Source organism: Natrix helvetica, assembly GCF_964273705.1.
Source record: "Natrix helvetica genome assembly, chromosome: Z".
NCBI classification, from domain to species: domain Eukaryota; kingdom Metazoa; phylum Chordata; class Lepidosauria; order Squamata; family Natricidae; genus Natrix; species Natrix helvetica.
In genome coordinates, this window is record NC_138554.1 from 83,098,449 (window position 1) to 83,170,537 (window position 72,089).

Consider the following 72,089-nt stretch of genomic DNA (forward strand, 5'->3'; position numbering starts at 1 on the left):
ATTGTATTATTATTGTATTATTGAATCACAATCATGGGAAAGACTGCTGACCTGACAATTGTGCAGAAAACCATCATTTGACACCCTCCATAAGGAGGGAAAGCCTCAAACGGTAATTGCAAAAGAAGTTGGATGTTCCCAAAGTGCTGTATCAAAGCACATTAATAGGTGGTTATGTGGAAGAGAAAAGTGTGGAAGAAAACGGTGCACAAGCAGCAGGGATGACCGCAGCCTGGAGAGGATTGTCAGGAAAAGGCCATTCAAAAGTGTTGGGGACTTTCACAAGGAGTGGACTGCGGCTGGAGTCAGTGCATCAAGAGCCACCACACACAGACGGATCTTGGACATGGGCTTCAAATGTCGTATTCCTCGTCAAGCCGCTCCTGAACAACAAACGACGTCAGAAGCGTCTTACTGGGCTAAAGAAAAACAGACCTGGTGTGTTGCTCAGTAGTCCAAAGTTCTTTTCTGAGGAGAGCAACTTTTGCATCTCATTTGGAAACCAAGGACCCAGGAGTATGGAGGAAGAATGAAGAGGCACACACTGCAAGATACTTGAAGTGCAGTGTGAAGTTTCCACAGTCTGTGTTGATTTGGGGAGCCACGTCATCTGTTGGTGTTGGTCCACTGTGCTTCATTAAGTCCAGGGTCAACGCAGCCGTCTTACCAGATTTTGGAGCACTTCATGCTTCCTTCTGCAGACGAGCTTTATGGGGGATGCTGACTTCATTTTCCAGGAGGACTTGGCACCTGCCCACACTGCCAAAAGCACCAAAACCTGGTTCAATGACCATGGGATTACTATACTTGATTGGCCAGCAAACTCGCCTGACTTGAACCCCATAGAGAATTTATGGGGCATTGCCAAGAGAAAGATGAGACACATGAGACCGAACAATGAAGAAGAGCTGTTGAAGCATCTTGGTCTTCCATAACACTTCAGCAGTGCCACAGGCTGATAGCTTCCATGCCACACCGCATTGAGGCAGTAATTGCTGCAAAAAGGGCCCAAACCAAGTACTGAGTACATATGCATGCTTATACTTTTCAGAGGTCCAATATTGTTCTATGTACAATCCTTGTTTTATTGATTGCATGTAATATTGTAATTTTCTGAGATTGTAGATTTGGGGTTTTCATGAGCTGTAAGCCATAATCATCACAATTATGACAAATCACAGCTTGAACTATCTTGTTTTGCATGTAATGAATATCTCATATATTAGTTTCACCTTTTAAATTGCATTACTGAAATAATGCACGATATTGCACAATATTCTAATTTTTCGAGTTTCACCTGTACAGTAATGGCCAAAAATGTGGAAACCTTTTGGGTACAGTATTTTTGAGGTTTGATGGTTAATGTCATCACTTTTTTGGGGGGGGGAGTAGTACCATAAAACTATGTATCAATGGAAAGATAATTTAACCAAGAATGAATAGCAGCTTTTTTCATGAAATTCTACATTTTAGGCCAAATTCCTGCAGTCTGCGTCAAACAGTCCTTGCACTCAACTTCACATTGCATTCTGCCATTCGCTAAACATATTGGGAAAGCCACAATTAAGGCAGAATTCCTCCTCTCAAAGTTTACCTGTCAGTTTTTAGTTTCCTGGACTTATAGTTTCTGAATACAGTTGAAGTTAGCTAGTTCTTCTAACAAAGAGATTAAAGCAGCCACATACTGTGTGAACCTATGGCACGCGTGTCACAGGTTGCATGTGGAGGCCTTTCTGAATGTGAGCCATCCCCCAGCTGAGGTCCACCACACGTGTGCATGCCTTGCACCAGCCAGCTGTTTTTCAGGTCTCTGTGACGCGTGTTGTTTAATCAAAATGCAGTTAAAACACTATACAAGCCATTGAGAATATGATTATATACATCCAACAGGAACAAGTGCCTCACAGGAGCAGATGGGGTAAATCCTAGAGAGGCAGGAAAAGCATCACTGAACAATAGAGATGAATGTTACAGAGGAGTAAAGCTGCATATAAGGCAGACATCTGTAACAGCGTAAGCATGCATGGGGTGGGGGGAGCGATGCCCCCCGTTTTTGGTCCCAGGTGGCTTCAGGGAGGCTGTTAGGCCCAAAATGGGGTGCAGGGAAGTGGGGCATGCATGAGCAGGGTATTGAGCATGCATTGTATTATGTGTGTGGGCGCAATGTTCGCTGTATAAGACACAAATATTTCCACCCACTTTTTTTGAGGTGGAAAAGTGTGTCATACTCTGCAAAACATGTTTGCTGCGAATCATGTTTGCTCAGCAATATTTTCAAGGTGGTTGAAACATCAAATAAATAGAAGGCTTCACCCTCCACTAAACTGATTTCTTCACCTTAAATTAACTGATTTGATTCATAAAATTATAACAAAGAAGAACTGTTATAACATTAGGGAAAAATATATGAACTTGTATTTCACAGTGCACATGTATGAAATAACTTTTTCACAAGACAAAATGAATTAAAAGTTTACTTTAATTCTGAACCATCTGAATAACTGTTTTCATGAAGTATCTGAATCATAGCAGGCTACAATATTGGATAAAAGGCAATTGGTAAACTGTCCAATACAAGGTTCCATACAATAGTTTTTATTGGCCTCTATCCAGCATTTCCAGATAAAATTTTTGATCAGAGACAGGAAATAGATCCACTAGCTTATTTTAAGCATATTAAAAAGAAAACTAATTGGGTCATTTCTATTTGTCTAACTGTTTTTATACAAAAGGGATACACAATGTTACACTTTTCTGAATACAATTAGTGATTATGAATTAGTGTTCTACACCATTACTCAATCCTTAAAAATCAGAAATTGCTGTAGCATGTTCACTATAACTTAAACACAGAGACTTAAAAAACCTACAATTACTGCAAGAGAAAACTACTCTGAAAGCAAGCAAGGTCAGTACCATTACAGTTATTTAAAAATTAAAAAAAGTTTTAAACAAGCAAAGCTAGAGTTTGATAAATTTCATCTTGTGATTCATTCTTGTGCATTCTTCTATTTCATGAGTTACTCCCCAAATCCATTTGTTACTCCTCGATCAAAAGGACCAGAACAAAAAGTTTACTTCAGTTGTTCCCACAGGAAACTCAGCTTGGTTAGTGTGTCAGGCACTTTCTGAGATACTAGCCCACCCCACGAGCACTCTCAGCAACTCTACAGGCCAATCACAATGCAAGATCAGAAAACACAGCTGTGTAAAAAAAAACAGAAGTTAGAACAATTATGATGAATACTCATGTTAAGAATTGCATCAAACTTGCAGATAATAATTTATGTTAATCATGTTTACATCTCAAATTTGATACTTATTTCTGATCAATGTGAACAAACCCAAAGCAATTCCTCCCTGCCAGGTAACTTCTCAGATTGTAGATACAGCTTCTTACCTAAAAGAATGATTTACAGATCAGTATCGAACCAGGCCAACTGATTACTGTCACCTGGGGGGAGCCCATCCATAAGGTCCTGGGCATGTCCTAGATCTGGTAGTCCATCAACCGGGTAGTCAGCACCAGGGTGATGGCCACCCATTTCATGTTCCATCATTGGGTCCATACCCAAGGTATCCTGACCATATCCTCCAGAGTGGAAAGTACGATAGGTAGGATCTAACAAAAGTTAAGGTTGCAGAGGGGAAAGGAGGGGAAAAGGTGTCAATATGTTAGATGCAACAGAAATTCCAGGTATCAGTCTGTGACTTTCATAATCTAGCCACACTGGTCATTTTCTAGACTAGATTTATATGGATAAAGCATCCTACCTTGCACTATCAGAAGTATAAGCAAATTTCAGCCTAGCCATTGGTCTGTATATTGCTGTAAACCTAGTACACAAACCTTTAACACAGACTTTTAAATATGGTATCAGATAAGTATATGGGTTATTCTTTGCATTTGTACAACTGGCATGTCTAAAAATATGCTGCTGATACAAATAAATCTGTACTCTTCACATGTTAGAATACAAGCAGCTAATATTGTCTTGGTGAAGTAATCACCAAGGTTTCAATATACATTATATAGTTATCACTTAGCGGCCACTTGTTTAAAGACTGTCCAAAGATAGGAAAGCAATGAAAAAGGAAACTTATGGCTAGTGCTTGCAGTTGCAATTGCCATACAATTATGATGGTCGTAGTATCCTATGGTCAATGATTACCATTTGTACCATTACCAACTGCTAATAAGCAAAATTAATAGGGAAGCTAGCAAGATATTGCAAGTTGCAGTCATGTTGACAACCTGCTGGCTTACGCACTGACTGGAACCGGAACTGCCATCATAAGTTCGCATTTATTATTGTTCCACCAAACAATACAAATAACTAAATTCATTATGTGGTCAGCCAGCTCACATTTAACGTTTTGATTGAGTCAAGTCAGCTGCACAACTGATACATACCATCTGGGCGATAGCCAAGAGATTCTCCTTGAGCACCAATGTCAAGACCCAAATCAGCACCCTGTAAAATATGAAAAATGACATCTGAACTAGGTACACAATTTCAAAAACAAGTTATTTCTATGTAGTCATAGAATGGACAGTTCCAGTTACTTTTCTATATAGCTAATCTTAGGGCTAAGCCAAATACCTTATTAAAAAAGTTTTACATTACCTTTTCCATACAAATTTTTTCCTGTCATATTTGCCATACACATTTAAAGTCTAATATTGGATGCTTTGCTTTCTTATATAAAAAATTTATAAGCACATCATTTGGAAAAGTATTCCAGTGATATACTGTAACTTTGCACTGAAGATTAATCCACGCAGAACATAAAGAAATATCTGGCAAATAGGTCAAAGGCAGATGAAAATAAGCATTAGGAACTCAACCTAAATCCTGATTACTTTGCTGTTTACATGTAATATGTGATTAAAAAGTTTAATTTGAAATTTTGTATGGAATTCAAAGATAATTATATGAATAGGAAGAAAGTTCAATGGAGAAAATTTAGCACTCTAACCCACCTCATTCCAAGCCATTGGTTCAGTCCTAAAAAGAGAACTGGTCAGTTCCACTGACAGACGTTTCTTATAATCCTGTGGTTTATCTTCAGACATTCTGAACAATACCGCAGCTGCATATGTTGCTGTCCAAGGAAAAAAGAATGTTAGCAGAGAAACTTAAAATCAAAACAAAGCGAATCCCTATCTATTTCACTTACCCACACCCTCGTTTCTAGAATGTAGTAGTTCTGTTAATGGTGCTGTAGCTCCCTCTGCTTCAATTGCCTCAGCTGCTTCTTTATCTTGAGCCAATTCACATAGTACACCTGCAGCTACTCTCTGGATGTTCTCAATCGGGGAATATAGCAACTAGCAGTAAGAAGAAAAATAATAAATTTGCGGTATTTTAAAAACTCAAATCATTAATAACTAGGACGATGTCTGGCTAATATCAGGAATCCAAGTTGTGGTAGGAACCTTCATACTGAATATTACAACTAGACTATAGTTGCAATGGAGCAAATAAATAATGAATCCTCTGCAGGTTGTCCTGACTTATAACTGGGAACCTATTTCTGCTAGAGATTTCAAGAGTATTTTCAATTTTTTTACAGGGAACATCAATTTTTGTATTGACTACCAATCTCTGAACTCAGATCATATTTTAAAAAGCATATGCAATGTATTTTCATTAGATCATAACTAGCTTTAGTAGCTGTGAAAAGACTTCACCTACCTGCACGAAGAGTGGAATGGTGTTTAGACCCCTAATTACAATCCGATTGTGGACGTCTCTAGCTAGGATATGAAGAGCTCCAGTGCAGCCCTCAACTATTTCCTCCATACGCACACCCTCCTGTACAAAAACATAATAGACTTAATATTCATAAGCCAAGAGTAGTTGATCACTATTAACATCACAATATTACCCATTCTTCCTCATCAGATAAACATTTTCATTTACTCAGCTGCTGTCATACAATTTAGCTATCAGATAGGTTTTCTGGTTAATCACACATTTTTGGCTTTCTGAGGGCTTCAAAGGATATACATAACTGTTGTGGCCCAGCCAGTGCCGCTGTCACCAGACTCCGAGAGTGATACTCCATGCGAGTCAGCTACAGAAGGGATGTGCGATCCTGGACAGGATTCGGAGGCTGAGCAGGAATCCGAGAGTCTGGTCGGCCACCAGGTGGCGCCAGAGGCATGGAGCAGCGGTGAGAGCGAGAGGAGGAGGACTCCCGTTGCCCTGCCTTGGAGCAGCGGAGAGGATAGTGACTCAGGACTTAGTAGGGCGTTTCGGGATGCTCGTTTCCGGCGCGCCCACAAACGCCAGGAGCGTGGGCGTAATTATAGGCAGTAAAGAGCTCTCAGGTGCTGTTGGGAGACGCCCTTTTTAGGTTATAAAAGGGTTGACTCTGGACAGGCTCTGCGTAGCAATCAACAAAGGACTTTGGACAGCAACTCTAGTCTGAGATCCTGGCAAGCTGGATTGCTGCTTTTGTGTGTTCTGTCTTTGTGAGTTCTGTCTTGGTGGCTTGCTGCCACAAAGCCTCTTGTCTGTTGGTGTAATAAACCTTGTTCCCTTGTACTGTTCCGGAGTGTGTGTACTGTGTGGGCAACGGAGGAAGGGGGGGGTCAGAACAGATTGATTGCTACCCCAAACGTATCTCCATTCAGCTATGATGGAGCAACTTCAGGCGGAGAATGCTCTCTTCGCACAGCAACTTGCCTTGCTAACAGCGCAGGTTGCACAGCTGTCTGCTCCTGCCAACCCCCCACCCCCCCAGCAGCAACGAAGGAAATGCCCAGTGGCCATGCCGGATAAGTTTGATGGCAGTCCGAAACTTTTCCCGGCGTTCCTGGGCCAATGCCGGTTGTTCATTGCCTTGAGAGCGGAGGACTTTCCCACCGACCAGACGAAGGTGGGCTTTGTGATAAGCTTGCTCTCAGGCACAGCAGCACGGTGGGCTACGCCTTTGCTGACTCAGCCGAGCCCCCTGCTGGATGACTTCCAGGGTTTTTGCACTCATCTTCGGCTGACGTTCGAAGACCCCATCAAAGGAGAAACAGCCACCAGACTCCTGAAAGAGTTGCACCAAGGGCGTGGTTCTTTACTGGACTACATTACCGAGTTTCGGCTGCTCAGTCAGGACTCTGAGTGGAATGAGCCAGCCCTTATGGATGCTTTTCAGGATGGCCTGTCAGAGGACCTGCAGGATGAGCTGGTGAGAGTGGACAGGCCTCCAACGTTTGACGCGTTGGTTCATCTATGCCTCCGGATTGACGGCCGGCTGCAGAGGCGGAGGCCTCGCCGAGCGTCCCGGGAGGTGCTGAGAGTGCCAGTTCCACGAGAGACTCCTGTCCCACGAGAGGAGCCCATGGAGTTGGGTGCAGCCAGACCCCGCTTGTCACGCACGGAGATGGAGAGACGGCGTGCAGGGGGGTTGTGTTTTTACTGTGGGGATCCGGGACATCTGGCTACGGGTTGCCCCAAGAAGGGAGGTAGAGGGGCTGCACGGTCTACGGCCCCCCCTCAACGACGAACCTCCGTCTCGGGAAACGGGGAAAGCCCGATCTGAGGGAGACTTCGGGTCGGGCACAGGCTGGAACAGAGGCGGAGGGGCCTCCACGACATCTGATTCTTGCAGCGCACATTCTCTTGTCGGGTAGTCCGCAGGGAATACCAGCCCATGCCTTGGTCGATTCTGGGGCTACCACGAATTTTATGGATGCAGCGTTTGTCACGAAATATCACGTCCCTCTGTGCCCGGTAGACCCTCCGATGCGAGTGGAGACCATTGACGGCCGGGTGCTTCTGTCTGGGCCCATCAAGAACGCCACACAGCCTTTGTGCCTGATCCTCGGGGAGCATGAGGAGGCCATTCAATTTTACGTGGCTTCGGGTCTGCATTTCCCCGTGGTGTTGGGCTTAGCTTGGCTGCGGGCGCACGATCCCCAGATCCACTGGTCGCAGAACCGCATCTCGTTCCCGTCCTTGCAATGCGTGGACCATACCCGTCATGTTTGCGCGGCTCAGGTGCCCAGTTCGGCCGAGGTGACAGTGCCGCCGGATTTAGCGGAGTTCGCGGACGTGTTTAGCGAGCAGGAGGCGGATCAACTGCCACCGCACCGGCCTTACGACTGTCCCATTGACCTGGTACCTGATGCGAAACTCCCGACGGGCCGCCTATACTCCATGTCTGAACCGGAGTTGGCCGCATTGCGGGACTTCCTTGACAAGAACCTTGCCCGGGGTTTTATCCGGCCTTCGTCTTCGCCCTTGTCTGCCCCGGTTTTGTTCGTCAAAAAGAAGACCGGGGATCTAAGACTTTGTTGCGATTACCGGCGCTTGAACGCCATCACGATCCGTAATCGCTACCCGTTGCCTCTGATTCCCGAGTTGTTGGAGCGGCTCCGGGAGGCCGTGGTGTTTACAAAACTGGACTTACGTGGAGCTTACAATCTGGTCCGAGTCAGGGCGGGGGACGAATGGAAGACAGCCTTTGGCACCCGATACGGACATTTTGAGTATACGGTCATGCCGTTCGGGTTGACCAATGCCCCAGCTGTCTTCCAACATTTTATGAACGATATCTTTCGGGACCTTTTGGATCAGTTTGTCGTCATCTACCTGGACGACATCTTGATCTACTCTACGTCCCGGAAGGATCATCAACAGCACTTGCGTCAGGTCTTGCAGCGCCTTCGAAAGCATCGCTTGTTTGCCAAGCTGGAGAAGTGTCAGTTCTGGCAGACCACCATCGAGTTCCTGGGGCACCGTATATCCCCTGAAGGAATTGCGATGGAGCCAGGCAAGGTGGAGGCATTACGAAGTTGGCAATCTCCTCGACGGATGAAAGACATTCAGAGACTCCTCGGGTTTGCCAACTATTACCGGTCCTTCATCCCCGGCTTTGCTTTCTTGACCGCGCCCCTCACTCGACTCCTGCAAAAGAAAGTGCCGTTTCACTGGTGGTCCACGGAACAACAAGCGTTCGTGGCCTTGAAGCGCGCTTTTACAAAGGAGCCGATCTTGAAACACCCTGATCCCCATCGCCCCTTTGTAGTCGAGGCGGATGCGTCCGACATCGCGGTGGGGGCGGTGTTATTGCAGGCTCACGCCCCTGATGGCACCCTTTTCCCTTGCGCCTATTACTCTCGGAAACTCAATCCTTCCGAGCGCAATTATACCATCTGGGAGAAAGAGTTGCTGGCTATCAAGGCGGCGTTCGAAGCCTGGCGACATCACCTGGAGGGGGCCAGGCATCAGGTCGAAGTCCGGACAGACCATCGGAATCTGGAGTTTTTGACAACAGCGCGGAAGCTCAATCAGCGCCAGATCCGGTGGTCTCTGTTTTTTGCCCGGTTCCACTTCAAGGTCACGTATATCCCCAGTGCCTTGAACCAGAGGGCGGATGCCCTATCCAGAAAGCCGGAGTACTCAGACCCTGCTGACTCCCTGCCCCCCCGGACGGTCCTACCCGTCGAGTCCTTCGCTGCAATCCAGGAACCCGTGGATTTACGGTCGTTGATACGGAATGCGCAGCGAAACGACGAGTGGGTGGAACAACGGCGGGCAGAGGTAGGGCCGACATCCCCATGGACCTTTGACGAGGACCTTTTGAGGTATCGGGATCGGCTCTACGTGCCTGCAGGACCGCTCCGTGGATTGGTTCTCTCCCAATGTCATGACACTCCGGCAGCGGGACACTTTGGCCTGTTCAAAACTTTGCACCTGGTTTCCCGTACGTTTTGGTGGCCTCGCCTGCGACACGACGTGCAGACGTACGTCACGTCATGTGTGCAGTGTCGACAGGCCAAATCAGCGACGGGAGCTCCTCCAGGCTTGCTACAGCCATTGCCGACCCCGGACAGACCCTGGGGAGCCGTGTCCATGGACTTCTTGACGGAACTGCCTCCGTCCTCCGGTTTCACTACGGTCCTAGTGGTGGTGGACATGCTCACCAAGATGGCGCATTTCATCCCCTGCCGGAGATTGCCGACAGCCCGCGCCACCGCCCGCATGTTCATCCAGCACGTGTTCCGGCTGCACGGCCTACCTGACCGGGTCGTCTCCGATCGTGGTACACAATTCACGGCCCAGTTCTGGAAAGGGCTGATGGCCGCTCTTGACGTTCAAGTTTGTCTGTCCTCGGCGCACCATCCCGAAACCGATGGAGGGACGGAGAAGGTGATTGGGATTCTGGAACAATATCTGCGCTGCTTCGTGAACCAGCAGCAGAACAATTGGGCGGAGTACCTCGCCGTGGCGGAGTTTGCGTTCAACAACTCGCAGCACTCCTCCACACGGACGACGCCTTTCATGGCGAACGTCGGGTACCACCCTCGTTTTTTCCCTCTCACCCCCGTGGACTCTCCGGTCCCCGCAGCGCAGGATTTCCTCTCTGAGCTTCAGGCGGTTCACCAGATGGTGCGCCGCTACGTGAATCAGGCGAAGGAGGATTACAAGCGGGTGGCGGACAGGTCTCGCCGTGCTGTGCCGGAATTGGCCGTGGGTGATCGCGTGTGGTTGTCCACGCGGCATCTTCCGTCCCACCGGCCTACGAGGAAGTTGGACCACCGGTATCTGGGGCCGTTCCCTGTGGAGGCTGTTATCAATCCGGTGGCCTATCGCCTGACCCTCCCGCGCTCGATGCGAGTACACCCGGTGTTCCATCGCTCGCTCCTGATCCCTGAGCGGTCGGATTGTCCTCTCCGACGTCCCTCTTCACCCCTGCCGTCATCGCCTGACGTGCACGCACAGCCATCGCACAGAGTGACCCGGATCCGTGACTCGAGATGGCTCAAGGGTCGGTTCCAGTATTTGGTCGACTGGGCGGACGAGGACTCGGACGGGGGGTCCTGGACCGATGCGACGGCTGTGCATGCTCCAGCTTTGGTGCGGGCCTATCATGGACAATTTCCCTCTCGACCGCATCCCGAGCGTCAGGCCCGGGGGAAGGGCCCTGCGGTGAGGGATAGTGTTGTGGCCCAGCCAGTGCCGCTGTCACCAGACTCCGAGAGTGATACTCCATGCGAGTCAGCTACAGAAGGGATGTGCGATCCTGGACAGGATTCGGAGGCTGAGCAGGAATCCGAGAGTCTGGTCGGCCACCAGGTGGCGCCAGAGGCATGGAGCAGCGGTGAGAGCGAGAGGAGGAGGACTCCCGTTGCCCTGCCTTGGAGCAGCGGAGAGGATAGTGACTCAGGACTTAGTAGGGCGTTTCGGGATGCTCGTTTCCGGCGCGCCCACAAACGCCAGGAGCGTGGGCGTAATTATAGGCAGTAAAGAGCTCTCAGGTGCTGTTGGGAGACGCCCTTTTTAGGTTATAAAAGGGTTGACTCTGGACAGGCTCTGCGTAGCAATCAACAAAGGACTTTGGACAGCAACTCTAGTCTGAGATCCTGGCAAGCTGGATTGCTGCTTTTGTGTGTTCTGTCTTTGTGAGTTCTGTCTTGGTGGCTTGCTGCCAAAAAGCCTCTTGTCTGTTGGTGTAATAAACCTTGTTCCCTTGTACTGTTCCGGAGTGTGTGTACTGTGTGGGCAACGGAGGAAGGGGGGGGTCAGAACACATAACACTGCAACAACAGGCAGGGATAATAGTTCACAATTCCTATTTTTCATATTGGGAGGACAATTAAGGGAGAAAAGTGAAGTCTCTGAGTCGAAACGTTGAAGAGCTGATTTTTCTATTTAGAAATCTAAAGAGGAAAAATCAGCCGAATTCATCAATTGTTTTAATAATATTATTAAATTTGTAAGATCAATAAATATTCTGTCCTTTAGCGCCTCACTCCCAGAAACAAATAAGACATTCAAATTTTTCATACCCTATTTAGAGGAAATTGGAGATGTGCACATGGATTTGGGTCTCACAGAAAGCCCATGGGTACGAACTTCTACCTAATATAGTCCATGAAGCCAATAAACATTCATGCTCTTTTCCCCCCACATTGCAATACAACTTGTGAATTCATTGGCAATGAACTTAAATCATGTGGACTACAATGCTCTGGGTACAAATCTTTGGAATACTTTCATCCCCATCATGATACTTGGTTTACCCTTATTGAAATTTACTTCTAAAATGTTCTTGGTTGCCTAGAATTAACATTAATAGTTACCAATACTTTTAATAAGTAAACATTATTAGTTTAACTCCTACAAGATCAAGATGAAAAGAAAAACCAGCTGAATTGGTTTTAAATTTTAATTTGCAATAATGATTCTAATCCTCAGGAATATTACCAGTTCTTTTTAAAACTGGAGATACTATCTGAACTGGAGATATCTGCTGCTATAGAGTTTACCTATGTAGGTGTTTTGGCTGAAGAGTCAGAATTTGAACATTGAGACATCAAATCTCTAAGACTGTAGTTCAAGAATGAAAGAACAAAGCCTTGATAACAACCATGTTTTTAAAGGCTAGTATTTTTTGTATGCAGTACATATCAAAATTATTCTTAGTGCACACAATTATGATAGTGTGGAGATGATGATGATCATGTCAGAACACATTCGCACACTAACTCAGCATAAATCAATTGTGCAAAAGATGTTTATGAATTTTGGTAGAATTATTGTACAAAGTCTGAAAAACTATAAGACTACCCAATCGCAACAAAATATTTTCTTGTTGCTGTCACCTGATGGTCAACTGGAGTTCTATAGCCTATGTACTTAAGATCCCCAGTTTCATGTACTGTGTTTCCCCGAAAATAAGACAGGGTCTTATTTTCTTTTGACCCTCAAAATAAGGGCTTGGCTTATTTTCAGGAGGTCTTATTATTTTTCAGGTGCAGGGGTCAACAAGCGCATCAGCCCCACCCTCTCCATCCCACCACCTGCTTGCCTGCAGTAGCAATAACCCAAGTTAGTCTGTGTGACTATGGTAAAAAAAATACCAGAAGATACCTTCCAACTTGTCACAAAAAAAAAGTCTCGCGAAGTTGGAAGTAGTCCCACAAACTACTTTTCTTGCCCTGCACGTGGCAGTGGAGAATGGAGCAGGAAAGCAGTGGAGGGATGTGGCTGCCTTGGAAGGGGTGGGGGTTAGGGATCTCTCTCTCTCTCTCTCTCTCTCTCTCACACACACACACAGACATCATCCTTTCCTTGGGAGCTCTGCACAGATGCAGAGAAGGCTTCGGATAGAGCTTTTGAGGGATGTGCGTCTGCACTGAGTTCCCAAGGAAAGAACGATTGCCAGGAAAAAGGGGTGGGGGGAGGGATTATTCCTCTTATTCTGTTCTGAGTCTGTGCTGAGCTTCAGAACAGGGTAAGAGGAAGGAAAATCTCCTCTCCCCATTTTCAAGACATTTGCAAAAATGCCCCATTCTGAGTCTTCAATGCTGCAATCCTGGAATATGCTGAAGGCTTGGAATGGGGCGTTTTTGCAAACGTCTTGAAAATGGGGAGGGGGGAAAAGCAGCCCTGTGGCCAAAGTGCAGGAAATTTCCCCCCCACCTGCAGATTGTCCTTTCAAAGAGAAGTTTCAACAGGGCGAAGAGGTCCGTTTGTGTCTCCTTCATCCTGGTGAAACTCCTCTTTGAAAGGCGAGCTGCAGGGGGCGGGGGAAACATTTCCTGCACATCAGTAGCGGCATCTCCTTGCAGGGCTTCTTCCAATATCCCAGGTGTATTGACGTCCATGCCTTCCTTTCCTGTTCCGTGGATGGAATTGCCTGCTGTGACTATCACCGCTAGGTAAGGAGAGCATGAGGCATGTGGGTTGTGTTGCTTTACCTCCAGCTTCTTTTGCAGCCGCAATTGGTTGCAAAATCGACTGGTGCTTGCTGGAGGCAGAGGTCTGAGCAGCACCCACAAATCAGCTGTTTTGTGAATGGAGTGGCTCAACTGATCCGATTAAGTGGCTGAGAAGCCATGAGATGACCGGGGATGAGAAGGGCTGCCTCTTGTTCTGGCTAAACTCACCCCTTCACTGGGCTTATTTGGGGGGGGGGTGTTATATTTTTGCCCACCCCAAAAATTTGGGATGGCCTTATTTTCAGGACATGTCTTATTTTCGGAGAAACACGGCACTACTATCTACTTACTAGGAACAGATGCATGGACACTTACATATAAACCCCATTCATTATTGAGATGTCAAATGTATTGAGGAGATTGTGATCTAAGGTTGTCATGACCCAAATAATTTTTAAAAATCTTACACAATATATGGGAATGAGTACTGAGCCTCAGGACCTTAGATATTACAGTATTTGTAAAATGCCACAATTTATTTTTAATTTTATTTCAATTTTAAAATTTAAAAAAAAATAATTTTACTAATTTGTTTTTTATTTATTTTATTTTTTTATTATTTTTTATTGTATATAGCTACTCATTTCATAAAACAAGTGATTCTGACTGGTAGGCCTCACTTAACAATAATTGGGACCAGAATTTCTATCATTGCAAGTAATGCAATTGCACAGAGCAATGTTACATGACCATACTGCTTAGCAATGGAAATTACAGCACTTCCAGTTGTCAGTTAAGCAATCATAGCAGTACATTAAGCAAGGGTTTCAACTTTGTGACCTCCTGCCGACTTCCTTATTGGTTTTGGTGGAAAGTCACAAAGAAGGGCACTAATGACAGTCTGATAAATGATTTAGCAGTTTTAAATGTAACATATTTCTTTATTTATATACTAAATTTTATTTCATGAAATACTAATTTGTTACAAATAGATTAATAACTAAGGTTGAAAAAAATACTCGACTGATTAAAGTAAATAGAACTTGAGTGTCAGACCTGTAAGCCAACTTTTCTTTTGGTTCGGATTTCAGCCCTGCCACACTTTCTACCGTGGGAAAATGGGAAGCGGGATAGGTGGGATATGTAGCCATAATAGCATTCTTCTTAGAAAGTCAAGTCGCTTTTGTCTCTGCACCTGGACGGATGTGGATGGGAGGAATCTGTCTTCGTGGCAGTGGAAAATTGGACCATGTAATGAACTTGTGTGTGTTGGGACAAGATCATGAACTTTCAACTAGATGGGAAAACCTGGAAGTTTTTCCAGATGTGCCAACATGACATCTCTAATAAAGGGGAACTTTGAGGAAACACAAGCCTCGGAATTTTATTTTGTTTTTTGGAACCCTGACACAGATTTTTTCTACCACGAATCCCTGCAACATTAATTAATGAATCAATGCAACACTAATTAATGACATTTTGCATCAAGAATCACATACCACAAAAATGAATTGAAACATTATTGCAATTGTTGTTATAATGTAATTCTTGGAAGTGATACAAAAGATGATTGAATATATTGACGATTGAATGTCAAAACAAAAAGCTGCCAATGTTTACTCAAATTTTGATGGTTTTTTTCTTCTTTTTTGTAAAAGTTGTGAGATTTGGGGGATTTCTACCTCCCGCATGATATAGCTGTCAAAATTTTCTATACCTATTTACCCTTTTCCTTAAAACATTTGTAAAAACCAATAAAATTTTACAATACAAAAAAAGAATCACATACCACAAACTGCTGCTGTGTACCACCCATTGAAGTTCGACGTTGAGTATCTTGATGTGCTCTAACTAGTAGTTGCACTAATCTTGGTATTGCCCCTTGTTCACGCAATGGAGCATGATTTGCTGGGCAGAGAGCAAGATTACGAATCAAGCCAACAGTCGCCTGCAAATGTAAGGAAAACAATTACAAAGAAATTGCATGTTGCACAGTATTGCAGAATTTAGCTCTACAACTCAAGCCCCACAAACTCAACTTTAAAATAACTTTAATTTATTGCACTCTTGTAATATACATTTTAGAAGCCATGTAGATTTTGTGCATCCTTCCCGTTTCAAATCAAAGATAATACTGATATCCATTACCAAATCACCTTACCTTTATAAGAGGCCAGTGGGAAGGTGGATGCAAGAGTTTAACCACCACTGGTAGACCATAATGAAGGCGCACTGCATTTTGGGCCATTTCAGCTTCCTGATGCCGACTGGTGAGGTGGCGGAGGGCACAGATAGCTGGCTCAGTAATGTCTTCCCTGTCACCAGCACGGAGAACTGTGCGCACAAGGGCTTCAATTCCACCAACTTGGCACACCATCATTTTATTCTTGTAGTTATTGCAAGTAAGATTAGAAAGGATGCCAGCAGCACAAGTCACAACATTGATATCATCTGATCCTAAAAGCTGCACAAGTGTTCCCAAAAGCCCTTCCATGCCTTCCTGTAAAAAGATTTAATATCAGCTTTTCTGTAAGATTGTATGCTATCATGTATGCAATTATTGATAGTCCAAACAATTGAGTGTGGAATTTTGGTTCTAAGTTGTAGTGATTGTTAAATGTATTATCACATGACTCAACAGTCATAAAGTCTTGTTGCCGTGGTAATTAAATGAATTACATCGTTAATAAGTGAATCAGCATATCATTTTTTTCTACTTTCAGCTAGAAAATGGCAAAAACATGGGAAATCACAATCATGTATCCGCAGGATTCAACTGGTTGTAAATGTGAGCCAGTTGCCAAGCACCTGAAATACAATCACATACAATCACTATGAGACTGGCAGTGGAAATGCTGTGAAGTAGCTTTTTTGAAATCTTGTCATAACTTTGAACAGTTGTTAATTAATTGGTAATATGGCAAGACTACCTGCAGAGGTGGGTTCCTACCGGTTCGGACCAGTTAGGCCGAATAGGTAGTAACCTGGCGGCCTGGACCAGGTAGCGACCCAGGCCTGCCAATCCCCAAACTGATTCTCCATAGACGCCGCCATCTTGGGTTTTGCTTCTGTGCATGCGCAGAGCAATTTTTATTGCATTGGCTGGCCACTCCCACCCCTGCTCCGACACTCGCTCTGCCTTGCCTTCGTCACGTGGATCCACAGAACTGCCTCCTCCTGCCTACACACAGATAAGCAGCATTTGTGCTAGTCTAGCCTCCCACTCCCCGCCGGCTGCAACCCGGGCCCTGCCTGGTCAGCTGGCCAGGAAAACGGCAAACGAGTGGCTGAGACTGGCCTAGCCTCCAATGCTCCGTTTGGCAGGGATTGCAGTTGTGAGTGGTAAGGGAAGCAAACCCTGGGCTGGCATCCCTTCTTCCTTCCTCTGAGAGCTGCAGACGTGGGTCAGTCAGCAGCCTGTGCGCTGCTGCCATGTGATTGCTCTGGTTAGAGCGGGGGAGGCGAGAAGCTGAGGGGATGTCTGGTGGGCGGGGGCGCAGTTTTTCTTTCAGCCTGCGAAACTGCGCTTGGCCGGCTCAGCTGCCAGGGATGCTTTCCCGGCTGGCTATCAATTTATAAACAGAAATTAACCATATTCTTTTAAACTTTCATTTTCAATGAGAATTTAAAGTTTTAGAAAAATTCTCATTGAAATGGAAATTTTAAAAGATGGTTATTTCTGTTTATAAAGGTCACGTTGCAGCGGCATGCAGGCTGCTGACCAACCCACCATCCACATGGACACAGCCAGGGCGGCAGGGCTGTCCCGTAGTGTTTCCCGGCCAGGAAGAGGCGCAAGGAGAAAGCAGGGGCACCAAAGGTCCAACTGCAGCCGGCAACAGAGTGCCACCCAGTAGAGCCATGAGCATCCCTAGGTCGGTGGGGAGATTGCACAGGGTTGGAGGGGTGGGGATTGAGCCACTCTGGGCACCTGCAACGGGATGCGGCAGCTCCCCGGGGTGGGAGGTGGCCAGAGCCCCCGCCCCGTAGTCAGTTTAGGCCCCGCTTGAAAGAATGGGTGCCGGGGGTCTTCCTTTCGCCAAGCCCACACAAAGCGCCCCAGCCTGGGCTTCTGCAGCATCCTAAGGGCGAACCGCCGTTTCCTAATTAAAAAGGGAGCTGGGTGAGGCAAGGCTGAGCTGCGATGCTTCCGAAAAGGGTGCCCAGCAGGTGAGGCTGAGCCTCTTGTGGGAGCGGTGGGTCAGGTTTCCCAGCGGGGAAGCCTCCATGCAGTTCTGGGACGGCTCAGCAAAGCCCCCCGAAGCCCTTCCAGGAAAGCAGTGAGCGAGCAGTAAGGGAAGCAACACTGCCGCCTTCAGCCAGGGACCTGGGGTGAACAACTGCCATCTTTCCAGCTACCAAGCTGTTGGGGGCCCCTCGACGGCTTTGTAGCCTTCTCCCGACTGGGATTGTGGTTAAACTTCCCACCAGAGAAGTCGGAGCTTCTGCGGGCTTGGATAGCGCCTCTTCTTTCCCAAGAGAAGCTGTGGGTGTGGCTGCTCTCTACTCCCCGTGCTTTGCAACCTTGGGACCACCGCTGCTGAAGTGGCGCTTCACTTGCTGCAACTTAGACATCGGGGAGGCAGAAGTAATGCAGTCTGGGTTTGGGGGAAGGTAGCTGGGGCCGGGCCATTGCAGCCAAGGCTCCACTGATCCCTAAAGAAGAGGAGGTCACTTTCTTTCCTTTAGGGATCCGCAGAGCCTCGACTGCAGCAGCCCAGCCCCAGCCTTCCCCCAAACCTGGACAGCGATACTCCCCGGTGTCTAAACTGCAGCAAGTGAAGTGCCACTTCAGCAGCACTGGTCTCCAGGTTGCAAAGCATGGGGAGCAGAGAGCAGCCACGCCCAAAGAAGCAGAGAGCAGCCACCGCCGCTGCTACCCCACTGTTGCTGCTGGTGGTGATAGTAATATTAGACATGGACGCATCCTTGTTGTAGGTCCCGCCAAAACCAGTCTCGTGGGAGGCACAATGGGAGGCAGTCCACCAGCAAAGGGAAAGGCATAACGGCGGGAGAGGCTAGCCACTCGGCCTCGCTTTCCTCCTTCCTCTGAGAACTGTGGGCGGCAGGGAAAGGGAGGCTTCTTTGCCAGCCTCCTAGCTGGCTGAACAGAGATTTTCACGGTTCTGTGGGTATGGCTAGGTGGTGGGCATCTGATTGAATGGGCATGTGTGAGTGACGACAAGTTGGCCACCCCCATTCAGCCACATGCACTCCCCACCTAGCCATGCCCACAGAACTGGCAGTAAAAAATTTTGAAACCCACCTGACTACCTGTAATAACCCTAAAATATAATCTTTACCACACTTCATATCTGCTTGACCCACTCTAGATTATTGGTTCTTTGGTAAAGATACCCTCACCTGTGGTTTCTATCAAGAAGATAGCTTTTTTATTTTGATTTATCAGCAGTACTGCAATTAACAGTCCTTCAAGGAACAATAATTTCTCATAGGTGTATGTCCTTGTTGTTTTCTAAATAAAGGCACTTAAGGGCTTTGTTATACTTTGAAGTTAGTACAAAGATAAGGAATTGTTGAGGAATAACTAAGCATTTAAATTTGTCTTGCAATTTCAATCAAATCCATGAAATTATAATTTGCCTTTTAATTAATTAATCTGGTTCAATATGGACACAGGAAATTATAAAGACCTCTTAAGATTATGGTGAAAATCTTATTTAGCATTCTGTCTGAATTTATCATTAAGTTGTTCCCTAGAACTATTTGTTAGTTCAAACTATTTTTAAAAAAGATCATAATTTCAGTTTTGAGCAATACCACAATAACAGTATCAACTAAATGTAATAAAAATAATTTTCAAATACTAAGATTAGTTTATAACAGAACATTAATAATCTTTTAAAGTGGCCAACCCTTACCTGTTTAGTTGCAGCGTCTGAGAGATTTCTAAGAGTCCAGAGACAATTCTGAACAAGACGTTGGCTTGGATCTGTAAGATGGAGTCCCAAAGCTTGCATTCCACCTAAAGATCAATTAGGATTTACTATCAATATTTCAACCTCTTGTTATGAAGGAAATATTGTTAATGTGGTTACTACAGTGCAAGTTCAGTTACTGTATTCATGTACCATGATGAAATTGAAGTATACCCACTATACAATGCTCAGGAAGCTGTGTAGAGCACGGATGGGTGAGTCACATGCTGGCCACACCCATACTCAGTTTAACGAAAGGGGGGGGAAGTCGTCATATGTCATGTGACACCCCTGGTGTAGAGCAATTCTTATCTCTGATCTAATTTTATTCACAATTCCACATGTATGCTTGCAGTAAGTTCTCAACATAAGTCATATACTTCTGACTCTAACACATTACATGTTTGACAAACTACTAAGCTATTAAAAGGACATGGTAAAAGTAGTTACAAAATAAAATGATGTATTATTTGCCTAATCTATCCAAAAGCCCAAATATTTGGACATATCAAGATTACTAAAAAGTGTTAAGAACAAAAACTGCAATAGCAGCATCAAAAATGTACTAAATACGTTTTAACAGCCATTAAAATTTTAAGAATTGGATTTTTGGAAAAATATATGCTATATCAATAGTTTTTAGTTTACTTAGCTGATAACATTTTTGTTAAAAATATCTCATTATTGATACATTCCACGCAGTTTAGAATATTTCCTTTACAGTATAAAAGAGTAATTTTAGTACCTACTCCCAGCAAAGGAAATTCTTAGTAATTTTTGCATAATTCCAAAACAAAAAAACAGTCCTGATTTAATGAAAACTAAAGCACTTACCAGCTTCCACAATTGCTGGTTTGTTACTAGAACAGACTGATAGCACTTTCAGGACTCTACTTGTGGTCCATAATAATTTCTCATAGGTGTAAGTCCTCATTATGTTTACTAGAGCCTGGGGTCCACCACTTGCCAAAATAATTAACTGCCAAAAAAAAAAAAAGGATTTAATAAAAGAGTAATATAGGCTACCCAGGATAACCTTTTAAAGATAGAATTTCAATTTCTTCATGCTGTCCTGCTGTCAGCATATCTGTACATAATGTAGTAGAAAATGGCTTTTTCTCCTTGAATCTCAGAAGAGTGGGGAGTGTGTGTATGTGAGAGAGAAAGAACGTTGGTCTTACCTGAATGTGTCCTTTCAGTGGAGGAGAGGGAGGGGGTACGAGAGGGTTTTGTCACAGCCTGATTGGTTCAAAGACTGAGGGAAAACTTCTTTAATACTGTTCCTTTCCCACTGGCTCTGTTTCCTCGATGTCAAGGACTACACCTGTAAGAAAACACAGAGACCCGGGAACCTCCCGACCCTTCCCCCGGTCCTATCCTATACTAACTAGGGCGGGTCGTAACCCCTCCCTCTCCTCCACTAAAAAGACACGTTCAGGTAAGACCAACGTTCTTTTTCCAGTGGAGGTGAGGGAGGGGTTACACAAGGGACATACCCAAGCTTAGTCCCAGGGAGGGGAATTAAGGCCTAGGGGGAGGGTCAGCTGCCACCCGCTGTAGAAACCTATGACCGAAGGACACCTCCGCAGAGGCAAACATGTCCAAATGGTAGTGACGGATGAAAGGGGTTGGAGACGCCCAAGTAGCCGCCCAACAAACGTCCTTGAATGGGGCCCTAGTGGCACATGCCGCCGTGGTAGCGGCACTCCGGGTTGAATGGGTCGTAATTCCCGCCAGGGGAGCCCTACCTGATACCTCGTAGGCCATCACTATGGCCCGTCGTAGCCACCTACCAATTGTGGCCGAGGACACCCTGGCTCCTAGATCCCGGTTGGAAGGAAAGAAAAAGATTTGCGCACCCCCGCTGTCCGCTTGAGGTAGATGCGCAAGGCGTGGAGATGTCCAAAAGGTGCCAGAGACACTCTCTTTCGTGTGAAGGGGCTGGACAAAAATCCGGTAAAATGATTTCCTGTGCCCTGTGGAATGGGGTATTTTCTTTAGGGAGAAAGGTGGGGTCCAGACGAAGGACCACCCTATCCTGATGAAAATGGCAGAGATCGTCCTTTGACGACAGGTGCCCAGTTCTGAAATACGTCTGGCTGATGTAACTGCCACTAGGAATGCAACCTTGAGGGATAGTAATCGAAGGTGGACTGTTCGAAGGGGCTCGAACGGAGCTCCTGTTAGGGCCTTGAGGACTAAGGGGAGATACCAGGTTGGAAACCTATGAATAGGAGGGGCCTGAGATTTGCCACCCCCTTCAGGAATTGTTTGATTAGGGGAAAATGGAGGAGAGGATGGGAACCCTCCCCCCCCAGACGGTGGACAATGTGGCCACCTGGCGACGCAGGGTGTTGTGGGACAGGCCGCCATCTAGTCCTTTCTGCAGGAACTCTAGAATGTTGACTACCGTGGCCCTGGTGAGGTTGAGACCTAGAAGGGTACATCACCTGACAAACGTTGACCAGGTGGAGTTATAGATCCACGTGGTCGACGGCCGCCTAGAGGCCTGAATGGTTTCTATGACTTTGGAAGATAGGTCGGCCTTCCTCAGGAGGCGCCGTTCAAGTGCCAGGCAGTCAAATGGAGCCACTGCGGTTCCGGGTGGATCAGAACCCTCTGGCACAAGACGATCTTCTCCCAAGGAATCCTCCATGGTTGGGAAACAAAGCTCTACAGGTCCGCAAACCATGGTCTCCTGGGCCAATAGGGGGCCAGCATGATGACGTGAGCTCTCTCTGTCATTACCTTCCTGATGGTCCCCAGGATAAGGGGAATGGGAGGGAAGGCATAAAGGAGACCCGGAGGCCATTTGCTCATGAGAGCATCCGTGCCCTCCGCGGTCTGGGTCTGGAATCGGGAGAAGAATCTCGGTAGCTGCGAGTTGGCTGGGATGGCAAACAAGTCCACTTGTGGACTGCCGAAGCTCTGGCATATCTGCTGGAATAACTCGGGAAGAAGTTGCCACTCACCGTTATCAAGGATTGCCCAGCTCAGCCAGTCCGCCTGATGGTTGGACTCTCCTGATATGTGCTCAGACGTCAGCAATGACAAGTGTCTCTCTGCCTATGAGCCGATCTTCCGGGCCTCTAGCCAGAGAGTGCGTGCCCCCTTGAGGATTTATGTGGGCATTCGTGGCGACATTGTCAGGAGGAGCACGTCGTCCCTCCACAAGGTCTTTGAAATGCCGGAGGGCCAGGCGCGCTATCCCAATGCATGAGACCATCTTGCCAAGTAACTGAGACAAGGTCAAGATGGAAACTGACTGACTTCTGCGAACCATGGTTGCCAGTCGATGGAGGCTGGCTAAGCGGTCCGGGGAGAGCTGGACTATCTCTATCACTGAATCTATGACTGTCCCTAGGTGCAGGATACGTGTGGACGGGGAGAGGTGGCTTTTGGGGAAGCTGACGGAGAATCCAAGGACTGAAGGCACTGAATGGTGAGTTGAAAGTTGGAGATTGCCTGGGGAAGGGATCCTGCCTGAACTAAGACGTCGTCTAGGTAGTATTGGAGTCTCACCGGCGCCGAGCACAGGTGAACCGCCAATGCCGCCAGGACCTTTGTGAAAGTCTGAGGATCCACGGCCAGGCCGAATGGAAGGGCTTGGTACTGGCGATCCCAGTGGGAGAACCTTAGATATCTGCAATGTGCTGGTAGAATTGGGATGTGGAGGTAGGCCTCTGTTAGATCTATCGAGGCCAAATAAACCCCTGACGGATGCCCTGGAGGATGGTTCTGAGGGAGGACATTTTGAAGCGCCTGTAAACTAGGAATTAGTTCAGGCACTTGAGATCCAGAATTGCTCTCCAGCCCCCCGAGCTCTTTGGGGCCACAAACAGGTTGGAGTAGTGGCCCAAGCCAATCTCAGGCCATGCCGGACGGTGGCCAGGACCCAGGTGTCTGTGGTTATCTTGTCCCACTGGCCCGCATAGAAGGCTAGACGGCCGCCTATGGGAAGACTCGGATTCGAGTCATTTCCCCCTGCAGAAGGGGCACCCCCCCACACACAAAAGGGCCGTTTGAACTGGCCCTGATACCTATCACGGTCCTGATAGGACGGGCGTGGAAATTGTCAGATCTAAAGGAGTTGTATCTCTGTTGTTGGTCATGCTCGGGAGCCCTATACGAGGGTCTGCGGTATGGATTAGGACGGGAGTCCGACTTTTTTGCGTTGGATGGGAGTACTTTATCTTTATTCTCAATTAAGATGGGATCCAGGGCCTCCCCAAAAAGCTTGGGGCCTGCGTAGGGGGCCACCGCCAAGTTCCACTTGGCCTTATTGTCCATTGCCAACTGCGGAGCCGCAGTAAGTGATGGGAGGAGACCGATGAGGCCAGAGTGCTGGAGGCGAATTTTACCGCATCCAGAGTTGCGTCAGCCAAAAATTGGGAGGCCGCTATAATCTTAGTTATGTCCTGATGGAGGTGCTCATCCTGGATCGGGATGCGATCCTGGAGTTGGCAGAGCCACATAACTGTCGTGCGATTAAAGTAAGAACCCACCGCTGCCGACTTGACTGCCCAGGCGGAGGCGGTAAAGTTCTTACGTAAGGTAAGTTCCGCCCTTTTGTCCTCTGGCTTCATTTTATCAGCTGCATCTCCGGAGACTACCGGGGAGGAGGCCACCAGCGCTGCTATCAGGGTATCGATAGCTGGTAATTGCAGGGCCTGAGCAAAGGCCTGTTCTACGTTGTAGAAGCAACAATCGCTGCTACCCAGGTTGGAAAAGTTGGAAGGATGGGCCCATTGGTTCTTTACTACCTCCAAGAACAGGGGAGGGGAGCAGGAATCTCCTCCTTGTTCGTTGCTGTATTAGAAAACATAGCCATATTGGGGTCCCTAGGTTGCTGGACCGAAGGGTCTCCCAGTCCCCATCTTAGTGGTCTTCCTGGCCTTATGCAAAAGTGTCTTAAACGTTGCTGGAGGAAACAGACCCGTAGAGGAGGGAGGATCAGGAGGAACAGAGTCCTCATCCTCTGAGAAACCCATGTCATAGTGGCAGTCTTCCCCCGGGAAGGAACCTTCACTGACCATAGAGGGGGGACGTGGCCCTAGGGTGCTGTCTGTGAGTGCCGGGGGCCCTGCCAGAGTGAGGCACCTTGTCTCTCTGGGCAATGCCTCATGAGATAGCTGCAGAAATGAGCCTTTTGATGCTTTCAGGCAGAAGATCTAGGTCTTCAAGATCTTCCTGTAATGGGCCTGGATATTGTGGAGCTAATCTCGTGAGGAATGATAAGCCCTGGAGGGTCCCTCCAATGGATCCGCACCCTCCCCCCTAACTGGCTCAGGGGAGGCAGGAGGGGAAGGGGACACTCCCTGCCTGGAATACCTATGAGAACTGGAAAGGGAAACAGAAGGAAAAGAGGGGCTGAAGCCTCTAGGAGGAGAGCCTGAATGTTGGATGAGGGCCTGATTGGCGATCTGGACCTACTGCCTGATCTGGCACTGGTGGACTGAGCCTGCCTTTCCGCTCTGGCAATGGTCTCCTCCAAGGACTTCTGTCTTCTCAATTCGTCTCTTGTAACCGCCCTGGAGGGGCGCTGAGTCGCCAAAGGCTTGGATGCTGCGGCCCCAGTTCTGAGCCTATCCAATTGGTCATCCCTGCCTTCCATAGAGGCCTCTGTGGAAGCCTGAGGGTCGGATCTTGCCGCCATCGCCCCACTCACATGTCCAGATGCCAGGCCTCTGTAGGTTCCTGCTGGTCCCTGGGCTGCGGGAGCTGTATTTACTGCCTGCCCCGAACTGCTGCGACGCAAGTCACTGGAGGCCCACGCGGTTGCTTGCGGCCTGTAACACATGGCGCCTGCAAAATGGCTGCTGGAGCTCCGATCGCGCTTCCAGATGGTTAGGGCGGCCGCAGCTTGAGTTTAGCGCACCGCGGCTTGCCTGCACTCGCCTGTGTCCAGTGGCTGTGGCTTGGGGAAAGGAAGGCGCCACGTTTCATCTTTGAATGCCGCGGTCCCTTTGAAGGTGGGATGGCGCGGCAATAGGTAGCTGATTGGAGCAGGTGGCGAAGCAGAGCTCTTTATTTTTGTGCGCTTGTTTCGGCGCCGGAAAGCCTTCTCCTTTCATTGCTTTAACAAAGCTCGGCAAACTCCCAAGGCTGCTCTTCGAAGCCCGTCACCCCTGCTGGCCCGGGGGCATAAGCAGGGCTCTTGGCCTGCGGAGAGGGAGGGAAATGCGGAGAGGGAGGGAAATGCCCCACGGGGCCCTCCCAGTCCGTGTGGGGCAGAAAGGACTGTCCCTTGGACCGCAGCTATTATAATTTAGAAATATCCAATCAATTGAATTTCACAGTCAAATTATTTAAGATTTTAATTATTTCCTACCTAAGAGCCAAAGCAGTGCTTGGACCAAAAGACTGAGAGGAAACTAGGAGCCAATGGGAAAAGATTAAATAAGTTTTCCCTCAGTCTATGGACCAATCAGGCTGTGACAAAACCCTTGCGTAACCCCTCCCTCACCTCCACTGGAAAATGTATACATACCTACCTACGTACATATGTATGTATGTACATATATGTAATAAGTAAGTACTTTATATTATAGACCTTTGGCTAATCTCCCAAAACCAATGACAATAATTCTTTTTAATGGTACTATGTATGCATGAACCTGAGGTCATCTGCATGTGAAACTTGTGTTTTATTATTGACATAAATTTAACTATTTTTGAAGTTCAAATCATATACACAAGAACAAAGTATGGGATTAGCTTAATAAATTTTGTATCCCATAATTGCCCAACTTACTATTTATTCACTACATAATATAATTTCAAATATTACCTTGCTTTCTTGATTACCATATGCAAGAATCTGAAGACAATCTGTTGTAATTGCCAGAAACTTAACATTTGTCTTGTTGAGCAAGGCAACCATTTTTTGTAAACCTCCAGCTAGGCGGACAGCCATTTTAGCACCTTCTTGATGCAACAAAAGATTGTGCAGAGTAGTAATCGCATAAAAAAGCACAGAATCCACTGGAGACCTATAAAGAGAAAATCAAATTAACAAATGTCCCACCCGAGGCCAACATATAGTGCATAGATACATCAAATCAATTAATTTACGTACCCGAGCATTTTAACCAGAGCAGGAATACCTCCTGATTTGAAGATTGCCAGTAAGCCTTCACGATGATGAGATAGGTTATGTAGTGTACCTGCGGTACAACGGGCTGTTTCTACATCATTTGTATTCTGCATAGTACGCACAATGGCAGAAACCATTTGAGGAGAACGCATGATAGCATGACGAGAAGCTTCTTTTTTGGACAACTGATGGACCATAACTGCTGCTTTGTTCACCACAACCTAATAAATGCATTGAAATTTAACGTTTTCAAAATCCAAAAGTAAGTTCACTAAGTGATGCCTCTTAGCAATCACAATAAATATAAGCTGAATCAATGTGCACATACCTGGTCCTCATCATTTAACAATTTGGTCAATTCTGGGATGGCACGAGTTGCTAGCTCTGCATCATCTTGGTAGTTTATCAAATTAACCACAGCATGTTTTAACATCTGGGAAGGTTCAGCAAGTCGTTGTACATTTGTTGGATGTGCAGCATCAAACTGTGTTGATGGGATTTGCATGCCTTCATCCAATGTTTCTGGGAACATGGCAGCACGTACTCTCTGTGCTCGGGTCATAGCATATTGTCCATCAATATCTGGAACAAGAGTAAGCTCTTTTTAATCTACTGATATGCAGTGAGTGATTAATATAATCACAGAATTCTACTTACCAGCTACCTGATCTTGAGTGAAAGACTGAGAGAATCCCTGTTCCCATTCATATAGAACTTGGGTGGTATCAACATCTTCCTCTTCAGGATTTCCCTTGCCACTCAAAGAGGGAGCTGTGGTTGTGGCACCAGAGTGGATACCAGAATCTAGGTATGACTGTTGCTGCCAATGACTGACAGCTGCTTTTCTGTCTGGCTCCATTGCCATATCCAACTCCATTAAATCAGCTGCTGGCAATAAATTGGTTAAAAACAAGTTGCTAAAGTAACAGAAAACATTTGGCAAAAATTTATTACAATTTTAATTTAGAAACATAAATTGCATGCTATATATAAATTTTCTTTTAAGATAGTGGAAAAATTCTCTTGTAAAATTCTCTTTAACAGTGAAATAATATATATTAAAGATAAAGTTTCCCCCGCACAGGCTTGCTAATCATTTTCATTCTCGGGGCGGTTCTCATTTCTGTTTCTAGGCCAAAGAGCCAGCGCTGTCCGAAAACGTCTCGATGGTCATGTAGCCGGCGTGACTAAATGCCAAAGGCGCATGAAGCGCTATTACCTTTCCACCAAAGTGGTCCCTATTTTTTTACTTGCATTTTTTATATGTTTTCCAACTGCTAGGTTGGCAGAAGCTGGGACAAGTAAAGGGAGCTCACCTTGTTATGTGGTGCTAGGGGACAAGCTCAGTGTCTTAAAAAACTTTTTGTGATAAATTATGAGACTTCCTTTCGGGGTGTAAGAGATGTTTATGGTGATGACCAAGTAAAAAAAGACAGGGGAGGAAAAGATTTGCCCTTTTTGCCTAATACAGATTTCATTTTATCTGAAATAAAAACAATAAAGGTTCTAGATCTCGGTTTTACTAAAGCATGGCTGATCTGAAATAATGTGGCATAATATGTCCCTGTGATTGTTGTTGCATATCCAAAACAACTTCTTCTCATTAAATGTTAAACTACCCATTAACCTATGTTTCAAGCAGAACAAGTATTTGTTCTGTTCATCATTAAACATCAAATTAAGGTAAGATAGCAGAATTTTATATGTACTTTCATATATAAATTCAATTTCTTGATATTTTTAACAACTGAAAATTGGCGATCATACCCAAATAATCACAATTTATTTAATTTTCATCTGGATTATACTAACCCATACCTTGAGTTGCCATCTTAATATATTCCCAGAACTCTGGTCTGTTTCAATTCAGACCCTAAATCAGAAAGACAGAAATATAATTAAGTCAACAATGTTAAGTTTCTGATGATAAAATCAAGTAAATATTTACTTAAAAAGCAGCATAATTTATTTAGAGAGAGTTCTTAATCGTTTTGAGCCAAAGAACCTTTAAGAATCTGGTGAAAACTTGATTCCATAAGGGAAAAACATAAAAAAATAATCATTGTTCTTTGGAAAAACTGCACCCAAGTAGAGCTAACAAAATATTTTAGATAGATAATTGAAGTTTATTATTTTTCAAATCTATAGAGACAATAAATTGCTTATTGCCTATTATTGAATTAAAGCCTAAATTCAGTTAAAGTTTAGTAAAAAACTAAAATAGTAATTTCTTTTCCTATCCAAGTTGTCAACTAACCCTCCGATTTAGAGGCTGTCATGTATACAAAGCCATTAGCTAGTACAGGTGTCAGCAACCCGCAGCTCTGGAACCGCATGTGGCTCTTTCGGCCCTCTGCTGTGCCTCCCTGTCCCATCACTGGCTGGCCCCACCCCTTGCCCTCCCCTCCCTCGCCTGGCCTGAGAAGGGCAATGGTGGTGGATAGAGAAGCAGCTGCCTCACTCTTGTGGTGATTCTTCTGGCCCTTGGTGCTCAGCGTACCTTGGTGGCTTGGGAAGACACAACCCAAGACACTGGCATGACCTGGCTGCGACCAATGTCAGCTTCGCTAAGACAAGGGCTGGCGGGGCAGGAATGGGATCTGGGAGGATGGGACTTTGGAAAGGGGGACAGACAAGCAGTGCCCAGCCACGACTTTAAGAGGTTAAGGACAGCAAAAAAGGGAGTTGGCCCGACTGAACCTTGCACACCCACCCCTGTAGTCAGGCTAGGAGAAAGCCGTCCCCAAAGACGCTCGCCCATCAGCTGAACACCCCATTTCTCTATGTGTGGGTGTGTATCTCTCTTCTGCTCTCTGTCTCTGCATCTCTTTCTCTCTCTGGGAAAGCCGCGGCTGGGTCAAATTAGAAAGCTCTCCTTGGGGTGCTTCGCTACTCCTTTTATTTCTTCTTTTTGGAAATCCGGGCTGGTTGAGCAAAGGGACATGCTGCTTGCTTGAGGGTCTCCCCGCATATGTGAACCCTCCTGGCCCCGCCACAGCTGGCCAGGGAGTTGCAAGAGAAGGAGGAGGGGGATCGCCCAAAGTGAACCCTCTGCCACAGCTGGCAATCATTCCTCAGCCAGCCCAGATTTCCAAAAAGAAGAGTGTCATGAGAGAAGGCCGAGGGGGGGGGGAGCCTTAGTGCAGGAGCGAAGCAGCCCTGTACCTGCCTTTGCACCAGATTTGCGCATAAGGCAGCCTTCGCTTCCTGTTTCGGGCTGGAGCTTGCACTCTCCGTGCTCATTCGAAGAGCTGGGGGGGGGGGGGGAGATGACATGGCAAGGCGATAGCCGGAGCCTTAATGCAGGAGAGAAGATGTGTCCTTTGAAGACCCTCCTTAAGCAAGCAGCCGCCGCCCTGCCTTCGCTGCACTTTGGCACTCGCTTGAGGAAGGTCTCCCCATGCACCCTCCCGGCCCCGCCACAGCTGGCCAAGGCTTTCAGAGAGAGAGCAAGAGACAGACAGACACACACAGAGAGGGGAAGAGAGAGATATGGGGGAGAGGAAGGGAGAGAGATAAGAGAGAAGGAGAGAGGGGGGAGAACATTACTGACATTATAGTAATTATGCAATATCTTTTCAAACAGTGTCATGCTCAAGTTATTCAAAAGCCATGTTAAGAATTTATTCTTGTGAATAACCCAAGCATAGCACTGAATAACTTTAGAGTGAATAACTTTTAGCATATCATGGACCTCTTAAATTGTTTTCTAATCCAGGACATGTAATAGATTATGCATACTGGTCTACAAGATAAAATCAAGCAAGTTTAAAAATCAAGCAAGGTGACATTTAAAGTCAATATACATTTAAGAGTAAAGCAACAGCAGAATAAAAACTTTAACTCCGGCAAAAAACTAGCACCAGCTGTACTCTTTACAAAATAGCATTAGGTATAGAAATACATTTTAGGAGCTCCCTAAAATGTAATAAAAAGTGGTACATAAATTTAATACAATTTTATGGAAAAAGATAGATAGATTGATTTATGTTATAGATAATCCATGACTTAGATAATCCATGATCTCAGAACGAAAGCATCTCCGGCCATTGTAATTGGTCATGCTGCCACGTTGGTTATGTGACCACATTTTGGGGTCTTGGCAACAGGTTACGACCAGTTGCCAAGTTCTCTGCAAACGTGATAATCATTTGCAATTTCTGTTGTCTGTCCCACAATCAATGAGAGAGGAAAACACTAGTCTCCTGAAAGATTCATAAAAACACTAGTTTCCTGAAAGATTAGGAAAGATGGCAGCATTCAGAAAGATGGTGTGCTAGCATTTGGGAAAGGGAAAAAAGTAGCAAACAACATTCTTCTGAGCTTTCCAGAACAATGGCATTTGTTAGGGTTTTCATCAGGTAAATGCAATTTGGAGAAGAAGCCTCCCAAACCATTAGGAGAATGGGCAGGAGGCAGGCTGGAGCAGGCAAACCTGATAGTCAGCAGCTGAAGAACAATGCAAAAGTTAAGTGGACCCAGGCATGACAGGGTGAGGAGAAGGTGCAGACATTCCAGTATAGCGAGAAGCCTGGGTCCTTTCCCTACACAAGAGGCCTTAGCTCTCTCCCCAGTACTCCATTAAAGTACTCCCCAGTACTCCTGCATGGTGACTTAATAACCAAATTGAGAGAAATGGGGAAAGCTGTTGAGCAAAAACATTAAACAGCATTTCATTTAATGTCTACTGTGCAACAACTGAGATTGTGCGCTCAATTGGATCTTAATGGAGGCATTACCTGTAATCAGTTTTTTTGACTCCTGGCAACTGCTTGGAAAAGTTCCTGCAGTTTTCTTGGCAAGACTTTCAGAAGTCCTTTGCTACTGCCCCCTTCCAAAGTGGAGGGAGAGAGGGAAAGAAGGAAGGAGGCAGGTAGGAACTCAAGATCAGCCAGGTGGCTCTGTGCTGAAAGCAAGTCTAGAATTTATGCTTTCCCAGTTTCTAAACTTCCTGGTTTCTAGCATAGTGCCTTAACCACTACATCAAACTGGGTCAATTTGATTTGTGGAATATTTTGACTACATTTTATGCTTCATATATCATTTCCAATTATGTTTACAAGGTATTACTTTTTTATTTCTATCTCTCTCACATGCACATGTGCACACACAGAGCTTTCAAATATTCAAACTTGAATCTTCTTCATCAGGGATGTCAAGCTCAAGACCCACGTGCTGAATACTGCTCATTGGATGCTAAAATCCATGGGGCCAGCCTGGAAATATCAAAGGACCGGCCTGCCAGCTAAAATGATCCACATGCAGCCTCACATGTCCCATTTGCCAGTAAAATGGTGCAGGAGTCAGTTCAGGGCAAAAACGGGGCAGCAGGGGTGCATGCGGAGGGGTGGGGAGGCATGCCGTTTTGGCCAGCAGGGTTCTGCAGGTGATGTCTACCAGTCTCCCATCCACCCATCCGGCCCTTGGAGAGTAACTACAATGCTAATCTGGCCCTCAAAGAAATCCAGTTTGACACTCCTGTTCTACATGGAGCACTCTAACAAGAAATTCCTGTTAGACAACTGAACTAAACCTGTTCACTAATTTGTTAACCAGTCAATCCAGATTTTCAACCTAAGAAGTTCAGCAGCCATATCTGACTATTCACCTATGCTAAATGAAGCCTCAATTTAAACTTTGAATATTATAAACTTACATTTATTTGGGGGGGGGGGTGTGAAAAAATTAGGAACCAGTTTGCCTAGTTTTTTTCAACACAAGAGTGTTTAAAATATTCTTCTTTACTCAACAACTGTTTCTGGACGTACATCTTACTGCTTTCTTTTCTTCAGTATAAAATTATCAGCAGCACACTCTTTAAAAAAATTTTTTTTAATTTTCAAAACAAACACAATACATCCTTCTTTACATACGGTAGAAAGCGTATCAGTTGGTTACAAAAAGGCTTACGTGCATCTTCCACGGTCAACAAACATAATTCATATTAAGTATTTTAACTCAGATATATACATGTTACTATCATACCTCCATTTTCATTTGACTATAATTGTTTAAACGTCCTACATCATAAAATATACCATGATTCAACACATAACCAAATACTGGCATTTCATTTACTATTTCTAAAATCCTTCAATAACACTAAATCCTTATGTCCTATTCTAGCTAAACATCCATAATATTTAATAACAAAGTTTTCTGATCCTTCTTTCCAAATCACTATTTACAATTTACATCCAATTTCCTTATGTTGTAACCATATCTGTGTATATGTTGTTATCATTATCCCTCCTTTATTTAACTATATCCTATATCATAACATTTCCCCCCTAATAATCAAGACTTAACTGTGTCTTAGTTCTTTTTTATTAACCTTTATATATAATCCAAAAGGATTTCTAATCTTCCTTTCATGGGTACCATTCAATATTCATATCCCATTATTACTTATCATAACACTACACATTATATACATTATTATTATCAATTGTCAATATATCTATTGTCACTAAATTTCACTAAGTTTAACTAGTTTTAAATTATACTCTTCCATCTGTTATCTTTTCAGTAGCAAAACAGTCTCATATCTTCTGCCATTTGTGGTGTCAGTCCTCTAATCATCTCCTTAATCAACTTTGTATGGACTCCTCTTAGCAACTCTTTGCTTATAAAATCTCTCATGTAATTTCCATGCCCTTCTTCTGTTTCCTTAATCAGCTTATCTTTAATTGTCGGTAGTATTATCAATGATATTGGTAATAAAATTTCTCTCTTTAAATCCATAAACTCTTTTGTTTCTTCTTCTGTATCTTGCCATCTGGCGTAGATTTCCCCTCCATTTAACTCCTCTTTCAGTATTCCATTCTTTCCATTTTCAGAGACAAACCAATCTCCATAAATATCAGCCATTTTAATTTCTTTATATTCATTTTCCTCTTCGATTTTTTGGATTTTAACTGCCACTTTTTCCATTTGATAAACATCTTCAACTTCATCACCATATTTTGCTGTTAGATGCACTAAGTCTTCCAACTTCTTCTCGATCCTTTCACGTGTTTGATAATTTATGTATTTCTGAGAATATCTTTTGCAGACTTAAAACTTCTTTGTTGTTGAAATGGTGCCATTATCTCCAGCTAACAAACACTGCTGCTCTAGCTTAGAAGGTTTTAACAAGATCAAGCGTAGATTCACAATACATTTCATTTTCACCTTTCTCTGGTTAAAGATATACTTCAGTGACATCTGTATGCTTTTCTTCTTATTACTCTCTATAAACAAGCAGTGAGACCTTGAAGTGCCAAGCCAGGATAATCAGTGAAAAAAAATAAGTGTTTTGTTTCCAATACACAAACCTCCAGCCTCCGAGTAGCAGTGTTATTGTTGCAATGTTGCAATTTTCTTTGTTTCTTTTTGTATCTTTTTTGTATTTCAAGTTAAATAAAAGTCCGATTCTTGAATGAGTTAGAAAAACACCCACAGTAATGAAAGAGGAGAATTTTAGTCTATAGGTTACAAAGAATAGTAAAAGAAGAAAAAAACAGAAGAAAACTTGATCCATTCGTTTTAAAAGGCTTGCAAAAATTCTATCCGTGAAGATAGCATTTAAAAAGTAAGATAACCCACTGTCCAAAACCATTCCAAATTTAATTCCGCCACTTATTTCTTCTGTTCTCCAATTTAAATTAATTTTAAGTTTTTTATAGGCAGTCTCTTTTAAAATGGTAAAAATTCCTCACCAGCTGGAAATATTTTCTCTTTCTGTTCCTTCCATTTTGGAGCCGCCCTGACTTCATCAGCCTAATGGCCGGATTTTTTGTCACTGGCTTGAAGAAGTTCTCTTGGATCAATCAGGGACTTTGCGATGTCCCTGAGATCAGCAAGAGGTGTTCTTCCTCTTCATCGTTTCTGCGGGACGGTTTAGGTCCCTTTGGACCACCCAGCGGTAAAAGTATCGACTGCGATCTCAGAGCATTGAGATCGCATGTCGTCTCGTCGCAACATCAGCTCCTCCTCTCGGCATACTCTTAAGATAAACAATGTTATGTTTAATTTAACCACTGTCAGGCAAAATCACCATGTTATGTTTTTAGAGAAAAAAAACCTGCTCAAGGCAAGAAAAAGTTTTTAAGATAAATGAACTATAATTGGATAACTTTTCAATAACATATACAATTTGTAAGTTTTTATTTTATACGAAGTTCTTACTGAAATGCTTGTACCTTATATCTTACATATTTCTTTTGTTTTTAGTGATATATGTATTACTTTAATTTTGGATTGTAAGCTGCCCAATTTAAGATGGCAGCTATATAAATGCAAACATCATCATAATAATCTAATTTTACATTAAAGGGACATTGGTCTTACCTGAGATGCCCTTTCTCATGGTGATCAATGGGAGTCCAGGATGGGTAGCTCTAGTTTCATAGCTCTATTGACTGAGTTGAAATTCTGAGGACACGCCTCTCTGACAAAGGTCCCCAGTTGAACAATGAAGTGAATCTTGTAGTCCGGCTCCAGTCCAAACTTATCCCTTTCAGGAAACTGGACCAGTCAACAGGGTGGGACTGGACTCTCCTGTCGATCAACATGAGAAAGGCTGTCTCAGGTAAGACCAACACCCCTTCTCCATTGGATTGACTAGAGAGTCCAAGATGGAACATACCAAAGCTTTGGCAGTCCTATGGGCGGGAACTGTTCTGGTCCAAAGTCCTGGCCCCCTCATGCACTCGCTACACAACACTCCTGCAGTCTCTGCGAAATACATGTTCAGTCTATAGTGGGGGATGAATGACCATGGAGCTGTCCATGTCGCCACCTGACAAATTTCTTCTACAGAAGCCTGTGTAGCCCAGGCTGCCATTGTGGCCACACTCCTAGTGGAATGTGCCATGATCCTGGAAGAGCCTGGAGCTCATAGGCCCTGGCAATAGGTGCCCATAGCTAACAACCCACCATGGAAGGTGTCACTGTGGCCCAGAGTTGATGGCTGAAAGGATACAAACAGGGACTCAGTCTTCCTAATGGAAGTGGCCCTTGAGATGTAAATGCGGAGGGCCATCCTAACATCTAGCTTATGCCATTTCTGTTCCAAGGCATGCCGAGGACAGAAATCAGGCAAGATCAACTCCTGTATTCTGTGAAACAAGGAGTTAACCTTTGAAAGAAAGGCAGTGTCCACCTGCAGGACCACCCTGTTTGGATGAAAAATACAGAGGTCCTTTCTTACCAATAATGCCACCAACTCTGATATCTGTCTGGCAGACGTGATGGCCACTAGGAAAGCCACCTTACACAAGAAGAGATGTAGGCTGGCCTCCCTTAAGGTTTCAAATGGTACCATGGTAAGGGCCTGCAAGACCCTGGGCAAATCCCGGGTTGGATAGTGGTGTACCGCTGGGGACTTCAAATTAGATGAGGAAGCCTCGCACCCTTGGGTGGTGAGCGAGGGAACTTAAATCCCCAAACCTCAAAACTCTAGCCAGAGTCACAACCTGTCGCCGTAAGGTGTTCAGGGATAGCCCCTTTTCCAGGCCTTCCTACAAAAATTCCAGCACATCCATCATCGAAACCAAGGAGAGGTCTATATGGCCCTTAGGTCACCAGTCACTGAAAATCTTCCAAATTGTATTATAAGTGCAAGTGATAAAGGACCGTCTGGCCACCTGGATCGTCCCAATGACCCTATTTGAGAACAACTCCCATTTCAAAAGCCTCCGCTCAACTGCCAAATGGTCAACTGTAGCCACTGAGGGTCCGGATGGACGATGGAATTCTGGCTGAGGGAGACTCTACAGGAGAATCATCAAAGGTCTGGAGATTGACCAGATCGGCGAATCACGGTCGTCTGGGCTAGTGGGGAGCTACCAACAGGACCTCAGCCCTCTCCAACACCTTCCTGATTAGGGGAAGAGGGAGGCATACAATAGACCTCTGGGAAATGGGCAGTGTAGCGCATCTACTACTTTTGCCCCTGGTACTGGGAACCTTAGAAAGAATCTGGGAAGGTGAGAGTTCAATGGAGAGGTGAAGATATCTAGAATCGGGTGGCTGAACTGTTCTGATAGTTATGCGAACAGACCGGGATGCAGACACCACTCTGAATGTTTGACAGTGGCCCTGCTCAACCAGTCTGCCTGCACGTTGGATAACTCCCACAATGGGCTCTGCTCTGCTCGATAAAAGGTGTGCCTCCGCCCACCGGCACAATGTCTCTGCTTCTTTCATGGACTCTGACTTTGACCGAGTCCCCCACTTTTGATTGACGCTGGTCTTTGCTGCCATATTGTTGACACGTCCCGAAACCTTCTGCTGGAATGCCCTGAGCTCCAGCCAGTTTATGTTGTGTCGTATCTCCTGCGATGTCCACTGCCCTTGGGCCACCTGTGATCTGAAGTGGGCCCCCCAACCAAAGAGCCTGGCATCAGACATAATCGTCAGTCAGTCTGATTCCTTGTAGAGACAGCCCCATTTGATGGCTCCCGACCCCCACCAGCGGAATAAATGAAGCACCCCCGTTGTCGTCGAGGTGCTGCGACTCGCCCTCTAGTAGGGAAGTAGAAACCATTGGAGGGGCCTGGCATGGAACCATGCCCAAGGCACTATGATAATACACAATATCATTTTTCCCAGTAGTTGGGACAACGCCAACGGTACTACTTTCTCCACCCGAACCTTAGGCATAAAGCTGGCTCAAGGACATTAGGCCAATCACCAAGAGACTGTGAGTTCTAGTCCTGCCTTAGACATAAAGCTGGCTCGATGACATTGGGCCAATTACCAGGATACCTGAATTAGTAGATAGTCTAAATAGCACTGAATTGAATGGGTAAGGATCTGCAGTATGCAGCCAGAGCTGCCATAATCTTGGTGAAAGTCCTTGTGGGCTGATGCCGGGAGGACTGCATACTGGAAATGGCACCCGGCATAAAAGCCTCAGAAATCACTTGATTTGGACAGATAGGGACATTGAAGTATGCCTCCATCAGGTCTACAGAAGTCAAGAAGTCTCCTTCACAGTCTGAAAATTCCCCCTCCCCGTGAAGCTCCTCCTCTGATAGGGAAAATTAGCTTTGGGCGGAATGTCCTAGGGAATAAGGTCCTTGGTAAGGTAACTTGCTCACCTGCTGGCTGCCCAAGCTCAGGTTGCATGGTCTGGTCAGCTACTGGTATGTAACAGTTTTCCTGTCTGATTGCCTGAGCTATCCAAAGTCTCAAAAAGGGAGGCATGTCCTGCTCCTGAAGCCCCCATAGGCAGAGCCCTGCCACTGTAAGGGTAAATGTTTCCTCTGGAGTGTGCCTGTGCCCCCTAAAGGACTATCCTCTTTTAGAAGCTGTCATAGGGTTCTGTGATCTAGAATGAGCAGCATTCAATTGTCTTGTATGCCCTGAAAAGCTATCCTATACTAACTGCTCACTAAGGGCCCCTGGTGCTCTCCTTGTTGTACTGTCTGCAAGTCCCGCTCATTGAACCTGCACAAGATTGGGTTGTCGGCCATTTTTTGATCCCCGAGTCTCTGCCGATCCAATCTGTTTCTGACCTGTTGAACTCCTTTCCTAAAGTCTTTTGCCTCTGTTTGGCTGCCTTTTCCTCTGCCCTGGAGGATTTCTTATGTGCACGAGCCTTAGCTTTGATTTTGGCGGCGGCTGCTAGACCAGCCAACCTGGGCTTGACTGGACCCTTACCATTCCTGTCTGTGTCATGCCGAAAAACTGTGTGGAGAATCTGGCCCAGCGCAAGGGAAAGGGCCACCGGATCAGGAAGGAAGCCAAACTCACATTGTGTCCACAGCAAACGCTTGCGCTGATAAGGCACGTCTAGAGAAAAGGCTACCGGAGCAACGAGGGGGCTGGAGCTTCAGGGGCCGTTCGATGTCACAGGTCCCGTAAAGCACAAAAAATCCAGCCCACCACGGCTATTAAAAAGTCTCTGAATCCCTCCTGTCTTCTATCGAAGAACCAGGGAATTTAAAACAAAAAACAAAAAAGTTTCCTTAAAAGCCTTGAGAGCTGAAAAGAGCGTCTGACAGAGCCAAGACGGAGTTGAGAAACTGGGGACTGTTACTAGGAAGGCGTGTCCTCAGAATTTCAACTCAATCAATAGAAGTACAAGACTAGAGCTACCCATCCTGGACTCCCCCGTTGATCTAATGGAGAATTTCAAATGTTTGAAGATTAAATTATCACCATTTACAATGTACTGCTTAAGTTCTTCAATTACACTACGTCATAATATTTTTACTTTACTTTGTCAGCTGAAGCCAGATGTCTGTAAATCATGATTCATGCCTTTGTGAGATATGTGAGCTAAAGTCTTGGAAATTATTAAGTGTCATTTGAAATTTTTATTCAATAAACTTAAATTTTCTCAGAGTAATCACGTACTCTCCACATAAACCATAATTTTCTCCTCTGGCCCAAGCAGACATTGCAATAACATTTTTAGCTTGTAACTGCAGACGTAACTATAAAAAACATTCACCACACATCGGGCTTCTGTGACACTCTAAGCACCTTGCAAACTGGTTGAGCAAGTGCCAGAGGAAACTAATGGATTACATCATCAAACTCTATTCTGTTTAATTCTCCACCCATGTAAACATTGGTAACTATGTCTTTTTTTTACTCCCTTTCTCTGCAAGCCATTTTCATTTAAGAAAAAATATTGTAGTTTTTCTATTTTAATTTACTTCAAATGGACATTCACTAGCACTGTATTGTTTAAAGGAAGATGACCATAACCAAAACATTTCATTGGCAGAAAAACTGCTCATCAGTTACAAGGATATCATTCAAAAGATATAAACAAATTTCCTACTTTAGCTATAAATGTATTTTTAATTTATATACTGCCTTTTATATAGAAGTTTCTCAATATAATTGTCTTGATGTTAGGCTAAAAAGTATGATAGGCCCACTCCCAGACTAGATACTGGCATAACAAACCATTTTGTCCCCAGCTCCATCTCTTCTCTCAATTGAACAAAGGATTTTCAATTTAGGGAAGTGGACATATTGATGCTAATGAAGAGGTAGTCTTGGTTAGTTCAGATTTCAGGAAACCCATATTAAGTTTTAAATGAAAATAGTTTGAATTTCAAAATAACTAACATTCCTATATTATTGCAGTGTGCTCTACATGTAAACTCTAATTTTCAAAATTCTATGTTATTTTAATCTATGTTTTCTATCAGATACATTTTAGAATGGAGTTTTTAAAGTAAAGAACCAGTATTTTATATATATATATATATATATATATATATATAGTATGGCCAATAATAAGTTAATAAAATATATTTTAATTTGGTAAGATGGTCTTTAAAAATATGCATTGTAAATAAATGGCTTGCTTAAACAAAGCATTGATTTTTTTAATGGACAAGCATGCAAAAATGTTCTGCTTTGTAGTTGTTAGAATCTGAAAAGGGCAGGCGATATAAAATTATCTACATGTCCCAGAAAATTTTCTAGAACAAATATTAACATTCCCCATGATTTATGGTAAAAATGGCAACAGAAAAAATTCACCATCACCCACATCATGACATTTACGTTTGAGAAAGGACATTTTAACTTTATTTTACTTGTAAAACCAATGGGAAAACATCAAATTTTGAAAATGAAAAAGCTCAAGTGTGTGACAGAATTAAAACTTTTAATTTGCTTTTTAAACCACTCACTTCATCTTTCAGCATTAATAAATTGGATAGCAGAGCATAATGGCCATCTAATGTTGATCAGATATCACCTGATTTTGGCCTTTATCTTTAAAAGTGCATTAAAGAAGAGCAATAGACTAAAACAGCTTATCTTTCCACAGCGTATCTAAGACAGGTTTTAAGATGAATTATCATAATTAATATAATTATCACAGAACATATTACCTATTAATATCAAGAGTAACAGCCTAACAGGATTATTAGCCAACAGTTCCATAAACAAATCAGTATCTAAGTCCCCAGCTTTAAAGTAAAGGGAAGAATTACGGTAGATATATTAGCTTCACCCTCAAAATGTCTTTTGGACTTATTCTATTAGGGATGCACTGTCATAGTAAGCAATGGACCTGCTATAAATATATGCCATATAACTATCATGGATGACCCTATTCTTAAAATATTTAATAATATTTAACAAATACTGGAACAAAGTGTTCATAATTGGCAACAAGCTCTTTTGAGCAGGTAGTGCAGTTCATTTTGTCTGAACTTCTCACCTGATACTATCTGTAGCTACTAAAAAATACTAACGTATTCCATCTCCCACCTGTTTAAAGTGACACCATCTTTTTCTGGAGATTCTTTGCAAACTATCACTATCTTTTGGTAAAGATTCTTCTCACAATTATAATGTGCAACTATCTACAAGGATCTTTTAAAGCCGGAACAAAATTGGAACAGTCTGATTTCATTATTAGCATATGGGACTAGCAATAGTACTTAGATTTTATACAGCCTTCTCTAAGCAGTTTACAAAGTCAGCATATTTCCCCCAAAATCTGGGTTTTCATTTTATCAATCTCAGAAGGGTTGGAAGGCTGAGTCAACATTGAGCTGGTGAGAATGGCAGTTGGTCTTACCTGAACTGCTATTTTAGGAGTTGGGACAGGAGTCTCCAGTAGTGGTATTATCATGCCCAATTGACCATGAGTCTGGGATGAAGCTGAAGCCATGCCTCTGTGCTCCACCCTTGACTTCCAGTTTCATCGAAGCGAGCTCTCCCAAGACCTGCAAACAAGGCACAGAGGAGAAACCTCCCTCCCCACCAGCTATCTAGCTAGCATAGGGCTGGAACTGGAAACTCTTATCCCACTCGTAAAATAGCAGTTCGGGTAATACCAACTGCCATTTTCCAGAGTGAGGGACAGGAGTCTCCAGTAGTGGGACCTACCCAAGTTATAGTCCCATGGGGTGGAAAACTAACAATCTACTAGGACCTGCTGTAGAACCCGGCAACCGAACACCGCATCAGCCAATGTGAACTCATCCAGCCTTTAATGCCGAATAAATGGCAATGGTGAGGCCCACGTTGCTGCCCTGCAAATGTCGTTTATAGGCACCTGGGAAGCCCAAACCGCCAAGGTAGCCGCGCTCCTGGTAGAATGTGCCGTGATACCGACCGGCACAGGAAACTTCTAAGACTCGTATGCCAGGGCGATAGCCCAATGGATCCAAAAGCTAATGGTGGAAGAAGTGACCCGTTTGCCCAGTGACGAAGGCTGAAAAGACAAAAATAACCAGTGTGACAGATGAGCCTCCCTCAGGAGCTCCCGCTCAATCTCCACACGGCTAGTTGCAGCCAGTGTGGCTCTGGGTGCATCAGCCTCCCCTGATGAAATTCTATCTTCCCCTCCAGGATCCACCACAGGAACTGGACCGACAGGATCATGAGGTCTACAAACCAAGCTCTCCACGGCCAATGTGGAGCCACCAGAATGAGCTCCACCTGCTCCCTGACTAACTTCTGAATGACCCGGGAATGAGGGGAAAGTGGAGGAAGCGTACAAGAGCCTGTCTGGTCACCTTGTGCGAAGAGCGTCAACCCCCTCCGTTCCCCGAGCCAGGAACCGAGAGAAGAACGGGGGGAGCTGTGCGTTGGATGGAGTGGCGAAGAGATCCACCACTAGTCACCCAAACCTCTGGCAGGTGCTCCAGAACTGCTCCTGGGAGAGACTCCACTACCTGTTATCCACTATCTCTTGACTCTACCAGTCAGCATGATGGTTGTCGACGCCGGTGATGTGCTCCACCCAGATCGACCTCAGATGCCTCTCCGCCCAGTTGCCCAGTGACATTGCCTCTGTGTGCAGCGCCTTGAAGCGTATGCCACGTTGCTGATTGATGTGGACCTTCGCCGCCACATTGTCGGTCAAGACCAGGATGTGACAACCCTCAAAGGAACCACGGAAGTGCCGAAGGGCCAGATGGATCTCCCGGAGCTCCAATCAATTGATGTTGTGAAGAAGGTCCCTTCATGACCACCAGCCCTGCACCGAGACCCCAGAGTCGCCCCCTAGCCGAACAGACTGGCGTCTACGGTAAGGACAAGGCTTGGACTACTGTAACGCTCTCTACATGGGGCTTCCCTTGAAATGCACCCGGAGGCTACAGTTGGTCCAGAACGCAGCCGCGCGGGTAATTATGGGGAGTACTAGGTACTCCCATGTGACACCGTTCCTGCGCGAGCTGCACTGGCTTCCTGTGGTCTATCGGGTGCGTTTCAAGGTTTTGATAACAATCTTTAAAGCGCTCCATGGCTCAGGACCTAGTTACTTGCGGGATCGTATTCTGCCCCATACATCCCTGCGACCAATCCGCTCGCACAGAGAAGGCCTCCTCCAGGTGCCGTCCACCAGACAGTGTCGAGGGGCGGTGCCTAGGAATAGAGCCTTCTCTGTGGCGGGCCCAGCCCTGTGGAATGACCTCCCTCCGGATATTAGGAATACCTCTGACCTCCGCTCCTTTCGTGTAAAGCTCAAGACCCACCTTTTTCAAGCTGCTGGCCTGGCTCAACTTTGATCCAACTATATCGCTCCTGACGGGTTTTTTTATTTGGGGTATTTTAATTGCATTCAATTTATTTAGGGGTTTTTAAACATTGTGTTTTTACTTGTTTTTATCTATCACTTCACCTCCTCCTTGTATATGTCGTGTATATGTCTTGGTATATGTTTTGTTATATGTATGTCGATATATTTATTTCCTATGTTTTGTTGTACGCCACCCCGAGTCCTTCAGGAGAGGGTGCGGCTAAGAAATAAATATTATTAATTATTAATTATTAATTATTTATTATTAATTATTTATTATTATTATTATTATTATTATTATTATTATTATTATTATTATTATTATTATTATTATTATTATTATTATTATTATTATTATTATTATTATTATTATTATTATTATTATTAAGGCGCACCTGATCTCTGAAGTTACACCCCTTGAACAAGGCTGGGGACAGCCATCACTTAAGGGAGACCAGTACCTATGGGGTGGCGTGGACCTTGGCGAGCGAGCTGCTAGTGTAGGAATGGCAGGAGTCGCCACTGCAGAGTCCTGACGGGCAACAGCACCCACGGCACTACCTCAATTCAGGAGCTGAGATTCCCCAACAAGCTGGAGAGAAGGGCTATGGGAACGTAATGGTCCCTACGGACCCACTTAACCATTTTAACTAAACTAGACCTATGGTCCAGGGAGAGGAAAACTTTTCCTGAACAGGAATCTATAATAGCCCCCAAATGAAGGATCCTAATGGATGGGGAGAGAGAACTCTTCTCAAAATTAACAGAAAACCCTAAACATTGGAGGGTGTCTATGACTTGCAAAAGGTCTGCCCTCGTCTGATTCGGTGACATCCCCTGGATGACGATGTCATCCAAGTAGCAATGTAGCCTAATGGGAAAACCCTTGAAGTGTGCCGCCACTACCGGCAGCACCTTGGTGAAGGACCTGGGTGCTGATGACAAACCAAACAGTAGGGCCCTGTATTGATAGTGGATTCCCAGGTAAGAAAACCTGAGGAGTCACCTGTGCTCTGGGAGGATGGGGATATGGAGGTAAGCCTCCGTGAGCCCTATAGAAGCCATGTAGTCACCCTCCCGTATGCCTGCCAATATGGACTTAAGGGAGGCCATCTTGAACTTGCGATAAACTAAATATTGGTTCAAAAGCTTCAAATCCAGAATAGCTCTCCAACCCCCCGAAGCCTTTGGCACGAGAAACAGATTCAAACAGAACCCTTGGCCCGCCAGGACCAGTTCCACCACAGCTATGTCAAGCAGCTGTTTAATAGCCTGATGCATCAGCCTGCGTTTCTCTATACTTTGAGCCGGGGGAAACGTGCAGAAGAAATTCAGGGGAATAGAAAGGAATTCTAAACAAAGCCCAGATTTGACTGTGCTGAGCACCTAAGCGTCAGAGGAAATTTCCACCCAGGCTCAGAAAAGAGAGTCAGGCGACCACCAATGAGTGGGATCGAAGACAACCTATTTGCTCCAGCAGTAAGGACAACCACCTCTCCCTTGAAAGGGGCGCTTACTCTGCTCTTGGAAGCAGGGCAATCCCTGTTGTGATTCCTCTCGTGCTGCCTCTCCGACCTGGGGGAAGGATACCTGCTTGCTGAGCCTCCTGCTCCTGAGGTTGATATGAGGGCTTGCGGTAGAATGGCAAAGACTTTTGCTCCACCCTATTTTTGTCCTCCACAAGGATCGGGTCAAGGGAGGCTCCGAAGAGAGAGCCCCCTGTGTAGTCGGCCAACGCCAGTTGCCACTTCGACTTGTTGTCCGCCTGCCAATCCCGGAGCCAAAGAAGGCGGCGAGAGGTAACTGACGATGCCAGAGCCCTGGAAGCGAACTTCATTGCATTCAACATGGCATCAACCAAAAACTGTGCCACCGCCACCAACTTGTTCAAGTCCTGGTGAAGGCACACATCCTCCGGAGGGATGCACTCCTGGATCTTCTCCGGTGAGTGGGCGGGCTTCAGCAACATTCATTCTATAAGACGCACAGACATTTCCACTCACATTGGGGGGGGGAGTACATTTTATATATCGAAAAATATGTTTGAGGTAACTGGGAACAATGAAAGTTCAAATTTAGAAAGTGTATACTATATAAAAGTAGAACTATCTTCCTTTTATAGGATCAGAGTTGGATGTAGCCTCAGAAACTATTTAGTCCAACGCTGTTCTTGGTATAAAACTGTAAAGCATCTAATCAGAATCTGCAGGTTCAAATCATTGGTTCTGATCCTATCTTCCAGGGCAAAAGAGAACAAGCCACACCTTTCTGGATATGGCCTTGTTCCGTGCATCTCATCCTAAAATATGTGCTTTCATTAAGGTAGTGCAATAAAAGAAGCATTCTCCAAAGTTGATTTCTACAAGCCTGTGGCAATATCTCCTCTGCAAGGTTGAATTGACCTGTCTGCCCTCTAGGAAAGATCTAAAAAAATATTCTGATAGGATGCTCTGTTCCAGAGATTCTAGGATTTGGAGGGGTTTTTTTGCTCCTGTCCCCTGAGCTCTTTGACCTGTTATCTGGGGAAAAGGGATACTTTATCACTGTTTATAATTATATTATATATTGTAAATTTTCAGTATTTCAGTGTTTATGTTGCTGATTATATGCCTAGCAGTTTAGATAACATCCTAGAAATATAGTATAGTCCTTTGATCCTCTCTGAGATTGCTGTTTCACCACTCTCCCAAACTGACATTAGGAACTACTAATAATGATTATTTCCAGGTTAAACATCTAACTGATAAGTTCAGACACAGTGGGTAGCATGTGACTCTCCATACTATATTTTGCAAGTCATATAAAAGATGTATGTGGCAGTTAGTCACCTCAAAAAAAAAAATAATTCTAGCAATCAAGTCTGCTATTTCAAAAGGAGAGTGGGAATAAATATGAAGAACAGACAAGTAATAAGAACTCCAGATGTTAAAATTCTTTGCATTATTGAAATCTACAATGCATTAAGGTTGCAAAGATTGGATAGCCACCCTTCCCACCCCGCTCATCAAAAGCTGGCCAAAGAAATGCTTCAATTCACTTTGTACAAGATGGGACAACTCTTGATCTGTTTCTTCCTTTCATTATAGGGGAAGGGGGAAAGCTGACTGGCTGTTGTTAGGCTCTCCCATGTAAGAAACATGGTTGCCATACCTGCAACCACTCTCATTCATGTACTTTCCTGCACCTATCACTTTCCTTCCTTTCTCTTTCTTTGGTGCATAAAAGACATTAAGCAGACACCCATTCCCCCAATCCCATCAAAAGCTCTCTGTACAGAACATATCTACTAGATAGTACTCAACTTACAACAGTTTGTTTAGTGACTTTTTCAAGTTATGTCACTGAAAAAAGTAGCTTATGACGGTTTTTCACTTATGACCATTGCAGTATCCCTCATGGTCACCTGATCAAAATCCAGCCTCTGTCAATTGGGTAATATTAATAACAGTTGCAATGTCCCGGGGTCATATGATCAACTTTTGCAATCTCCTGACAAAGTCAATGGGGAAGCCAGATTCATCTGATAACCATGTTACTAACTTAACAACTGCAATGATTCACTTAATAACTATGGCAAGAAAGGTCTTAAAATGGGGGAAAACTCACTTAACAAATGACTCACTTAGCAACAGAAATTTTGGACTCAATTGTGTTCATAAGTCAGACTACCTATATTATAGTTATAAGGAAACATACTTAAATTGCTGTCCAGATACCATTTCTAATTTTGTTCAAGCTTACTCAGATTTTCCCCTTTTGACCACTGTTTTCTTCTTTCAGATTGCTCTAGGCAAGGGTGACAACCTGGTGGCCCGCGGGCCAGTGCATCACTCACAGGCCCCACCCAACTCATGTCCACAAAGGGGAAAAAACATGAGAAGTCACGTGACATCAATGTGAAACAAGAAGAAGAATCTATACTCTTGCATTACCTCTCTTCTACACCATACACAATGGAAATATTATAAAGATTATTTCTTATGGTTAAAAAAGAACATGTTGCATACAAAACAAAGAGGTACTATATAAAATACGGCACATGAAGTATACACTTTTTGAATTACAACATTACATTGGAAGGTTCAGTTTTAAAAAATCTATTTAAATAGGACCCAGTTATTTAAAAAACAAAAAAAAGAGATGACTTCTATAGTCTTTCTTTAATTAGCAAAGTTCTGCCAACCATTTTAATTAACTGTAAATGAAATTTTCTAAATAAATAAATAACTCCATCTTATTCCAATTATTAAATTCTGATATGAAGGCTAATCTAATTAAGCCTTTTGCTGTTTGAATGCTGTGCTAATTTTAAAGTACATAATGCAATCTCTAAATTTAGACACCTATAAAATACATTCAGTTTTAAACTTCAAATTTCCTCAAACCCTAATTGTTCCTCAGATATTGAAGTTAAATCTTCAAGCTAATATCCTTTCAACCCAAGTCTGTCATTAAAGTAAAAAACCAACTTGATTGTGGAGGTATTTTAGTTTTCTGCAAACATTTTATTTACATAAGAATTGCACTGCAGAGAATTGTATTTACTGTAATCATAACATATGACTACAGTGTACAGTGAGAAGTCTCACCTTGGATGTAATTTTCTAAAGTATATTATTACCACCTGGAAGTCTGATCAGGCCTAGAAAGGCCTGGAAGCCTTCATCAGTACATACACTGGAATCCATGTATTGGCTGTTTCTTTTTTAAGTCCTCCAAAAAAATACCATTCAAGTCAAATCTTGCATTATAATTCTATGTAGAGCATTTGCTGATCATCCTAAATATAACACGTGCTTGCCCAATCTATCAAAACAGTTTTAATAAAACATTTTAGCAGCCCTATTGGATCATTACACATAGCGTCAATAAATATCTTTAACATCAATTTAAAGAACTTTTAATTTAATGCTATATTTGATAAATGGTTTCTAATCAACCTTGTAAACTTATGTATAAAAACAATGTTTAAATGAAAAAAATCTGCAATTCTGAGTATCTATGGGACATACAGATGTGTTACAAACAATAAAGAAAACATTAATTTGCAACTCCAGGACATTTAAGCCACAATTAAAGTTAACTTTTTGAGATTTCTGAAAATTATCCAATTATCCAACTTAATCTGGTTGATTTTACAAGGCATCTGTAGGTGGTGTTTTAAACCATAGTTGTATAAAAACATGAATTGGTCAACAATAGCTGTATTCATGATCTTTAGTACTTTACATTGGCTTATACAACTTTTGTGTTTTATTTTCTAAATGGAGTTTGTTTAGATTGTCTAATTCATCTAATCTAGAGTTTACAAACATTTAAATTCGTAAACATTAAAATGATAATACAAATAATAATAATACATTATCATTTAAATGAAGGGGGAGAGGGGACCATGAAGTGATTAGGGAGAGGTGAGGGGATCTTCTCTTAATTGAATAGCTACTTTTAAAGTGATATTTTCCTCTTTGGTCCCAGGCCCACTGACACAGCTAGGTCTTTAGGCCCTTTTGAAAGCTCAGAAGGATGGAAGCGTATCCCACTTTGGGAGGAAGCAGGATGTTCCAAAGGAAAAAGGATCTTCTTGTGGACCCCACTAGCCAAAATTCCTTAACTACTATGTTTGCAGCATGCCTTTATACACATGGGTGCAGCGAACCAATCTCAATGGAACCATGCCGCTAAATGACGCTAATCAACAACTTGAATTGTACTTGAAAGCAAACCAGCAGCCAATGCAGCTTATGGAATAGTAGTGTAGTATGGCCCAACCAAGAGGCCCCAAGAACTTGCATGCACCACATTCTGCATTAGTTAACTTCCAAATACTCTCCAAGGGTAACTCCATGCAGAACGCACTGCAACAGGGGATAAAAAACATATGCGCAGCAAACTTATGTGCTGAAGCTGACCAGACTAAGGACATTAGCCAGATGAGTTCCTGGTAGACAGAATTTTCCCCCCTATTTTTCTCCCCCAAAACTAACGTGTTTTCCCGAAAATAAGACAGGGTTTTATTTTCTTTTGCCCGCCCCAAATTTTGCTTGGGCCTTATTATTGGGGGGGGATGCTTATTGGTTTGGGGTTGCCAGATGGCTGCTCTCTTGCAAACGGGCGCCCGAAGAGCCAGGCACAGCTTCAGGGGCAAACGGCTGTGTTGCGCTGTCGCAGCACTGCAACAAAGCCACCATGAGGTGACCACGCTCATGAGCAGTCGCCCGGCAACGCCCCTTTCCAACTGGGAAGAGCGCCACTCACTGACCCAGTAATATCCCAAAGGCGCTAAGCCACGTGGTGCTCTGCCCAGCTGGAAAGAGATTGCGCGAGCACTTGTTCTGCCTCCAGCTCGCATGCATCACCATGCCCAACTCTCCCTGCAGGGCTGGGCCAGGCCACTGTGGCCCCACTGCCACCATGCTCCGAGCATAATCGGCTTCCAAACTCCAAAGATCCGCTGGCGAGATAGCCCACAACCATAAAGTGTAGTCCCAGAGCGGCCGCTGCCGGAAGACTCGGCAGTGGATCTCCGGAGTTTGGAAGCCAGTTATGCTCGGAGCATGGCGGAGGTAGCAGCGGGGCAGCGCCCTGGCCCAGCCCTGCAGGGAGAGTTGGGAATGGTGAGGCAGGGAGACATGCAAGCTGGAGGCAGAACAAGTGCTCGCGCAACCTCTCTTTCCAGCTGGTCAGAGCGCCACGTGGCTTAGCACCTTTGGGATATTACTAGGTTGGTGAGTGGCGCTCTTCCCAGTTGGAAAGGGGTGTTGCCGGGCAGCTGCTCGTGAGAGCAGCTGCCCAGCAACCCCCCTCCAGCCGGGCATAGCGCCACTCACCAACCTAGCGGTATCCCAAAGGCATCAAGCAATGTGAGCGCCTTTGTCTCACCTCCCCCGGCTCCTGCAGCTTTGCGCCTTCGGGATATTGCTAGGTTGGTGAGTGGCGCTCTGCCTGGCTGGAGGGGGGTTTTTCCAGGGGGCTTATTATTGGGGGAGGGCATATATTTTTGCCACAGGAAAAATATGGCATGGTCTTATTATCAGGACATGTCGTAATTTCAGGGAAACATGGTAAGGTGTGTCTTATACTCTGAAAAATACAGTAAATTGCACATTTAAAATGTAGATGTTATCTCCCTTATCTATTACTATATACCACATTTTTCAGAGTATAAGATGCACCTTTTCCCTTCAATAAAGGAGGTGAAAATCTGAATGCGTCTTATAAACGGAGTACAACACTTTTGGCCCACCGAAACTCCACCCTCTTTGCAAAAATGGACATGCAGCAGGTTTGGGAAGCTTGCAAAGTGCTCCTGAGGGCTGGAGAGGGCAAAAATGAGCAACAAACTGGGCCGTTTTTGCCTCCTCCTCCCCAGGGGCACTTTACAAGCCTCCCAAATCTTTGCATGCCCTCCCTTTTTTTGCAAAAAATAAGGCATGCAGAGGGTTTGGGAGGCCTGCAAAGTGCAAAAACTTTTTTTAAAAAAATTACCTCTTCAAAATCATGAGTCTTATACTCCAGTTCATCTTATAGTCCATAAAATACGGTAATAGCAATATCATATGATTGTAAAAATTCTAACAACAGCATGGCTTACAAATTATAAAGCCACTAAGTAACTTAGTAAATAAGTCACTGAAGCCATTTGACAAAATCTAACATTTGTTCTTCTAAATGCAAAAAATATCAATGTGGAATCATACTAATTTCTTTACATCCATATTATTACTTCATAGAAATAACTGCAATCGTAACTACTTCGTTTACTCCATGGAATATAAAGTTAGAAAATCCTTTCAATGTCTACAGATATCTAAAACTAGGACTGGATGAGTTTGAGATCCCAAATGTGGAGTCTTTAGAAGTTCAAATAACTTAGCATAGGAGTTTTCTCTCAACAACTTAAAGAGGAGAGAACTTATTAACATCCATTTCTTTCTGCACTACATTCATGCTATGACTCATCACTGATGCTGATTGTACATGTTGGAAACTCTGCATTACATCTCTGATGGGCTTCAAGTGTCTCAGTCCCAATTACAAAAATGTAATACAACTAACAATGGAACAATCCAGTCAAATGTTGAGTGGGGTGGAAACTTTTCTATTCTCAAAACACACACACACATATTGACATATACGCATATACATATACACACACTCATATTATAAAGGCAGGTAACTTGCTTTACATGTAAATAAATTGCATCCTTTATGTTTAATTTTGAGTTTAAGATCTTGTTTGGAGGAGGCTCAGAATCATTTTCCGTATAAAATTAATAGCTGCTTTTATCAGGATCTCATAAGCAATACAATTCACAACATCAAAAACATAAGCCAAAAACATTTTCAGCTGAATAGATGTGTGCTACCCATATTACTGTAAGTTCTCTTTTTTAAGATTAACTGCTTACAAACAAAGCGGCATTTAAATTCTATCTTGAATAGAATTGAACATAGGGAAACACAATTCATTTTGAACACAAAGTTGGTATGGCACTCATATGTCAATTTGTGGAACAAATTAAAATACTGTATTACAAGCATTCTAATCCTCATCATAGCATTGTTTTCCTGTACATATTCTAGATTTATTTTCTTCATCCAGAAAACAGTTTTCTGAAGCTGCACAAAAAAAGATATAAAGATGAAAACTAAGCTAATATGTACAACTAGTTAGAACATGCTCTTAAACATTCTATAATAAATTTTGAGGATTATATTATAAATTTCTTTTTGAAAACTGTACCTAATTGCTGCAATCCCTTTCTGGAGTCAGATTGCCTTAATAAATCTTGGTCCTTAATAGAGTTTATGTAAAATTCTGTAGAAAAATGTCATTGGACAAAACATGATTTTTCCTTCAGTGGATGCATTTAAAAGTTTATGAACGTAATATATATATATATTTCTCCTAGGTAGGTTATAAAGGTACTATTTCTGATTCAAACTAAGAGCTACTTAGAATTAAAAACTGATTTTAGTTAAACAGAAAAAACTATTAAATTATTACGTTCATAAACTTTTAAATGCATCCACTGAAGGAAAAATCACGTTTTGTCCAATGACATTTTTCTACAGAATTTTACATAAACTCTATTAAGGACCAAGTTAAACACTTTTTGATTTTATCCTAAATGCTTATGATTTCATTACCAACTAGTCATTTTAAGGGGAAAAGTTTCAAAAGTCCATGGTTGTTCAATACATTATTAGCAATAATCAAGGGCTATCATCTAAATTGTAGACAATAGTTATTGTTGCACTTACATTCTTCTTCTAGAAACCTTCATTTTAAAAGAAAAAGTAACATTGAAAGATAACCAAGCAACAACACTTAGTAATGTTTCAATGTATTTTATTAAAAGAACAAATCGCAAACTTCTGAGTAATAATAAACAACACAAACTGAAGTTGCTTATTGAGAAATCCTAACTGTGCAGGATCTATTAACATCGAGGCCTTCGGCCTGCACACCAATCAGCAAAACACCTCCCCTTCAATGTTGGAGACACCTCCATTCTTTTCCCCCATCTTCGCCGCAGTTACCCATCTCACTCTTTAAAATGTCTCGGTTACACCCAGATTCAGAACAGCGGAAATTCGAGACGCCCTATTTTGCTAAGTCGAGAGCTCGTCTCCTGCAAAATATGCACATTTAATCAAGACAACAGCCGGTAGTACAAGAGATATCCAAGTTTCTAAATGCAACGATGCCGTGCAGACTATTTAAACAAACCCGAGACTTACCCCATCTTTTTAGTCTTTGCAGATTAAAGCCACGAGTAAAACGAACGCCTTCAGTCTCAGCAGTTCCTACAATTACCGCCCCACCCAACCTACCGCAGTTCAAGTCGACACTGCATAGAAAACCCCCGCCCCAAATTCAGGCTCAAGCCTGGGGGGCTCTGCTAATTTCGGTCCTCCGGCAACAATTCCCACCCCACTTGGACTTACCGAGCCTCGTTTTGCGAGTACACCAAAGTACAGGACACCGGCTACCTCCACTTCAGTTCAGCGTCCTCGCCTTTCTCAAGCTTCTCCACCCAAAAGCCTTCCAAGACCCACGTTTACTTTCTGCAAGGACGCCTCAAAGGCCTTACGAAGGAGGATAGCAGAAATGTAAAAGTATAGTGGAGAGGAACTCCCGAGTACAGGCCCCCGTCCCGCACATGAAACCCACCCCCGCCCAGTCTCCAAAAGACACGTAGGGTCCGGAGTGTATCCCCACCACTTTTCAGGGAAACCGTGGTTCCCGCTCTTGCATTCTTTTGATTTTAAGCATTTGAATCTATTCTTTCAGTTTTCATCATTAAAAAAGAAATCACAGGAGTTATTTACCCCACCCAGTCACTTCCTGTGTGGGATCAAAATACTCCATCTTTCTCCTCCGCCCCCGCGACCGAAATGATCCCGGCACAGGAAAGAATCACCGAGACCCAACGCAAGTTTCCGTGAAGAAAGTAAAAAGGAGCCTCGAAGAACAAAAAACACCGGCGGGATGGCTAAGCGCAAGGCCCCGCACAGCTCGTGCCTTCAGCTATGACTGCCTTTGTTGCTCGTTATTTTTCTGGGCAAACACGGGCCACTCAAGAGTTTCCACCTTTCCCCTTTCTACGAAATTCGTACCGGTTCTCGCCGTCCGCCGCGGCCGCTATCGCTGAACCGTCCGAGAGGGTATAAGAGAGAGACTCAAAATGGCGCTGCTCACAAGTAGCTTCTTATAGCGCCTGCAGCAACTCGATTGTATCCTGCCGCCACCTCGCCAAGCCTTGCGCGCAGCAATCCACGGGTTATCCACCCAGTAGCGCGGAGGACGCGCACACACATACAAAAGAAGGTGGAGAAATAGTGCGCTTCTACCCTTCCTCTTTCGTTTGCGGCGCGCGCACATAAAAACATGAACATAACCAGGAGGGAGATAAACGGGGGGGGGGGGGAGGGAGCTCTTACGAGACACTCGTAGTTTCGGAAAGGCGAGGAATTGTGGGTATGGGCGGGGAAAGAAAACAGAATCTGTAGAAGAACTAACCACAAAGGGTGCAGGGATTCAGCCCTGAATTGAGGCGTGATGAGGCTACATAGGGATGATCACTCGCTGAGAGAAAGACTTTCCAGGGACTGGCAAGGAGAACGATACTCGCAGCCTGAAGGCAGGAGGAAGTTGTAATAGCTGGCTGCAGAGTAAGCCCTCTTTAAAGGTGCAGAAAACCTCCCGCTATAAAGTCTACCATACAATTGGTATACTTTTTCATTCGAGACTCATCGTAAGAGGGACAATCATGTTTCCCTCCTCATTTGGAGCCGCGAAAACGAGTTTGTTGACGAAATGTTCTGTTTTTCTTCTCAGTTTCCGACAGTACTGCTGCTAACTTGTTGCATTCTAGTTGGAGACAAATAAAATAAGACCGAAGTGAAATCTTCGGGACTGTATCGATTTGCTTAGTGCTTTTATTCCGTCTGACTGGACTAATACTTAGCTCCGAATAGTATCCCATCCCCATCATCTCTAACCGTTTCCGCCCTCTCCCAATAAGCAGCCCTTTAAATTTAAGTTCTGGACGGGTTTCGGGAAAGGAGGTGGCGGCGACTTTCGCGCTTTTTGCAACTCTTCCCTCAATACTCAACAGGGAGCGGTTACTAAAGCACATAATCTACGTGCTTTTCCATTAAAATCCAAAATAAAAATATGGTTTTCTTCCTGCATGGTCTTCTGTGATAAGCCGAAGGACAGAAATTATATATATTATATATATATATATATATATATATATATATATATATATATATGTATGTATGTATGTATGTATGTATGTATGTATGTATGTATGTATGTATGTATGTATGTATGTGTGTTCTAAATTCGAAGATCCTATATTTGCTTACGAATAGCTAAAGCCCTTACAACATTTTTAGGCGTAAACCAATTCACGCGAATTACATGTAATTTCTAGTAACAATCTCGATTCAAGGCTTTTTTTAAAAAAATACAATTTTATATGTGCTGTAACACTTTTTAAAAATGCTTCAAGCTGGAATTTTACGTTATTGTAGTTTTATACGTTTAATAAGATTTGACATTTTGGTCGACTGATTAATTTGAAAATCTGGGACTACACTCCTATCAAAACTCTTGAATATTTGCTAATTTCTTCCTGTGGATTTCCTCCAAGACCATGTTCATTAATTTAAACTATAAGCTACACGGAAATTAACCTTGCACGTGGAAACTCCACATGAATGTTTCGCTTATGTATCAGTTTATATTGCTCAGGTGAACCGGTAATTTTTATGTTCCTACTTGAGAATACACTAACTGCAGAGGCAAGGTTACTGTAACGGTTTATTAGCAACGCAGATACAAGTAACAGACTAAATGAACTCTCCAGTCTGGCAGCTCTTTATAACCTAGCTGTCAGACGAACAACTAATAGGAATGCTAGTCTGTTTCCTCGAGCCGGCACGGACGCGTTGACCGATCACAGGACACAACACTCCTTCCCCCTGGACTGCACCCGCATAATCTTGCAGGTATGCTGGCCTTTTCTGCCTTCGTTGAGACCGGCACGGTTCAGCCTCTAGAGCCACCGGAGATGAATGTTGTCCCTTTCTGGTCCCCATGCCGGGGGCACGATTAGTACAGACTATTGTCCCCTCGAAGCTGTGTCTTCTTCAACTGGTAAACCATCAACGGATAACAGAACGTGAACTTCTCCGGTCCCTCTGTCTTGGCGCCTATCCCTTGCTTCAGGTGCGCTTATATCAGCCACTGTCCTCATTTCCCGGTAGCGCAACTGATTAATGTGTTGCCGCCATTGCCGAAGGGGCCCTGTTATCTCATTAATCCAGCCCGATAACCACTTAGGCTCTCCCATAAAATGTTGTGCAAATACCCCCTCCCCCCTATTAAATACTCTAGGAGGTTCTTCCTCTAAGCAACCTCGAGGTGAGTATGTTGGATGAAGTCTATCCAAAGTGGTGCGCAACCTTCATCCCATTAAAATCTCGGAAGGGCTTTTCCCAGTTAGGGGCTTGGTGTCATGTGTTGCGCTAATAAGTATGTGGCTATTTTTTCCAGCCAGGGGCTGCTTCCCATTCGGCTTAATGCCTCTTTTGCTGAACGTACGGCACATTCTGCCAATCCATTTCCCGTGGGGTGATAAGGGGCTATGTAAGTGTGTCTTATCCCTAACCTCGCTAGGTAAGCTTGAAAACTAGTTGCTGTGAATTGAGGTCCATTGTCGTTCACTAATGTATCCGGCAATCCATGTGTAGAGAACAGCTTATCTAGGACTACTATTGTTGCTTCTGCAGTTGTGCTGCGCGTGGGGAATAATTCTACCCACTTTGACAGTGCATCAACCACTATAAAAATAGTTTGGCGTAACCATGGACCCAGGAAATCGACGTGGATTCTACTCCATGGAGCGGAGGGCTTGTCCCACTCCCTTGCTGGTGCGGCAGCTGGTGCGGGGCGGACCTGCTGACATGGTTGGCAGTGCTGTACCCAATCTATGATATCATTGTCAATGGAGGGCCACCAAACATAGCTTCGACTCAGCCCCTTCATTCTAACTATTCCTGGGTGCCCCTCATGGAGCTGGACCTGTCTCAGTATTTTTGGAATTATTACCCGAGAGCCCCACAACAAACAGCCTTGCAGCACTGATAATTTGTCCCTGTGATGATAAAATGGAAGAAATTATTCCCCCATCGGATTTGGCGGCCAACCACGGCGTATCCAATCCATCACTTGAAGAATAATAGATTCCCTCCGTGAATGGTGGGCAATATCTATTGCTGACAGGGGTAATTTAAATTCTTCCAGTACACACACACTGTGTATGGGAGCCGGGTCAATCACTAAAGTGGGCAATAGCTAATGGCTCAGAGCATCTGCATGACCCATTTGCTTACCTGGCCTATGGTGTAATGTGTAATTGTAAGCTGCTAAAAACTCCACCCAGCATGATATTCGGGGTGATATGATTTGCGGCGTAGGACGATCCCCTGCTAAGATTCCTAACAATGGTTTATGATCCATTACTAACTGAAATGGACATCCATACAGATAATGATGGAACCTTTTTACTCCTGCAATGGCTGCTAACGCCTCTTTATCCAGCTGACTATAATTACGTTCAGCCTTTGATAAAGTGCTTGAGTAAAACGCTATAGGAGCCTCCAGTCCATTCGGAAATATATGACTTAATACAGCACCGATCCCGAAGGGAGAGGCATCGTGCGCCTGTATTAATGGCAAGTGCTCATTGTATTGCACTAACACCGGTGCAATTGTTAGCAACTTCTTAACCTCTGTGAAAGCATAATCTTCGCGGGTGGTCCAACTCCACTTGGCAGACGTGTCTAATAAACGGTGCAGTGGTTCCACCACCAAAGCCTTATGTGGAATAAAACTTGAGTAAAAATTCAAGAGTCCTAAAAACGCTTGTAATTCCGTCTTGTTAGATGGTGCTGGGGCTGCATTAATAGCCTCTACCTTCGCTGGTGTGGGTTGAATGCCTTGGCTATCAATTAAGTACCCTAAGAATTCCACAGCAGGTATACCTAGCCTGCATTTTGATTGCTTTAATCTGAGCCACGCCTCCCTGAAATGGTTAAATACTTGTCTCAGTGTTTCAACAAGCTGTGATCTACTGTCAGCAGCGATCATGACATCATCAAAATATGGGATGACCCCGGGTATCCCATGGAGTAGGCGCTCCATGAGACTTTGGAACAACCCGGGGGCACCGCATACCCCAAACTGGAGGCGGTTACATTTGAATGCGCCTCGGTGTGTTACAATTGTTTGTGCTTCTGCAGTTTCTGCATCTACCGGTAATTGTTGGTAGGCTTGTGCCAAATCTAGTTTTGTGAATATCTTACCCTGACCCTGACCCAGTGAGTGCAACACATGTTGTACCACTGGGGCAGGGTAAGGGTGTGCCTGTAATGCCTTGTTTAAAGTCGATTTATAGTCAGCGCAAATTCTAATTGAGCCTTTAAAGCCTTTAAAGGAATTACAATAGGGGTTTCCCATTTCGCATGATCCACAGGTTCTATACCCCTTGCTCCAGTAATTTGTCCAGCTCTGCGTCCACTTTGTGCTTTAACCGCTAATGGAACGCGGCGAGCTTTAAGCCAAATGGGTGCCACCTGTGGATCAAGATTCAATGAGATTGCAATAGGGGTTTCCCATTTCGCATGATCCACAGGTTCTATACCCCTTGCTCCAGTAATTTGTCCAGCTCCGCGCCCACTTTGTGCTTTAACGCTAATGGAACGCGGTGAGCTTTAAGCCAAATGGGTGCCACCTCTGGATCAAGATTCAATGAGATTGGTGTGCCCTTATATTTACCTAGAGATGGAGAAAAAAAATCAGTGAATTCACATGTCAACCCCTCAATTTCGTCCCCTTGGGCAGTGTAATTCACTCCAAAAATTGAAAGACCCAGTGCCCTGAACCAATCAAGGCCTAACAGAGATGCTAGTGGTTTGGATACCACTATTAGGGGAAGTTGACCTCTGAAATGCCCATAGTGCACATTGAAGTTTCCACAGCCGATGATAGGAATGATGTTTCCTTGGTAGTCTCTCAAACGGCAGCGAGGAGGCATCAGCTGGTTTAGATGTAGTGATGGTAGCAGGGAGTGCAGCATATCCACGATATTATTGACTTCGCTGAACCGGTATCCAGATCCATGGGGCAGGGCTTGCCGTCCAGTTCGATGGTAATATGGATTTTTCCTGTTCTATTTCCCTCGGTGGATGTAGCGTCTATGGTCCATTCAGTTACATTATCATTAGCCATGGTAGCGTAGCAGTTAGTTTGACGAATACTGGATTTGGCAGAGTTTGGTCGACTGACCGATTGTGAGCCAACAACCCTATTATCTGGTAACCAAGCCCGGCAAACAGTAACCAGGTGGCCCTTTTTCTCACATCGCCGGCACACGGCTGATTTGAATTTACACTGAGATCTCAGGTGTTTACCACCGCATCTTAAACACCCTTTCCAATTTCCTCTAGGAGCGTCTCCCCGGTTGACTATTTTGAGGCAACTGACATCGATGTCCACCTCAAAGTCATTCTCTAAACTGTCACTCTGGTGGACTGATGCTGCTTGATATGCGATGCTGGCAGCCAACTGATATTGCTGAAACTCTGATGTAGATTTTTCAGCCATTTCAGTTGCTCTTGCTTCATCCACAGCAATTTTCAGGGTCAATTCAGCCCTTGCAAGGAGTCGGCGTTGCAATGAAGGTCATTAATACCATAGATAGATTGCTCCAGCAACACCTTGTCCAGGTCGCCAAACTCGCAGTGAATGGCTGCAGCCCTCAGAGAGGCAATGTAGTGGCTGATAGACTTACCTTCTGCTTGCAAACATTTACGAAAAAGGTGCCTACAAGCGAAACGCAATGGCGTAGGGGCTTAGTGTGCTTTCAGCTTGGACAGCAACGAATCCCAGGGGATGACATGCACAGGAGTTGGAGCTGCTAATGCCCAAGCCATTGCGAACATATCTGGGCCACAGTTACTAAGAAATACCCCTCTCTTCCTTTCGAGGGAAGGTCCTGTTAAGTCGTTGGCCTGAATAAAGCATTCAAATTGTTCAAGGAACGCCTCCCAAGATTCCTTGTCTGGTCTGAATTCTGCAAAAATGTTTGCAGTAGCCATTGTTGGTATTGTAGGCGTTGCTACTGTCAGTGGGTCAGTTAAAAACACCTTTATCGCCAGTTTTATGTTTCTACTTGAGAATACACTAACTTCAGAGGCAAGGTTACTGTAACGGTTTATTAGCAATGCAGATACAAGTAACAGACTAAGTGAACTCTCCCGTCTGGCAGCTCTTTATAACCTAGCTGTCAGACAAACAACCAATAGGAATGCTAGTCTGTTTCCTCGAGCCGGCATGGACGCGTTGACCAATCACAGGGCACAACAGTAATGATCTCCTTCCTGGCCATAACCTACATTTATTTGTCAGAGTCTCACTGAATTAAGTGATTGATGAATCTATAATCATACCAAACTTAAAAACTGACCAACTCACTGCCTCATCCGGTCTACAGCAGATATTTACAAAAAAGGTGCACTTGGCAAAGAAACCTGGCCAGCTTCTGAGTTCTTGTGCGACTTTGACACTTCCTAGGCGAGACAAAGTACTACACTGGGGCAATCAGGGATTGGGACTGAGTGGGCCAAGGGCGTTATTTATTATTTTTCCTTGGCTCCGCCTTTGCTCCGAAGTGAGGAGGAGTTCGAAGCCGGAACTGAGAGATTAGGGCCTCTGGGAAGCCACATGGGGAAACTGAATTTGCTACAGTATTATCTGCCTTCATCCGCTCCTGCAGATGGTCTGATCGTGTACTGATATTCTATAGGGCTGCACACCACTGAGTTGCTGATCTCATTGAATTCAAGGGGACTTACAATCGAGTAAACATGCATAAGATTAGCTTGCAGAATTAAGCAATGTGCGCTTTATCTGTTAGTTATTTTACAGTCGGTTGTTTCTACAAATCTGTGTGTTGGCATGCAGCTGTTATGCCACAACACAAACTTTAGAGTTGTAGATTGTGTGCTATTGGCACATTCTTGGAGGGGGGAGAAATTGTGCTTTGATTAGTTCGAGATAATACTTACTCTCCTTGCACATCTTGCAATAGATTTATTCAAACTATTTCTTCCTTGAAGCTGTTTTCCAATAACTGTTCAATCTTTAATGCATGTGTTAAAAGATAATTTAATATTTGCATAGACAACTCGGAAATGGAGTGCAATTGGTGCAGGAATCCCAAATACATACATTTGGGAGACCCACTGACTTACAATAATATTTTGTAAACTAATATGCTGCTGTGGCTGGATTGTTTAAGACTTTAAAAATGGGAAATAGATTGTGGTGATTGGTAATATGAATATGCTTCTACTTGGGTTAAGGAATCATTGTCCATCAACATAATTGGTTGGAAAAGAGCACATTTCAAGAATGGATACCCTAACCGTTATATTATTTATTACAATACTTTTTAACTGCCTAACACAAAGATTCTGAGCATCGCCCCACACTATAAAGGAGGCATGCAAGTGTTGTGTTAAAACATATAATACAAAAACAATTACAGCAGTGCCTCCAGCAGAGTGCACCAAAGCCTGTTTAAGAGTGTTTATTATTTCTTTTGAATGAAGGAACATATTCCAAAATGGGGACAGCCACTGACCAGTTTGCCTTTCTAGTCCATTTTTTGCTCACTTTCTACAAAGTCAGCTCTTCAGCAGTGCCCTCATGAAACACAAAATCATATAGGGTAGGACATAAACATGACACTGCTTTAAAAATAATAACAGGGAAGTAATTAAATGCAATTTACTAGTCACTTATCTTAGATTTTAATAGCTGTATGAATATGTCATATTTTTCTAATACTTCCAAATAACCATTTGAGTAACTTAGGTTGGGAAAAAAGTTGGAATGAGAGCCTCCTTTGGGAAAGTTTGTGTGGAACTACCACCAATATTTTGCAATGCAAAGGGTGAAACATGATTAACTCAAAATGTCTAGATCAGCTTTCCCCAGATGCTGTCCACTTCTTCCAGCCCTGAATTCTTGGAAGTGCTCCACTACTGAAAGGTTCCCAGATTGGGAAAGGCAAAGCAACCCACAATCGGGAGTTAAGATTGTCAGCCTTGATCCGCTGAAGCTCAGTTCTCTCACTTTATCTCTTATTTTGAGATGGAGAAGAAGAAATAGAACAAAATTTGCTAGGTCAAAAACTCCCTGGAAAATCACTCTCCCAGTTACCATCTAACACTCTTTTTGGGGAGTACAATCTGCTTTTTAAATTCTGTTGAATCAATAGATTTATTTTGGGGATGAGATGCTATATCTTGCTCATAGAAAGTGATTTGAATATAAACTTCAGAAAGAACCTCAAAACAAAGAAGCCAAAGAAGAAAAAGAAATAATTAAACATAGATTAAACTTAATTACACAAGAAGAAATGGCCCAGAAAATTAGATCATGTGGGCAAAATTATTTTGAAAATGCCAATAAACCAGGGAGATGGCTAGCCTATAAACTAAAAAAAGAGAAAGAAAAGAAAATAATACAGCAACTAGAGGATGAAAAAGGGGTGATACACCACCAAAAGGAGGGAAAAAATATAGCAGTAAGATACTTCCAAGCACTCCTAGCCTTCTGAACTCTCTCGGCGGTTTCCCTCCTTAATTTCCTCTCTGTATTGACTTTGAACTTTTACTGCTCAATACAATGCCACCTAAAAGACCACCCCCGGGGAAGCCGGGCTTTGCTGTCTCTACCCCCACATCTACAGTCTCAAGTCCGAGCGGTCAACAAACGTTATCATCATTCATCCAGCCCAAACCTGCTGAGACAGACTTTCAACAGATGTTCCAACAAATTTTAAAGGGACAGGAGGACATAAAAAATGAACTAAAGGAAATGAGAGAGCAGCTGAAAGCGAATCAAGACCAGACCAGTAAAAACACACAGAGACTGGATCTTTTGGAGGGAGGGATGGCTGAGATGAGTGGGGAAGTGCGAGGGGTGCAGAAGGGGAACCAGGAGATTGAAATCCACCAAATGAAAACAGAATTTGAAAGTATGTCCTTTTTTCTCAGGTTCCAAAATATAGTGGAGGCAGATGATGAAGATTTAAGGGACATCATGACAAACATCTTGGCTGATTATATACAGAAAGAAAAACAACAGATGGGGTGGGAACTGGATCTGGTTTATAGAGTAAACTCAGCATATGCTAGACACACAATGTTCCCAGGGAGGTACATGTTAAATTTCTCAGAAAGACCACAAGAGATGAGATTCTGAGTGCACAAAGAGGGCAAGTGTTGAAATATCAAGATAGAGAAATAACCATTCTGAAACAGATCCCTAAGAAAGTCAGAGAGAAAAGAAAAAACTATTCGCAATTAGCGAAGAAGCTTTACCAGAAAGGGGTGTGGTTTAGATGGTTGATGCCTGAAGGTATGTTAATTTTCTGGGAGGATACTAGAGTTAGAATCACCACAACCATAGAGGCACAGGCCTTTATGGAAAAAAATAAAGCACTCCTAGATATACCTGATGATCTTACACCCGACATACAGGACACGGGAGGGGCTGGAGCTCTGCTGCCGGGAGTAGAGGGGACAATACCAAGAAAACTCAGATCACAAAAATGAATAAGGAAATCGGCTTTATATAAATTGATTGAAATTTTTATATGAATTTATATGCTGACAAACTATCACTATGTAATATTGAATTACTTGTTTAAATGAATACTATGGGTACGGGGGGGCGGGGATACCCTTCACACATTGTAACCGTCAAAATTACGTAACCTACTCCAATACCCTTTTCCTTATTATTTTAAAAAAAAAACAATAAAACTTTGTTTTTAAAAAAAAGATACTTCCAAGCATTGTACTGCCGAGAGGAAATGGAAGAGGAGAATATTAAAAGATATCTCCAGAGGAGAAATCTTCCAACCCTACCAGAAACAACAAAAGAAACATTAAATGAGAAAATAACTAGGCTAGAATTAAAAAGGGCAATCCAAAAACAAAAAAATAATAAAACGCCGGGCCCAGATGGAATTCCAGCAGAATTTTATAAAGGATTGCAAAAATCATTAGAGAACATATTATTAGAAATTTTTAATGAAATATTAGAACAAGCTAAGACTCCAAAATCCTGGATGGAGGCACTAATAACACTAATTCCCAAGGACAACACTGAAAATCAAAAGATCCAAAATTATAGGCCAATCTCGCTGCTAAATGCTGATTATAAAATATTTATGACAATTATGGCGGAAAGAATTAAAAATATATTAAACAAAATCATACACCCAGACCAAAACGGATTTTTACCCAACAGACACATAAAAAACAATATACGAACAATAATGGACATATTAGAATACTATGAAATACATCCAGGAAAACAAGCAGCATTGATATTTATTGACGCACAAAAAGCATTTGATAATCTGAATTGGGATTTTCTTATAAATCAACTAGCAGTAATGAACTTCGGAGATAAATTAATCGGGATGAGCAGAGCAATATATTCGAGTCAGAGGGCAAAATAACACTAAACGGGGAAGCAACAGAAGACTTCAGTATAACCAAAGGGGTAAGACAGGGATGCCCACTATCTCCTTTGTTATTTATCCTCTCACTAGAGACATTGATATCACAAATCAGGCAAAATAAAGGGACTGAAAATTAGAACACAGGAATATAAAGTGCAGGCCTTTGCAGACGATCTTGCATTTATCATAGAGGAACCCCTAGAAACTGGACTAAAACTATTACACGATATAAACCAATTCGGTAAAGTAACAGGACTTAAAATAAATAAAGAAAAAACTAAAATATTAACTAAGAATTTAACCAAAAGACAAAATGAAGAACCAGAGGAGAAACTGGGAATTTCGAGGGCCAAGAAAATTAAATATTTGGGAATATGGCTATTGGCATAATGTATTACAATAAAAGAAGATAATTACAACTAACTGCTACGACAGATACAAAAAGATTTGGACAATTGGACTAAACTACAGATATCTCTAATTGGCAGAATCTCAACAATCAAAATGAATATACTACCCAAATTACTATCTTTTTCAAACAATACCAATTAAATTAGAGAAACATTTTTTCGAACAACTAAATAAAATGATATCCAAATTTATTTGGTCAGGGGGAAAAAACCGCGTATCAAATACAAACTTCTACAAGATAATAGAAACAGAGGCAGTTTTGGACTGCCAGATTGGGAGCTATATTACCAGGCGGCAGCCCTAACATGGTTAAAAGACTGGATCCAATTAAAAAATAAAAGAATCCTTATCCTAGAAGGACACGATCTCCAACTAGGCTGGCATGGCTTCCTCTGGGAGGGAAAGACTAAATCCCACTCCTACTTTCAAAGACATATAATAAGGGATGCTTTGTTTAGGGTCTGGGGGAAAAAAAAAACACTACCTGAAAATCCCAAGCTGGTTATCAACCATGGAGGCAATGACATATCCATTTACTATAGACCTTAGTAAAATGGTAAGATACACAGACCTCTTAGATGAAAAAGGAGAACTAAAATCAGTACAAGATCTGAATGCACAGGGAATAAATATGGAATGGTGGCAATACCTACAAATTAAAACAAAATTTAAAAAAGATCGGAAACAATACGGAATATATGAGACACAAGTGGAATTAGATAAAATATTACTAGGAACGGGAGGAAAAACGATCACTAGATTATATAATTTTCTTTTAAAATATAAAATGGAGGAAGAGACGGTAAAGGAGACAATGATTAGCTGGGGAAGAAATTTTGGCCACAATATAGAGTTAGAAAAATGGGATAAACTGTGGGAAAGAAATTATAAATTTACAAAGGCAGCAGCTTACAAAGAAAATCTTTATAAAATGTTTTATAGATGGCATTTGCCTCCAGCGAGATTGGCCAAAATGTACCCAAATTTATCCCCTAATTGTTGGAGATGCAATCACAAGCCTGGAACATTTTATCACATGTGGTGGACGTGCCCCAACACAAGGAAGTACTGGTGCAAAATTTGAAAGTGGTTAGAAGAAATTACTGAGCGAAAAATAGAACTCAAACCAGAAGCATTCTTACTAGGACTACTGGATCAAAAAATGGACAAACAATCTCAATACATAATCATACATATACTCACAGCAGCCAGGATTGCCTTCGCACAAAATTGGAAAAAAATAATACACCCTCAGACGAAACTACAATCAGGAAAATATTTGAGTGTGCAGAAATGGACAAAATGACAATAAAACTAAAAGAAAGAGAAGAGTCGGACTTCTATAATGTTTGGAATAAAATATACAAGTGGCTAGAAATCAAAAGCCAAAACAGGAAATAGAGAATACAAATAGATGGAGATACAAATAATGAATATTACTATAAGTGTTTATGCTATGCTTGTTACATCATAGGACAAGGTTATAGCAATAGGAAGGCAATGCAGAAGGGAGAATTATAAAAGCTAGGCAGGAAAGCCGATATTGAAAGCTGTAAAATTACTCTATATTGTTAGGTATGTTCCGTGTATTGTTTTGTTTTATTGTGATTTTTTTCTTTGTTGTGTCTTTTTTACTATTTTTAAAGATTAAAACATTCAATAAAAATTATTTTAAAAAAAGAAAGTGATTGAAAGCATAAGTGAATATTGCAAAACATATTGTCTCATGATAGCCAGAAGTGATAGATACCTATTCATTTCACTGCCATTCAAATTTACTCTTTATTAGAGAGAGAAAAAGTACCTAATTCAACACACAGAACTAGAAGAATTTAATATAAAATATGAAAATTTTCAGTGACGTTTTATATTAGATTTTTTAAATATTGCTATGAATATTGGAAAATATATGTGTGCATGTGAAGGATGAAAAAAGGTTTCCCTTTCCCAAAAGTGAAAGCCTTTTTATTTTATAATCCTCAGTTATTCCAACCACTCTTTAAAATAAGAAGCACTGGGCAGTGTTAATAAGCACAGATTGTTTTGTGATAACTGATAATTCTTGATATTACTTTTAGTAGCCTCATCTGATGCAATGATTGTAAAAGTAAGCAAGCAAACACATTGCCTTCTAACCTTAATGGCTGTTGATGGTTTATTAAAAGCATCAATATATCCTTAGCTGCTTTAAGATTGTGCAACTGAATGAGCAAAAGTAAACTGATTTAGCTTTGCAATCTTAGGTCCATTTTTCATCTTCATTAAAAAGAAGTGTTGATGGATCCATTTTTGGGACCTTTGGACAAAGCTATGAGATATTCAGTTATTGCTTCCATTAGAGATCACTATCATGTTGTCAGTAAGTAATTCCACTTAGTACGTGATCACAACAGGAAAATCAGTCTACTGCCTTTGAACATTTCATGGTCCTTGATACCTTTCAGAAGCTCTTTGTATATCATCCCACCCTCTGAGGTCTGAAGAGCTGGCGCTATTGAACTCTCGATGTTGCTGGAGTAGGAGGGATACTGTGGTACCTCTTCTCCAGGCTCACTGAAGAAGGCTATGTGAATTGGCTACTAGACAAGTACAGTAGGTTTCTCGGCTTTTATTTTAAATTCATTTTGAGAGGCCTTTGTTTCCCCCTTTCCTTTTATATTTTTATCATTGCTTCTGCATCTTTTTGTATAGTCTTTAGGACACTTTCCCATGTAAACAATGTGCATGTTATGAAATTGGGGTTTCTTTTGTTTTATATATTACTTTGGATTAGAATTTTTATTGTTTGTTTTATAGAGATCAGGTTGGTAAATTTGGGGGATGAAAATATTGGAAGTAACCCTGCTAAATAATGAACTTGTGCTGCTGTTTACAATTGAAATAATAATCCCTCGCTCATAATATAACTTATACATAAATTAAGATCATTTATTGTGTTTTCTTTTTGCTAATTAGGCTTAAATTCCCATGTATCTAAAAATGAGTAACTATGACTTTCCAAATGTATTCATAAGAATGCTGTTTGAAGTTTCCTCAGGGATTAGAGTGTGATAGGTTTGTGGTGTTGAGTAGATTTAACACTGCACAGATTTACTTTCCCTCCAGCTTTGCTCCATAAAAGTTTCAAGTCTCTTTCTGATACTGTTATAATCTAGCTCTATAAGAAGAAATATACCTTGTAAGGAACTGACCTTTTTATTCTTTTGAGGAAAAAAGACATGTTTTTCTTAAGATGTTGATCTGTTTTTATTTATTGAAATTAGTTTTGTTTAAATCCAAGAAGCCAATGGCTAAAATACAGAAAATAATGATTAAAATAAACAGAATTTGTTTTGATATAACTGAAAATATTAAATTATAGTTATGTATATCTCAGGAGGACACTGAATTGGTGATCCTAAATAAGAAAAACAGATTCCAAATACAGAAATACCTGGCAATGAACTTTTTAAAATATGTATAATTAACTTCCAATGTTACATATTTGAGAAAAAAATACTGGAAATAGAACAATAATGCAGCTTTATTTTGGATCCAGTGTCAAACAGTTGCCTCTTCTAGATTCAAAACTGTTCCACATCTATAAAAACAACATTCTAAGAGGTGCCATGAGGTTGCTTTCTTTGATAGTATATGAAAAATAGAATTAAACTCAGCAAGAAAAGCATTTTTTTAGAAGTTAAACATTTTGCTTGCCCCATCCAAATAATCAAAGTAGCTTTCTTTTTAATTTGGAAATATATTTAAACATAAGGCAGAAGCTTGCTGTACAAGTAAATAGATGGATGGATGGACGGATGACAGGTAGGTAGGTAGATAGATGTGAGATTTGATTACTAGGAGTTCTTTTCCTTTAGATAATAAATTGCATGATCAGTATTGAGCTTTTTTGAAAAATCACTCGAGCTGAGTACATAAGCCATTATATTTGAAATGTTCAAAATGTAAACATGCATGCATCTGTAATGAATATTAAAAACTCCAGATAATTTTTGTGTGTGTCTGGAAACCTAGAGAAAAGGAAGAAAGCATATATTTATTTTTGAACAATTCAAATTTATCCTTAGAATGTCAGTATTCATCACTGCAAATAATTTTCTCCAATCATGTTGCAGTGAATATAATCAAATAGCCTAATGTGAAAAATAATGGTTCTTTATAATAATTCTTAACAAGAACTAGAATATGCTTTTGGAATATTGTAGATTGGAAGTGTGTGTGTGTGTGTGTGTGTGCATCAATTTTTAAAATATAAACATAAGATCTTTAAAGATTTTATTTGGGTATTTTAGAAGTTATATATTTTAATTTTGGAGTGATAATCGTAATGCAAGATGATTTAATAGTGTAAAATAAACAGAAAAATGTAATGTTTTCAGATAAATATAAATACTGGTCAAACCTTTAAAATGTTTATTGTATATTAACTAAAGATTTTTGTAACTTTTATTATGATGGATTCATGGTATTGTAAATGATTCTTGTACATTTACATCCTAGTTATGAAGTGATGCTGCTAGAACTCTTCCTTCAAGCATTTCAAAATCTCATAATGAAAAATATTTTTGCATTATATATGTCCTTTTTATTTAAATCATTTTGGAATTCCTGTAGTTAGCCAGCCTTGCAGAGAAAATAACATGACTTCAATCAAATAAAAAGCAGCAACATTTTATTACGCTAATTCAATCTACTTCATTCTATTCTGTTCTAAATTAGATTGGTCTTTAAATATCAAGACCTGGTATAGATAAATAAGTTCAGCAAAGAAGAATAATGAACAACAGTTTGAAAATAATGTTTCAATTTCTTCTGTTCCTTCAGTTCTTTCTTGGTTAACAGTTACAGATTTCCTCCATCAGCTGCATCCCTCATAACAAAATGTTATTTTTTAAATTTTGATTTCATTAACATACAACCAGGAAATTCTGAGCTTCACATATGAAGTCTTCGTGTAATTTATTGACCAGCTTAATTTTTCATAATTATTGTAATTTCATGACGAAAGGCTAAACTGCTATAAATTCATTTTGGATGCCACCCAATGTCAGAACAATTGCTTATTCTCATTGCTAGATACTGCCCTAAAATCAACTATAAAAGAATAAAATGTGTCAGTGTGACAGTAAGGGGGAGGAAGTGTCTGAATTTCATCTATATTGTTAGTACAAACAGCAATTTTAGTCAAATTAAGAGCAAATCTCAGGTCTGTGAAATTTATCTCTGAGCAAATGTGCAAGATTATGCATATTTCTGCAATTCAGTGATGTTAACACGTAAATGTGAATTGTTAGCTTTTAACTTAGTCATATGCAAGATGGTAATGATTATTGATGCTAGATGTATCTTGGGGTGGCATCCATTGATAGAAGATCAGTAATGAAGTTAGCAATAAGAAAAACAAAGAGAATATCTATAGCATATTTTCATTTTAGTTTTTATTTCAATGTAGAATCAGTATCATTGACTCTTAGAATTCACTAGTCTTCCATGCCTTCTTAAATTTTAAATTTTGTTTATTTTTATATTATTATTCATTAAAGGTTAAAAGTGTTTCCCTTTTTCAAGGAGGATTGTCTTCCAGAGGATTCTGGGACTGCAGATGTACACTGCTGCAAAATCCTGAATTTATCTGTTACAAAATCAAAATCTTTTCTAGACCCAACTGCAGATGTTAAAATAGATTTTCTATCCTGGGCATACTACGCCATGAAACTGATTTTTTTAAAATATTTCTGTTAGTAGGCAACATGGTGAGCTATTGCAGTGATTGCCAGCAATTGATATCTTCACATCAGCTCAAAATTATTACATTAATTTTGAGTCTTTCCCCAAAAAGGACACGTAGGATACAAATATATATATATATATGATACAGATGTTTTAAAAAGCAAGAAAATATTAAGTGGAGGTGTTCCATATAAGTGTGTGTGTATGTATGTATGTGTGTGTGTATTAAAGGAAACAAGATGGTTTCCTGGATTTCAAACAAAATTATGCTAAAAGAATAGCTGGTATGATTATAATCACATCATGCAAGGTCCATGGTTTCCATTTAGTGAAATTTCGCAGAGGGCAACTTCTTAAGAAAATCCCTGCTGTGCAGAGTGAAAAGCATGAACAAACCAAAGACAGAATTCATCTGTGTTTATATTTTACAGACAATGAAAAACCTATTCTTTGTGTGCTTCTCCTTCATCTTATTTCATGAAAACTGCAGCATTTTCTCCATCCTCCCCCCAAACCCTCATCACTCCAACACTGCAGTATTCAGTATTTTCTTCTTTTCCCTGCCCCCACTGCTCCCTTGCAAATTCTGCACACACCATCTTTGTTCATTGTTATCCTTTTTTGAATTCAGTTGCCCAAAGTCTTTCAAATCTCTTAATAAATAAAAAGCAAAAATGCCAGAGAAAATAAACATGCTTTTCTCAATTTCCACATGCAGCAAGAAGCAAACACACCCAGAAATTGTCTGAGGCTGCCCTATACCTGTTGTAGACAGTGGTGCTGAAAATATTAACATAATAGCAACAGCTGCAGCCTAAATAGAAGCTATGAGATAATTAATATGCTACAACAAATTAATTTGCTGCAAGTGTGTAAGATCTGAACTACATAATCCAAGCTATTGCCTGTTTGAATTGTGCTCCCCACTCTTGTGCCAACCAAAAATAAACAAAATAAAAATAAAATTTAAAGAGTGGTATCTGGCAGTTTTTCCATGCTTGTTATCAATATCCATCTCTCCTGAATATTGTAATCATTGACAAGGACAAAAGAAGGGGAGGTTCAACTCCCAGGAAAAGCAGTTAGCAAATTTTAAAAGTTGTTAAAGAAATTGGATGGTATACCTAGCCTTGAATAAGAAATATCTCTAATACTCATGTAAACCTGATTGAAAATGGAAATGCACTGAAGCTCAAGAATGCATGTACATATGAGAAATGCTGATGATCACTGCCCAGAAGCGATTAATTCAGATGAGGGAGCATTGCATCTTTCATTTGAAGACAAAAAGAAATAGGGCTACAGTATGAAGGGGGGGGATATAGAAGATTTGTTGAATTCATTGGAACTCATGACCCTTTGAACAGAGACCTTTTGAGTAGGGCTGTATCCTTGATGTAGCAGAGCTTGATTCCTGTTTCCATCATCTAATTATATAATTGCAATGTAATACTGGGCTTGAGAGCTCAGCCAGTTGAGATGACACAAAGTCCTGTCAAAGGGCAAGAATGTCTCTGACTTCAAATTGGCTGGAAGGACATTCTTGGAAATGTATAGCTGTTGTTTTATTCCAGTGAATGTTTTTATAAGTTCTGCATCTTATTGGCCACAGCATTATATTTCA

General features: G+C 42.7%; 1 protein-coding gene across 3 annotated transcripts; it reads right to left on the minus strand.

Moving 5' to 3' along the window:
* Positions 1 to 2,461: 2,461 nt before the first annotated feature.
* On the minus strand, positions 2,462 to 54,039 carry CTNNB1 (catenin beta 1). Of its 3 annotated transcripts, none has more exons than XM_081932614.1 (16): positions 53,826 to 54,039; positions 28,526 to 28,580; positions 27,365 to 27,592; positions 27,036 to 27,289; positions 26,690 to 26,928; positions 26,402 to 26,603; positions 20,446 to 20,590; positions 19,555 to 19,658; positions 15,834 to 16,172; positions 15,462 to 15,620; positions 5,700 to 5,819; positions 5,182 to 5,332; positions 4,985 to 5,106; positions 4,415 to 4,475; positions 3,401 to 3,622; positions 2,462 to 3,204 (listed from the first exon to the last, which is right to left on the minus strand). In XM_081932614.1, the coding sequence occupies exons 2-15, from the start codon at positions 28,536 to 28,538 to the stop codon at positions 3,414 to 3,416; spliced, it is 2,346 nt and encodes a 781-aa protein (XP_081788740.1). In that variant the 5' UTR covers positions 28,539 to 28,580; positions 53,826 to 54,039; the 3' UTR covers positions 2,462 to 3,204; positions 3,401 to 3,413. The 3 variants fall into 3 exon arrangements, with proteins under 3 accessions (XP_081788740.1, XP_081788739.1, XP_081788741.1); XM_081932613.1 differs by having other exon boundaries at positions 27,365 to 27,595; XM_081932615.1 differs by lacking the exon at positions 53,826 to 54,039 and adding an exon at positions 53,154 to 53,174.
* Between the last annotated feature and the right edge of the window lie 18,050 nt (positions 54,040 to 72,089).

Coding starts and splice junctions, on each gene's coding strand:
- CTNNB1 (XM_081932613.1), bottom strand. Junction 16,173..19,554: donor CAGACGCTGCAACTAAACAG/GTAAGGGTTGGC, acceptor ATCTTTTTACAG/GAAGGCATGGAAGGGCTTTT. Junction 5,820..15,461: donor GTACACAGCAGCAGTTTGTG/GTATGTGATTCT, acceptor GTTTTTGTACAG/GAGGGTGTGCGTATGGAGGA.